The following is a 72089-nucleotide window of genomic DNA, read 5'->3' as shown; positions in this document are numbered from 1 at the left end:
GGAATGACATCCACAGGGACCTGACAAGCTTGAAAGACAAGCTCTTGTGAATCTAAGGTTAAACAAAGCTAAGACCAAAGTAATACACCTGAATTAGAACAATTCCAAACATTAGCACACAACTAAGAGATGAATGGATCGAGATCAGCCTTGGATGTTTCAGCAGATGAAAAAAAAAGGACAAGCTAACAGATGTGCTTGCAGCTCAGAAAGCCAGTCGTACCCTAGAGGTGAAGAATGGCACTTTTTCAAAATCTGGGGTAAAATTACATACAACTGACATTTCTAGCAAAACCAGTCCATAAAAGGTATTTTCCCAGATACAAACAAAAAAATAAAGTGAGTGCAGGCACACATTTTTGAAGGCCCAGGAACTTGTATTTTTATCTTTGAACTGGCAATTGCTCAGGACGCAGCTCTTCAGAAATAGAACACAAACAGATACTAACCCCAATTCATTAATAATTTTACTAGGACAGATCCTCCAGAGTGAAATTCAACACTTAGATGTTGTCTCCGTAGCAGATTTGGATAAAGATTTATGTAAGCATTTTCTAAACGCAGGCAGAAACCTCTTGCCTCTTTGATAAGAGTTTTAGAAGGAAAAGACATGATTCACAATAACAGAAAAAGAAGTAAAAGAACCCGTTTCCAGGACAAAATTATTACTCATCCCTTCCTTCCAGCCTCCAAACAAGAAAAGCTGATGCTGCACAAAATAAATGAGGTTACAAAACGCGTTGTACACACGTGTTCAGGCTGTATGCTTTATGAAAAGTCATTTTCCCTACTTGCTGCATGACACCTCTATCCACCATACCAAAAAAAAAAAAAAAAAGAGGAAAAAACAACAAAAACAAGATAGAGCCAAACTCAAATAATGCCATTGGAAGAATGTGCACAAATAGGGTAGCTTAGCAGAAGACTGAGGAATGGGAATCGCTTCTAACTTTTAAGATCACCTACATCATAAATTGCCTTTGTCAGCACAGAAAGCTGTGTTTTGTCTTCTTTGTACAGCTTCTGGTTAATCCGCAACAATATGGAACTGTCAATCCTTTGTTTAGCCCACTCTTAACTATTACCATTCTGTCTGAGTCGCTGTATCCAAGCCAAGAACTATTCTGCACAGAGCTCAGTATAGCCATAATCTGCTCTGATGGGACTGCAACTGTACTGCCTTTCAGTGAGGAAGGTGAAAGATGATGTTTTACGGAGCCAGTTTCTTCAGTTGTTCAACACCTGCAAAGTATAGAAGATATTACTGCTTATTACTCTAAAATAAAACCAAATCTCAGTGTAAACCCCACAATATTAACATTTCATTCCAGTTTTAAAACATGTTCCACATCAAAATGGGAGCAAAACCTATCAGACTGATAGCAGTAGGACTTCAGGTGTGCTGCAATACAGGGGCAAGCTCAAAGTCCTTGCTGCATTAGTTTGCAATGGCTCCCGCAGGCAAATAGCTAAGGTTGCTCTACTCCTGCCCACATACACCTTCTAATAAGCCAAAACCAGACCTGAGCTGAGGCTGAGAAATGGGAAGCGAACATGAAGCCCTCTGGAGACTAAAAGGAGCCTGCCAGAGAATATATGACAATCTTCATGGTTAACTCCAATCCTCGTTGGTTTTAAAGGATAATGAGCATGATATTCATCACAGTAAACATCAGCATTTTAGGTTAGAAGTGATCATTAAATGACCCATGTTATCTTTCTCTGTTAGAAAATACTTTCCAGGTACCTCTACAGTGAGCACAAATCATGCTACTGCTTTTGACACAAAACCATAGCCAGGTTTTAGGTCTGATCACATAAGAGCTACTGATCAAATCTGATAGGTACTTAACAATCACGGGTGTACTGGTGAACCAGCATCTTTAACATATATGGCTCCTGTTTCTGCTCCTCAGGCACATAAATAAGCAAGTATTTTCTGTTACTTATTTTAGCAGCTCAACATCACATAGGCAGGTCTTGATTTTTAGCCCCCTACCGTATTTAATTCACACTGTGAGCACTCAGTGCTTTTACCATCTCTGCAGGATCATTCTTACAAGTAACAGACCTGGCTGATATAAATGTCTGTCATATCCAACAAAATGGGAGCAGAGTTGGAGACTGATTTTTCTGCATAGTTACGGCTATTTTGTTTTGCTTGCCGTGCTGTTACACTGAAAACGGAAAGGAAGAGGAAATAACATTACTGACCTGAAAAGATTGCAGAATGCATTTTGGGTTGATTAAGCATTTAATTCAACCCCCAAAATGTTTGCTTCAGGTTAGCTTTTAAAAACCATAACAGTTAAAATTGATTCGTTTTAGAAACTGTTTATGAAAAAGTTTCTCCTTAAAACATCAAAACAAAAGGTTTTGTTCTCCTGGAATTTCCTTCTTTAAAACGAAGCAATCTGGCACAGACACGACTTCACAAAATGTTCCTTTCAACTCAAATGTGCGTTTGTTTTTTTTCTTTCAGCTGAAAAATTTCTAGAGACCTTATCTTTCCCAGGCCCTAGCCTAGTGCTGGAAGTACCAGACCTTCCTTTCACTTCCTGGAGCTCGTGTCCCCAGGCACCTTTCAGCTTTTTCGGGGAGGAACGCAGCAGCCCTACAGATGGTCTCCTTTGCTAGATAGCCCGACTCATTCTCTCATCATCTCGTTGCTACACAGGAACCCCCGCGCTGTTAGAGGTGACACAGCTCAGCACAGATTGTCTCCCTCTCCTCTCCCCCTCCTCCACCGACTGAAACTAACTGTGCATGCCCTCATCGCACTGCAAACCAGATTCCAGATCAGCTGCTATTTGCATTCGTTATTATTTTCCCTTTGCTGTAGTGAAATGAAATCTCAACGGCAATTAACAGGCTTGGGAGCTCTCTACCCTTAAACAAGTGGGACGAGAGCTCAGGGCTTGCTGGCTCCCAGAGCTTCTCCACCTGACACCAGGCCAGCACCGCACTGCTGCATGCCAATGTACCAACCTACTCAGAGGAGGGGAACCCACTTAAGGCAGGTGGTCTAAAGAAGCACGCAAATGTGCATGACAGGCATAAAACTACTACCAAGAGCAGATGACAAAACATCCCGTAAATTTTACCTTGGATACTAAAAGGTAGCGATACATTACGGCCCATAATTCTGCCAAATTCTTTTCTTTTTCTCCCGTTTTCCCTCTCTCTCTCTGAAAACAGCAGAACACTTTTCTCAGACCTCAGGGCTAGATCCTTGCCAAATCTTGATTCCTATGTCAAATCCCTGAGGCACAGAGCTGTTCAGGAAAAGATAAAGTGGTTCGTACAGAGTCTGCCTCACTTCTATCTCTTGCTTCCTTCTTCACTTTCTGCTCACTTTGCTTTTGAACCAGTTGAACGTTTCCCCAAAATTCAAGGAATTTTCAAAGAATAACAGCCCTAAAGCAGAAATAAGTCGAAATTCTCACATCAGAGATCTTAGGAAAACAAAAACAAGGACTTGGAATGGACTCACCATGAGATGCTAACATGCACTGCTACATACTCCATGCACAGACTTGAATACACCAGAATACAGATCCTGGATTTAAGTAATTTGTAAAAGATTCCAAAACATTTGAACATAAAAGCATGAATCCAGTGCTTGTAGGAGCCAGTATTCTATGAATAGAAATAAGCATGTACATGGAGTGTCACTTGAAAAAAAAGATCCTACTGTACAAACCTAGTCCAGCACTTGTTGAGATGGACTTTAAGGCTGCCATCAAGGCTGCAACTACTCTTCAGAGCCACACAGGCCCTGTGGGCTTTTGCTCACCTGCACTTCCTTACTACCCCTTCTGCATGCCCCAGCCACACCTGCTCCCATCCCACCCCTTCTGAAAGGCTCCTACAGCACCTCAGCTCCACTTCATGAGAAGATCAAAGACTGCACTACACAGTTAAGTCTTCTGTTTATTTTGTCACATGCTTTGCTTCTCCACTTGCAAGTCAAAAACATGACTTTGTAGCTGACATTTCAGATATGTGTATCTTTTTAACATGGCTTCCAGCATCACATATCAACTTTACTGTAAGGCAAGTTACATAATTCAAGGTGAACAAAAGCTAAAATTCACCTGGTCCCCACTGACAGACTCCTCCATAATGGTGACATGTATACAACTTTCTGTCCATGCCTGCAAGCACAGCTGACCTTCCAGGATTTCTTCAGGATGTTATCCTCCAGCCTGATCCAACACTGATCATGCATCCACACTTTTTATTTTTCACAAGTATGAAACACTTGAGCTTCCCTCTTCTTATGCAGGGCACTCAGACTCTGCCATTAAGTGCAATACCCCCACTGCAGTGCTGAACTACCATCAAGATCAAGACGAGAATGTGAAGCTTGCTTACATTGGTGAGTATCACAGTGCAATGCCAACATACCCTCAGTCTGCTCCTGAAGAACTCTGGGGCACAGCCACAGCAGTTACAGCATCTCAGTGCTGGCTATGGAGTGCAGGCAGTTGCTGCAGAGGTTGTGGAGATGTACTGGGAACTTTAAAGGCATTTTAATTCTTGGAAGTTTTCAAAACTTGGCAAGACCCAGAACAACCCTATCTAACTTCAAAGTTAACCTTGTTTTGAGCAGGAGGTTGGATTAGCCAATGTCCAGAAGGGCCGTCTGTTCTGCTTTATTTCTGGTTTAACCCTGCAGGTGGCTGAGCACCGTGCAGTCGTTCACTCAGTCCCCCACAAAGCGTCCCAGTGGGATAGGGGAGAGAAGAGAGAGAATAGAGAAAAACAAAGTAGAACTTGTGGGCTGAGCTAAAACTATTTACTAAGAGAAAAGGATTCTCCTAAAACCAAAACACAGAATCATACCAGACACTCCGAAGAAAACAATTCCATCAATTCTGTGATTCTACGATCCCAGCTGAAACTAAGACATCCCCCTGTGATTTGGGGATGCATCACCTTACAACAACAAGCGAGGAGGCCAGACTGAGTTGCCTGCATAACCAGTCTCTGCAGGTCTCAACCACCTAATAAAACACCACTGGGTTCCATGCTAACCTTTGCAAAAAGCAAAGCATTTTTATTTGCAACAGTGACCCGACTCCATCCTCCTGCTGAGCACTGTTCTGTACTACTAAGATGCTCCTGCTGATTTCTGTGGGAGATAGCGTCTTATTCTGTGTACTCACAGAGTGGATAAACACTGTTTACTGCCAATGAGGCCAGTGACAAAAGGAGTAAAAGACATGGGAATACAGAGCTTTCCAAGGATAATGAGCTGAATAAAAAGCTGAATCTGGAAGTTCAGTCACCTGGGGAAGTCAGAGAGATAACAGTGTACTCAAGTTACCAGGGAGAAATAAAGGCTTTTAAAGGAGCCAACACCCCTTCCAGGCTCACTCCCCACATTCTGACCACATGCTTGACTTCATGACTTAATTTCCCCTCTCTTAACTGCCCAGATCCCCATTTGTAATCTCCACCTCCAGTCCGGGAGACACTGCCATAGGTAGAACAGGGGCTGCACCTTTTTCTGCTTTCCCAGTGCTGTCAGTGGTGTGAGCTACTCTGGCAGAAGGAGCCCAGCTGTCCTGGCAGGGAAGAGAGAAAGTGGATTAAAGAAACAGGCTACTTTATTTCACCTGTCTGTCACGTACTGGTATAATCATGGAAAATTAGGACAACGAGATTTAAGTGAAAAGTATGCAGTTAAATAAAACACTGTGCTTCAAATGAATAGCTGCAGGGCTTTTACGTTAAGTTTAAACACAAAATCGGATTAGTTTTGTTTTAAAATATACAGGTAATTTAAAGCTGCATAGATATCCTAGGGTCAAAACAGTGTTCTGACTGATTTAAATGAGAATTGACAGTAGGATTTTATTTAAAATACCACGTGTGCTATGAAAACAGACTTAAGAAGCATGAGAAAACCTCAAGAAAATTGCATGCCACAGAAGATAGCATTGGGGGCCACGCAGGAAGAGAACAATCAGTGCTGCATTTAAGCATGCTATTATTTAGAGGAGGAAAATCAAAATCAATTAATTAGAAACACTTTGTTAATTTATGTTAATATTTTACAAATGCACTGAACACATTCCCTCGTAAGTAACACCTGGTTTATCAACATTAAAGCAGTCATCCGCCTTTAAGTGCACTGATCACTGGCTGAAGTACTGTTCTAACTATAAACAGATCCATTTTTATTAATGGAATATAAAAACGAAGAAAAAACAACTTGGTTAATATATATATATTTTCTTTTTAGATGCCACTTGGAAATTCTTGGTGAAAACATGGAATCAGTGGCAATCAATGACTAACTGTATAGAAAGCCATTCACTTTGAAGACAGTTGCACTGAGCGGAGATGCAAATCATTTTCTGAATGACAAGAGAAGTTTCCACCCCCTCAGAGCTGAAAAAGCAGAACATTTTATTTCCTATGTAAGATCTCCAGTTAGGGTTTGAGCACGAGCTCCACTGGGGCTAAAACCTGAACATACATGGATATATCATCACAGAAACAATCAATGTAATCTACTAAGTGTAAGTAAGTATTGTATTTTGACTCCTTTATGGGTTTTTAAAAGCTTCAACAAACACATATTCTTGTATATTCTCCATATTTACAGCAACTAATTAATAATACAGACACATTATGCTGCTTAGGCAAATTTTCAATTAAATTTTAATTTCCGACCAAATGTAGTCTGGCATAAATTGGGAGTGACAGGAGCTAATCGTCGTCTGAAACACAAGATATGTGTAACTCACTATTTTCTAAGAAAATGATGAGATGTAAAAATTAATAATGTGAGTAACTGAATGCTGAGGTAAACACCTGATAAAATAACACTTATATAGAGAATTTATCCCTCTAAGCAAAAGTCTGCAAACAACCATGAAACCAAACAATGAGAAGCATTTGCTATTTATGAAAGATATCAAAAGTCCAAATGCAGTTCAAAACTAGAATAGATCATTTAGACCAATGCTCCATACATTCAGACTTAAACTGTGGTCAAATCTCCCATATTAAATCATTTTGATTTCGACCAGTTATTCCAATTCCCTCATATTTTAAATGTTTTTGAATTAATGCATTTGTTAAGTCACTTCCAGGGCAAGAAGAGGAACAGAAAAACAGGTAAACAGAGGCAAGACAAAGTGTCTAATGTCATTATTAAATCAACCAACTCCAAGGAGTCCAGGATAAGACCAGGGTGTGGTGCTGAGAGAGAATGTTTATGAGAGTGTCCAAGTTTAGCATAAGAGAATAGGCAGGCCTGGAAAACCCACAGGAATCAAACACATCTGTTGTTGTAGGCAGCCCCAGCAAAACGTTACTGGTTTGGTGGCCTGGGGCTAGATTCCCACCCTTCACCCCCAGCATCCCTTTCTTTTTTATTTTTTCTGGACAGCCAAGTACAATATTAGCTTGTCGGTTGCTTTTTGCCATCGTCAGGATGAGGCTGGGTGAGAATATTTTGTGTCTAGACTAATAAATGTTTGTAAGGGTTTTGCAAGACTGGTTTATGGGAACAGAAACCCCTTTTTGTTTTCTGCTGGAAAAAAGCAGCATTAAAAGCAAATGAGCGCCATCATGCATTTGTTTTAAATTGCACATTACAGCACTGCTATTTTATGTGCAATCAATACATAATTTGGAAGAAAAATGCTTTTAAAATTCAGAGCTATCCCTGAGCAGCTAAGGTTCTCTTGGAAACTGAAGGAGGAGTCTGAAATTATTGTTCTTTTGTTTGCATCCCCCAGTGGGAAAGGCAGCACAACTCGAAACCACGGTGCTCTGAGGCAGCATGAATCATTAGGAATATCACCCCTCTCATTTATGCATTAGATATTAAAACTGAATCTAGGACAAAGGTAAACCAAACAGGCTCCTACCTTCCCAAGCAGTTATCGGGTTAAATAAAATATCAAAGGGACTGTATAAATCTTGTGACTTCCTCTACTGAAATCAAAAAACAAAGATACTTAATGTTCTGCAAAACACGGACCATCTAGATCCCAATTACAAGCGTCAACTTAATCAGTGGAAATTACTGGGATACCCACGGGCCAAAACCTACATTTTCTTTTTAATATTTGTTTAGGAGGGCGGGGTATTTCAAAATGAAATGGCTGCCCGTTTCTATTTCACCGCTTTGGGTGGAAATGAGCGAATCTTTCCACGCAGAGCAGCACGGAGTTGCTGCCCTGGTGTCAGCGGGCGCTGGGCCCAGGCTCCCTCAGAAGCCGGCTGCCGGGCCCGAGCACAGCGCGCTGACAAGGGCACAGTCCGGACAGGCTGCACACAGCCACTTCATGGGGATCGGCTCCAGAAATGGGTTGCTTAGTCCTATAAATAAGGGAACAGACTGACATTTTGCCCTCAAAACTAGCTCATGCCCATACGTGCATGGCCTAACACGCACCGGGAGTGCTGGCTGCTCTCGGTCAGTAAGCACGTGTGATCACACAGTACGATCATTTGCTCTGTCATCAGCCCCACAAATATGAATGCACTGGAAAGCTTTAAAGTCAAATTTCAGTGCATGCTGAAAGAGAAAGCATCTCCCTCTCTATATTTCAAGACTAAAATTAGGTATGTATTTCTAAGGATGTACACACACATCTATTTCCTCAGAACGTCTGCAAGGAGTAAATTTGTTTTATTTGTTTTATTCCAATGTTACTCTTTTCTCGCCTCTTCACTCCTTCCCTCGAAAGGAAATAAACAACTAATATTAGCATACCCCTATTTTTCTCCTGGCAGAATTCAAGAATTAGAGTATTAAAAACAAAAAACAAACAAACAAAAAAAAAAACAAAGGATGACCTGACAAGAATCAGATCTAAAACGCTAAAATGCCTGTTTGCAGATTGTAAAATGAAACACCCAAAGTTGAAATCATCCTCTAAAAAAAAAAAAAAAAAAAAAAAAAAAAAAAAAAAGAGAGAGAGAGAGAGAAAAGAAAGAAGGAAAAAAGCCTCCTTCCATCACAAATTATTTCTGTTCATAAAATCAAAAACATTAGTTCTCTGCTCACCCACAGCCTCCTCCAGCACATTTAAATAAACCACGTTAAGAAGTAAAATTTGTAAAACATTCGTCAGATGGAGGAGTAAAGTTGTGTGGGTTTGTATCGTATGCACACAGATGCCTTCAAGACCAGCAGGTATCTGGTATGGGCACCAGTTCCCCCAGTACTGACCTCACAAAGCACCTTCTCCAGTCCCCATCCTTACAAAGAACCTCGTGGGAGAGAGCCCTAAGTTTCCAACACAACCAGGCTGGATGCAGTGCGGTGCTGAATGCTCCAAGAATTCCACCATCCACGCTACAAATGTGTTTCGGCTTGCTGAGAATCCTACTGAGAAACAGAAACCCCCGAATTTTCATGCTTGCTTCATCCAGGCTCACTGTGCAACTGCTGCCAAGAGCTGAACTGCTGATACAACTCTGATCTGCACAGCACCCTCAGCTCCTGCAGATGTTGCTGATGGCAGCTGACCTATTTATAAAAAAGCAGCATTTTCCTATTTTGAAAGAAATCTGAAGATAACTAGGAATGGTGACTTTTCGAAGAAGCACACAGCTGTAATGAAGGTTTAACCGCCACGTACTAATAACTGTTCCTGCCTGATTCTTCCAAGTGCCTCTCCTTTACTCTTCTGATGACCTATGACATTCCTACATCTCATTTTGTCCCACTGAGCTAAACAGAGCCCAACATTCATGCACAGTTCCCTTAGGAGAGTCTTAAATTCAATGGCATGTTGATGAACAAAGCATGTCTTTCTCTATAACGCAGGGAGAAATACAATCACATCAGTATCATAACCTGCTTAGGCTAACGTACCTCAATTTATAGGAAAGCCGAGCATAGACATCTCCAATAAGACAGCCTGGGACTACACACATACACATTTGCCTCTGAAATTCTTAGCATCCTTGTAAGGTAAGTCAAACCTATAAGGAAGAAATCGTGCCCTAAAACCTATACCACGTGTGCCTAACACACAGCACTCATTATGAGCTGGCAGCTCTTTCTGGCCCATTGTACGTGGTTCTTAAGATGCCCTGAAGATTCAGTGTGTGGAACACGTGGAGCTTTTACCATAACCACTGGAAAATTCAAAAGCTCCTTTCTGTCCTTCTGCCAGTGGGGTGGATTTGGCACTCAGGCTGTGCACAGAACAGCTCTGGCTTTGCCAAAAAGCGAGGGCTGGTGTTACACCCGCCTCACTGCACAGCGCCGTCTGCAGCTGCTGAAACAAAGCTGTCAGCCTTCAGGGCTGCTGGGGACCAGCTTCAGTTGCAGGTGCCCACATTAAGGTCCTTCATCCTCTGCTGGGATCAGTGAATAAGAAAGGTGAGCAGCAGATTCCAAAAGCCACAGGGGAGGGCCAAGTTGCACAACGTGAACCTAAAATACCAAACGACTTTACTGAGTGGATCCAGACACAGTTTGAAGCCCATTCTTTAGCGGTAGAACACACTGGGCTCTTTTAGGCGTGTGAGGCACAGCAGAGTTCAAACTTCCGAGGGGTTTTTCATTGTTAAGGTACCCCATGATCTTCAACATCACTTAAGGAGTGCAAAAAGTAGCAACAGCTTTGAAGTTCTTTACAGTTTTTCCCTCCAGTGTTTTCCCATCCAGCCACATCTGCTGCTCCTTCAGTGGTCAGTAGTTCTCCTTTCAGTGCTTGAGTGCGATGATGCACTTTACACAACACAAGGTAACAGTAAAATAAACAATGCACCCTGCATCTGCATTCCTTAAGAACATACTCCTTCTCAGTGAGTTCTACTGAACTTTATAACAGTTACTGCAATCTCAAAGCACTGAAGGATAAGAGAGTGTCACACATCTCCCCACACGTGATGAGAGCAGACGTTTGCTGTGTTCAGACAGACTTCCAAGGCTGGTTAGAAGAGATCCTGTTGTACACAATATGTTCCAGGCTCCTGTACTCTGCAGGACATCAGAAAATTATCAGTGGACATTGTGAAGCACCTCCCAGAAAGACACAGAACTGGAAAAGAACCATCCGTTAAAGTGATGCGTAGGGCAGGACTACAAAATGCCATCTGGCAATAGGGTAAGGAAAGGCATCATCATTGGCGGCTTCCACCTCCACAGAGAAAGAAACAACAGTTTGTGCAGTAAAGTGGTTTGAATACTCAGGAAGGTCCCCAACTAGCAGAAAAAAAACCAACACCAATAACACAAAAACCAAAACAAAAAAAAAAACACAGAAAAAAACCCCCACCCTACATGATGAGTTGGAAAAAAGACAATAAATCAGAATTAATAATAAAAATAAAGATGCTGAAAACATAAGTAAATATCTCCCTGGTGCAGGGAAGAAAGAAGCATCCCGAACACCTGATTTGACAATATGAGAAAGTTAATTAAAAAAACACAACACTGGATTCTTATGAGCATCTGTTCAGCAAAGGTGCTGCCACTGATGTGTTGAGGGATAGATACATCACCTGAACACTGGGACTTACACTGCTGCCTGGTGAGGAGATGCTGAATACAACAGACAGGGAAATGGTACTGTATTGACAAGGGCACCGCTTGTTTACAAGTTGCTGACAACTCCGAGGCAAACCATCCTGGCAGCTGTGGATCAGTGACCTCATATTCAGAGCACAGTGGGACAGGGCACACCGGCCATTAACCTGCAGCAGGGAACAGCACGTCCAGGCCCTCAGCACCCAGCCAAAAATGCCTGGAGTTTCCTCCCCCTTCATGATCCCAGACTGTTAGCATTCGTTACTTACACTCATTAAACAGATGCTGAAACAATCATTCTATCAACTTGGTGACAGCCTGACGATTTCTAAAAACTAAAGAAATCAAATTCATAATATAGAAACACTGCATTTAGCACAGGGAAATCCTATGCGACAGAGAAAGGGAAACTGATCACTGAAATAAAGGTTACGCACGGCCTAGCTGCAAGCGGTTATGCCCTGATTGCATTTACTATGTGCAAACAGGACAAAAACCAGTTTATACTGATTTAGGGCTTCAGAAGTTACAGTTGCATAAGAATGGAAAAATTCTTAAACATGGGGAAAGATTTGACTTAACATGGTCACGTATCTTTGAAGTAAGACTTTTCTAAACCCAAAAGTCACATCCAACCAAAATGCTGTCAGTGTTTGCAACAACTTGATGAAAACTTGAAGCAAATTTCAATCCTCTCCCTCAGGCTATAAGGAAATGAGCGAGGGAAATGTGGGAAAGCTGAAGGATAGCAAGGAGCCCAAAGTGAAACGCTACAGGCTGCTGAGGCAGGGAAACAAGGAAAGTGTTTTGGGTACCTCAGGAACAAAAGGAACCCCAACACAGCCCAAAGCTGTCACTGCTGAAATTCTTCAGTGAGGGGAAACTTGCAGGAGGCAGAACAGCTCAACAAGCAGCTCCAGCACTCTCCAGTGATACGCTGGCATGCAGGAACAGAATAGGCTGTTCTGATAACAGCCACCAGAGCTCGACGACACCAGTTACAGCCAGACACCAAAACATCAGAGAGGTGACAGAGAGGAGAAGACCTGGGAGCACCCTAAGAAGGCTATGAGCAGGGAAGCACCACACACAGAGAAGCTCTATCTCAACAATACGCATCTGGAACAGTCCCTCCATGCACGGATGTTGCCATAAGGCAACAGCAAAGGGCTTCTCAGCCAAGCAAAGTTACACAAACCCCTTGCCTGAAGTCAGCAGTAAATCACCTCGCTTACAGCAAGCGGCACCCGTTGCACTCTGGCCTGGGGAACTCTTTCATAGCAGGGCTGAGGTACAGCCTCGCTGGCAGGAGGTCAAGGCAGGAACAATTGGGTTCTGTGCATGGTGTGTGCTCAGTCACAGCTCTGCACTGAGGGCAGCCCTACAGTCTGCAGCACACAGCCAGCACCCAGCAGCAGAGATGGGCTTCTGTCAGCACCCACAGGTGATGGTGTATGAGAGCCTTCTGTGCACACACACAAAACAGCTGCTGGTAAAAGCCAACCAAGCAGTTCTCAGAATCCCGCTCTCATTTCTACCTTTAATGGGCTCTTTGTGTCCACCTAACAACTTTCACAACAAGCTCCGCTTATTTATGTAACGTTTGCAAGCACTAGGACATCCCCACCGCGCTCTCCATTGTAAAACAGAAGGCATCGATCGCAGCTCGGAGAGCAACACCTCAGCCTGAGTTACTGCCCGCGGCACCGGGACACAAAGCAAACTCCTCCACGGTTGAAGCCCGAGCGGCTCAGAAGTGAAGCACGGGCACCTGCCAGAGCGCTGCCCGCCTCCGTGCGCGGCTATGGGAGCGGGTGCCGAGCTCCAGCCCCGTGCATCCTGCTGAGCGCAGAGCCGGGCATCGGGGCGTGCCGCGGGCATCCTCAGGAGCCAACCAGGCATTGCCCCGAGCTCGGCGGTTCGGACGACAGCGGCCCGAAGCACCTGGAGGAAGCCCACCAGCCCTCGGCAGAAGCCGGCCCGCCGATTCAGGCAGTGAAATGAAAGTTCTCCGCTCTCCTTTCCAGCTGACAACTCCGCTGAATCCTCCTCCATCCCACGGCGAGCGACAGCGCGCGCAGGCTGCCGACTTCGCAGAGGCAGGGGAAAAGCGGCCGGCAGGAGCTGCGCCCCGCAGCCCACCGCGGGCTCCTCGCCGCTCCCCGCACATACAAACGCCCGCTCCACGCCCGCACGCTCCGGGGCGCGCGCTCTGCCGCCAGACAAAGGGGAGGCGGCGGGCGGGGCCGGAACACCGCGCCCACCCCGCGGGAGGCAGCGGCCCCGCCGGGCCCGACTCCCCCTGCCCGCCCGCCCCCGCGGGGCTGGAGCCGCCCTTTCCCCGGGGAGGCGCCCGCCCTGCCCCGCCGGACAGCGCCGTGCCAGTCGCCAGGAGGAGCGGGCACGCCCCCGGGTGACCTCCCGCCGCCCCGAGCCCCGTCCCCGCCGCAGGGACCGCCGGCCGTACCTGCCGCCGCCGTCGCCGCCGCCGCGCCGCCTCAGCCCGCGCCGCCCGCCCGCCTCCTCCGCTCACGGCCGCGCCGCCATCTTGCGTCTCACAAACTACTGCACTTCTTTTGGGGCGGGGGGGCGGCGGCCGAGCCGGGAACTCCCAACGCCGCCCGGGCCCTCGCCTCGCCGCCGCCCGCGGCGCGCACTCGCATCCTCCCGGCGCCTCGCTGCCCCGGGGCGGCCGCGCGGGGAGGACGGGCAGCGGCGGCCGTGCCTCTGCCTCCCTCGCAGGGAGCGGGGGCGGAGCCGCTCGCCGCCCCGCCGCCGCCCCGCCCGTCGGCGGCGGACACCCGGCGGAGGCCGGTCCGGGCCCGCGGCGGTGTCCGCTAAGTTAGCGCCCGCCTGTCAGCTTCTTCCACCCGCGGCTTTCCGCACGTGCCCGGCCCTGAGCGACGGCGGCGCTGCGCGGTCCCGAGCCGCCGTGCCGCGGGCAGGGGAAGAGACGACCCGCACAGCCCCGTGCTCTGGCTAGAGGTGGAACTTGGACATCTTTCTCCAGCCGTCTCTGGACACGTCGCTGTTAGCTGCCACCGAGATACTTTGCAACGCACCGTGATTACATAGTATGTAGGCTGCTCCGAAAGTCATGCCGCCCGCTGCTTTCCTTGGAAACGACAACAAACACAAAGAGCACAGTAACACCGGAGGACAGAGCAAATTCTCAGCTAAGAAATGCTATTTTTCAACAGCCACACCATCAGCTATGTATTTTTGCCAGCAGTGAACGGCTGCACGCTGCGCTCAGAGATGTGCACTACTGGAGCTCACCTGCTGTTTCTCAGCGTTTCACCAGCCACCACCTCCCTGTGCTCACATCCCATTTTGGTGTCCATAGGCATTCAGCAAGCATCCATGAATGTCAGTGCCATTTCTTCCACATGGAGGAATTCAATTCCACACCTTTACTTCATACAGACCTCTGTATCAGACACCATTCTATCGGATTGCCCCTCTGCTGCCATCTGCCACACGACAAAATGTAACACAGCAGTGGTGGGCAGGTTCAACTGCTGTACCACCTCTGACCGTGTTGGCCAATGTTATAACATAGGAGGCATGACTTTCGGAGCAGCCTTTCCATTTCCTCCATCACTATTTGCAGCTTTGGCTCATACCCTACATGTGATTGATTCCCAAAAGAGAAAAAGCAGAAAGTGGCTCGTGGGAACCGCTTACAGTAACAGGGAACAACTCATGGCCCATTGAGGCTTCTAAGTTTCTAAAACTGTAGAAGTGTGCTTTGTTACTGAGATGAACAACAGGAGATGTTTGCGCATAGCCTGAAGATCAAGTTTGTGTGAGAGGAATGCTCCTGGTTCTTCCTTTCCAGTCACTCCTTGTAAGGATGAAATCTTTGAGCTGCCATGCAGAGAGCTGACTGCATATGATTGTATGGTGATAAGGGATGAGGAGAACCTGGGAAGCACAAGAGTGCATTGTATGCAGCTCAGAAACTCTTACAGAAAAGCCTGGGGATTTCTCCACTCCATCTCCATTACAAAGACATTTCCAACAAAGTCACTCAGAGAATGAGCTCAGCAAACCCCATGCACACCCCAAACAAAAATGTGATACTAACCAAGTTACAGAACAAGTAATATACATTAATGTGTGAATTCTGAATGTACGCTTTTCTTCCTCCTGCCTTCGTTATTGCTGCATAAGCAATATACCATAAACAAGGTAAGCTACTCCCATAAAGCACTTCTTTTAAAGTCTTCAGACTCATACTGTTTTTTAAGATTTTTAATGAATCGAAAGAAACAAATGGACATTCATTTCTCATTAATACTCATCCAAACAATACAGAGGAAAAAAAAACCACATAGTTTAGAAATGTTGGCACACACTAGAAAGAAACAAGAAAACACACATAAGAAAGCACACTTGGGGATTGCACAGTTAGGTATTTGGTGACATACCAGCAACAGATACTGCTACATATTTCATCACGATACAATTGTTTTTTGAAAACAAAACCTTCCCCCATCTTACGTTAATTTAAAAAGTTGTCACATTAATTTTCTCCACTGGTTTGAAGAGGAATTGACCTCTAAAACAGAGTCTTGCTCTGATATTTCTTACATATATTTTTGGTAAAATACAGTTGATTTTTAAGAAATAGACAAATAGATTCTCTCTTCGTCACTAAGAAAATTATTTACAAATTTAATTCAACTAATAATTTACATTAAATTAATAAATATTAAAAATACTATTTTCCAGTATAAAGATTGTCACTGTTAGAAGAAGACCAAGCATCATGTTAGGAAGTTTCAATACCAAGCCTGGCTTTGCCTCTCAAGTTGGGATTTTAATTGTTGAAAATATGCCATAGCAAAAAATCTTTGTGGAAACGTTTTCTCCCAGACTGTCTTTCTGTTGTTAATTCCAGGAAAGCCACCTGAGATGCTATCAGGCAATTTAAAAAAACAAAACCAAAAAAGTCTCTGAACTGCACTAAGAGTTTTCTAAAGACATTAGATTTCATGTCAGAATCAGACTTGTTTTAAAACCCTCACATACCGTGCTGTACAATATACATCATCAGGGATTTCTGCAGAAAAAAATATGTATCTGAGAAAGGATGATATAGGCTTATCCATTTATCCATCCTTTTCTTTTAAGAAGAGGCACTGGAAGCATCTGGAAGACATTCACATCTACATTGTGACAAAGGCACTGACTGCAGTACTTCACAAACCACACAACACGAGGTTAAGGTGCTGTGCATTGCAGAGGACAGCTGAACGCACTGATCTCAGAAGACCGTACTCCTCCTGTCTGAGTTCGCTATTCATCACAAAATATCAACAAATACAGGGAAAGAATACAAAATAAAAACACTTAAAAAGAGTTTCTGAACATTAAAAATATACGTTAAGATAAATTTGTTCTATCTACATAAAGTACTGAATTACACGCAACAATAACAGAAGAATATCCAACGAAAACAACTTTGCAGAACAGAAATCAAGTATGTCACAGATCACATTCGTGCTAAGGCTTTAAATTCTTTCTTCATTACCTAATAAGAAAGAAAACAACAAAAATGTCAGTAAGCAGAAATGAAACTGATAAACATTTTCTACTTTTCCACAAAATGAATAAAGAATTCATAATGACACCCCATTGTTAGTCACAGCTAATAAACAGTGTGCTGCCTCTCTCACAATGCCTTGTTATCCCCTTTAGCTTCAGATACATCCTCATGCATCCAAACTGGAGATTACCATGTAGAGACTCTATGGATCTATACAATAGAATCACAGAATGGCCAGGGTTAGAAGGGACCTCAAGGATCATGAATCTCCAACCCCCCTTGCACAGGCAGGGCCACCAACCTCCCCATTCAGTACTAGACCAGGCCGCCCAGGGCCCCAACCAATCTGGCCTTGAACACCTCCAGGGACGGGGCATCCACAACCTCTCTGGGCAACCTGTTCCAGCACCTCACCACTCTTTTGGTAAAGGACTTACCCCTGACATCCAACCTAAATCTTCCCCCCCTCAACTTAAAACCATTTCCCCTTGACCTGCTATTATCTACCCTTTCAAAGAGTTGACCCCTCTCCACCCCCATTTGTAGGCTCCCTTTAGGTACAGAAAGGCTACAGCTACAGCTTTCTCTTCTCCAGGCTGAAATACATCAACAAGTAAAAGGTAGAAAATAAATTAAAAGAAAATGGCTTGCTTGAAGTATTACAAGTTAAGTAACAAAGGCTCTCAAGCCCTGAAATAAAATAAATCCCTTAAATAAGTCCCTTCTCAAGCTAAAACATATTGTTATCCTAGCTGCGAGAAGGGTGCAGCTTTTCCAAGGGTGGCTTCCCTTAATCCAAACACTGTTGACTCTCCCAGTCAGAACAGAGCATCTGTTATAACTCTTTATCAGATGTGGAAGAAGAGATAGAGATGGTTGGTGCCTAAACAAAGAGGCTTCCTCTTTCCAAGGCAGACTGAGAGGCATGAAGAATTTTATCTGTTCTCAGGCACAAGCAACTCAAAGACAAATGGGTTGAAGGATCCTAAGTCTAAAGACTGAATAACCATCACATCCAAATTGATGCAATACTGGGAATGCCTGACTTGGACCACGGTGCCTCAGGAAGATTTCTGTTGAGTTCTGACAACTCCAAAATCCTCTCTTACAGGAAGAGATCAGAGAGCTGGACCCGTTAGCGTACAACTGGCACAGGCAGAAATCTCCCTTTATGTCCAATTACAGATGCTCAAGCACACTGGTTAAAAATTGAGACTTTTCTCTAGTCTCACTAGAATCTCTCCTGTTAATGTTTCATACTTTAATTGCTCTTAAGGGTGGAACGTCTACCAAGTATCACCGTGTCTTCCTGCCTGCAGGGGTGAAAGAGGAAGTAGAACACTTAAGAAAAGCACCCCTTCACAGCCCCCCACCCTTAAGTCAGTTCTCAAGAAAAACTACTGACAGATTAATGCTAACTGCTTGGAAAGGGCCGTGTGGGTGACTCATTGTCTTCAAGTTCAAGCTTTTTCCTGCTGAAACCACCAATTATGCCAAATCTAACAATGGTTTTGCAATATGGATAAGTGCCTCCCAGACTGAAATGACAAAGTCTTACTTTGGTTTTTGTCTTTGCACAGACAACAAAACAGTGAAGAGTAATGCTAAAGCAGCATGATATCCAGAATGCACATACACTGCATACCAGTGATAGAACATGCTATAAGACAAAAATTACCTTCAGTAATTCGGTTTTGTCATAATCGTCTCGATGTTGATAAATACACTGACAAATTTTAGCATATAATTTTTCAAAATAGAATATATCAGCCTCCTTTGTTAGATCAGTGACCATATCCAGCAGTTGCTGAGGAAAAAAAAAAATGGGAAAAATACAAGTTCAGAATAGCAAAAGATCCTTGGCTCTTTTGTTTTTGGAAGTTTAGCAGTAACATTAATAAGTAACAGTACTAGCAGGTTGTCAGTGGGCTGCTTTAAGGTAAAAGGGCTGGTTGAATTTTAACACTGAGGTGGAGAAACTGCCTCCTAAGACAATGCTTACCAGAAGTAAAAACAGCAACCTACAGAAATCTACAGCAGCTGTAGGTGTGGAAACACATCAATCACAGTCCATGGTAGGTTGATTTGTGCTGTATATCCCTGCCGTTAACTGTGTAAATTGGCACTGGTTAACAACTGCCTCAATTGATAACTGTACATAAAGCAAAAATATGTCCTATTTCACAATTTAAACAAAGTCGAACTTAGACATACTTTGAGCTCACAGTAATCCACCATCACTACAATAGCTGACTCTGTCATAATGTCCATCACTTTTTCAGCACTCGTGTGCGTCTGTTCGGTCTGAGAACATCTTGCACGAGTCACGGGAATTACACAAGGATCTGGAATGACACAAATTTCCTCTGTCACGTTTTCTGTTGATCTGGAATACAATGTCCATGAAGCATCCTGTACTGGGATGCAATCTCCCTCTACAAATACAGACACAGCACTGTTACAACTCCTTCACTGAGCAATGCTTGGCTTCTATTTTCTTTCCAGCTAAAGTCAGTCCTCTGCCAAAATGAGAAATTCAGAGCAAAAAGAGCACTAGAGAATACAGAAGGATAAAAGAGGGAAAAGAAACAGTCAGGTTGCCATTACAACACCTCATGCTACTCCAAAAAGAATTCAAGTTAGGAAATATCTTACATTGCAAACATGAGGATGCAAGTCTTCTACCCCACATGCTACTCTGGATCCACACAGCTTCAAGTGCATTTTTTTAATCTTACACTGCTCATTATTGGAAAGTTCCTCGTACAACAAAAGAATGTCAACAAATGCTGTTTTTCAGTTAGGTAACATTAGAAAGACAGATCTGAGGAAAAAAAGAGCAGCTACACAAAAACTTGAGCTTGGCTTACATAATTACATGGGCAACATTGCTATTGAAGAAACTGCTGATTCTCTGGAGATGTAACACAAATAACAGAATGAATTCAAAGGCTAATAATAAATAATACAATCCTCCTTAGATGGAATGTGGAACTAAATGTTCTGTTGGACATTTCACTTACCATTTGCCTCTTGCTTTTCAGAGGAGTCTGGTTTTTGGCAAACACTGCTTTCCCTTCTCAGGTCTGAGTGTCCAGGCAGCCCGACACTCTCCTTTTCACCAGCAGATGTATCCATATCAAAAAGCCCCCCCCCCCTCTCCTTTTCTGATCCAGCTTTATTTTCATTGCTGTTTGTCTGCCGTTCCTGAAGAACAGTTTCACCTTCTTCCCAAGTAGAAGCCTGTGAGCGTTCAAATTCAGTCTGATCCATGTTAGAAATATAGCTTGCCAGAAAATCTTCTCTGTCACTCTCATTTGGGTCATCTTTGGGAATTGTATTCTCTTTATTGAATTGAAAAGATCTTCTTCTCTTTGCAATGGAAAAAGAGGAATCGGTTCTTTTGCGTTTTCTTTTTGACACCTCTACAAAGAAACAGTAGAAAAAGCAAACCAAAAGATTACGAAAATAATTCTTTCAAAATCCATCATCTTCATTTTACTTGACTTACAAGGAAACCAATCAAAGGAATTGAAGCACACACTCCCTACGTTCAGAAAACAGTTCAATCTTTAATAGTGAACCAACCCCGTTAAGTTTAAAAGTCAACTGCTTAATTTCATTCGCAAAATCATCATCTTCAAGATGTTACAGGCAGACAATTCTTCCCTTCAACAGGAATTATTTCTAAAAAGCAAGGTAAGACACTTTATCTTACGACATGAACAACACAGACAAACAGCCACACAGCCTTTAAAGTTGCTATCACACTCCAGTCTTTGAAAGCTAAATACGTATTAAGAGGAGTTTAATTAAAGAGACAACTGTAAGGCAACATTCAAAGGAGAAAAAAACCAGCCTGTAAAGACTTACACGCCATATGCTTTCTGGTTCTGTTAACCTTGTTACAAACAAACTTTGTGGTTTTGCCCAACAGAAAAGCCCACCGTGCTTCGTATTTACCTAAGATTGCACAAAATGTGAGTGAACTCGGTGGCAAGATTCCCACTCGCTCCTGAGACCAGGAATCTTTACAACACGTCACGTGTTCCGATGGAAAGAAGCCAAAGTCTCTTCATGCCCTACTCAAAGGAGCAGGAAGAAATAATGACTGTTCCCTTTCCATCTCTATTTTTATAGCTCCTCACTTTTTCTTCACTTTCACCCTTCAGTTGGAAATAACAGTAAAGGGGTAGCAAGTATTTTAGCATTCTGGGGACAGAAGGGAGGAGAGAAGGAAGATGCTCTTTTGCATCATTGAAAACTAGCTGAGTATTCAGAAACCATGATACCAAGAATTAGCAATTTGGGAGCCACTCAACGTCAGTTAAGTCATCAAGACCAGTGTTTTGTACTGGTAGGCCAACTTTTTATTTGAACTTTAATTCATAACCGTACTGATGGATGACCTCTGGATTTATCTCACTTTTTGAAGTAAATTCAAAAACATGAAGCCACGGGCGTGACAGGTCTCTCTGATGCCTGACTCTTTATGTCACAATAACACAGGAGATAGTATCAGTGACATTGGCAAGTTCACCCAGAAAGTCTGAATAAATTGCAACTTGCCATTGGAGACAGGTGTACTGGCATCTACAGGTGTCACTGTCATCTTTGTTTTGTCACTGCCCTCGGCATCTGTTTTCTTACATCCAGGAGCAGAGTTTTCCTTTGGCATCACTGTGTAGAAATCTGGAGCATATGTTGAAGAGCTGCAACCTTGCGACAAAGAACAGAAAGCAAAGAAGTCTGTCTTGCATTTTCAGTTACAAATACAGAGACGAGACTTAAAATCCTGACCCTTAAAACACATACCTCTTTTCTTACGAGATTCTTTAATTTCTTCACAACGTTGTTCTAAATCTTCATCTATCTCTTCCTTCACAATGGAATATGCAGTGTCTTTCAAACTACAAGCTCGGTGCCTAATGAGACGATCTGAAATTTTACAGGCAGAACTTAGTCAGGCAGTGAAACTCTTGATCACAGAGAAAAAAGTTGCTCTGCATTGGTAGTTTCTGGAAAAGGATATCTCAGGGAATACTTTTATTTACATGAACACTTACATTCCACATCCAAGTAGTTAAGTGCCACAAAATCTACAATCTGACAAGCAATGCTGTCCATGGATGTTAAGAAGGATCTGATGCAGTCTATTGCCTACGCACACCATTGATCCATCTATGCATTTTACAAGGATCACAAGTGCTAACTCACCTGCAGGGTCTTTATCTGGGTTATATTCTAAGGCATTACTACAGATGAGATCAATATCTTCCAGGAAATCTCCTGCAGTTAGGTACTGGTGCGAATCAATCTTAGATAAAACCGTGGAAAGATCCATTGGATGTTTAATAACTGTGTCATAGTCAGGCACCTACAGATGGAGCAGAAACGTTCAGAGGGTTTATTGGACTCGCACATCATCTACCAAAATTCTTCATTTTAAAAACTTCAACTAAATGACTTCTGAAAAGCCCTGAATATTTGTGACATCAGGAGATACTGAAATTAACTAGCAAACTGTTGGGAATTGGAAGGGCTCTTTATAACTTGTTGGAAATGGAATAAAGAAAAAGAAACAGGGAGGTCAGAAGCACACAGATAGTACAAAACAGATTCATTTCACTTTGTCTCAGAAAAATCACAACAAAGAAATCTGGGGAAGTCACCCAACATTCTCTTTGTTGTTGGCAGTGAGAAAAAGGCTGCATGAATTGCACCTGAATGAATGTCAATGCTGGCATCTACTTCAGAATGAGATGACTGGACTCAGAGGTGCAGACTGTTTTACTCAGACTGTAAGAGGAGCCTAATGACTAGTGGAGATAAGGACAATATATTTGTTTAGATTATTCACACCTCAGGAACGGAGGGGAAAAGTCAGCAGATCCCTAAGGGAACAGGACTTTGCTGGTACACAGCTATATGAAAACTACAGGTGACTTGTAATGATACACCCCTGATTTAGACTTATTCAGTCACTAAAGGAGATAAGGGGACCTAAGAAGTACATGGGAGAAAGAAGAAACCACACAACACTTATGGATGATCTCATACTGAGTATTCCCAGATGAAACAGAGAACAGAATCTCAAAACTATTTTACAAACTGCTGCTTCTACTCCTGTTCCCACAGAAACAATGGGCAGTCCTCTATGTTTCCCAGTGCTATGGTGTGTCTTATCAAAAATCTTTTGAAAAGCAAACTGTGTTGGCTTTTGATCTGATGTTTTAGAACAAAAATAAAGCTTCGACTGAATATTCAAACAACAGACAGCTGAGAGCCTAAAGAAATCAGCAAAAGTCAAAGCTCTTCTTGCTTCTTGCATTATCACTAAGAGTACAGTCCTAAAAACAAGGAGAAACCTTCCTATACAGAGCTCATGAACACTGAGACATTATACGCACACACAGATGAAATGGCATTATAGATCAACATCACTTTACCTCCTCTGGGTCAACAGGCTTTGTGAAGGCCTTGAAACGTCTGTCGACAGCAAGTCTGTGAGTAACATCCCTCAAGAAAATTCGAAGTTCACGCAAGGTATTTTTCTCCTGCTCCTCCAGACACTTCATTTCTTCCTCTGTCAGAGGTCGAGGTTCAGGTGGTGGTGCTACAGGCAATACTTCCAATGCCTGCCCAGCTTCAATTAATCAGAAAATTTTAGCCAGTGTCAGGTACTCAAATACAAGCACATGCAATAAGTACTGATAGAAAACTGCCACCCAAGCAAATACTGAACAGCTAGTAACTTGCAGTTAGGAAAGTTTCAGATGTAGAATATCCTCACCTGCTTTCCTTCTCGAAGCGGGAGGTTTAGCAGCTTGATTCAAGATCAAGTCCTCAAAAAAATGTTTTCTTTCATCCTCACTGGGAGATTGGATATTGAAAACTTCTCCAAAATCACTGTTAAACAATGTTTGTACCTAAAGCACGAAGAGAAAACTGTAGGATAAACTGGTAACGTTGTGACATCCACAACATCTAAGACCACTCACTTTGTACCCACTTCCCTTGCTGCCCTTTAATTTTAACCTGCATAGTAGCTAGAGAAGGAAGAGAAAGGATTCAGTTCAGTAGACCAGAGAGAGCTTTCTAATAAGTTTTTATTCCTGTATTTAAATAAAGTCTCAATTTGCACGCTTCTAAGGTGCAGTCTATTTTTCTATCTTTACTATCAAGAGGTAGGGAAAGAATTTCAATATTATCTTAGGAGGAATTTATTTACCAGTATAAAAACTTCTGTGGAAACTTAAGCACTCCCAAAGCATTTCGTAACAAACACATCTAGGCAATACCGTCTTCCCCTTTAAGCACTGAGACAAAGTAATCAGAGTGAAAACAGCACATTTCCATTCTGAACACTTTAATGCAGACTCTTAAAAGTCTGCAAAGGATTTATCAATAAGCACATGTACGCTTATTGAAGTTCAGTTAGAAATACAATAAAAGTTGGATTTCAAAGTTACTTAGAAAGAAGTTGGAACTCAGCTTCCGATTTGAATCTTTAGCCTTTACAAAGAAAGGGATGGATTTTTTTTCCTAGAAGTGTTGCAATCTTAACTTACTCTAAATTACATTTAATTACTAGCATTTTATCCACCCTACTATGCAATGGCAGTACATCACAAGAAATGTTCTCACTAAAAATATATTTTTGCTACCTCCATTGTAAGGACTGCACAATCTGGACAAAGTAGATACCCAACTGCCTTGCAGTCACTCAAATTATTGCCTGAAGTAAATTTACCTTACCTGCTTGTGAGAAGGAGGGGAAATATTGGGTCAAAGTTGGTCATTTGACTCAAAAAACACTTGAGGCAAATGCTTTCAGCATTTTTATTCTAAGCAAATTTGAAGGGATTTGTTAGGGAGCCTAAATCATGACAGTATGCATTTTCAGAAAGCACAGTATTCCAATGCCTCAAGTGTTCCTCAAACAACAAGAAACTGAATGAAGAGTTAAGAGAAGCATTGACAGAAATACCTCATCCGGGAGAGCTGTGTGACAGACATCTGATGTTGCAAGCAGCAAGACTGGAGCAAATGTTGGAATGTTCCGAATTAGTGATAGAAAGGTAGCTTTCAGCGTAGCTCCAACACTGTCCCACCACAAATGGATGTGTGGGATATAAATTATGCTTGGTGCTGTCCTCTGAGCTTCTCGGATCAACTAGCAAAACAAAAGGTTGGATGAGACAACTCGACCATGTAGAATAGGCTGCTAATCAGTAAGTCTACGTATCCATCAAACTATCCTAGGAAACGCATGTACACAAAGCCAAAACATCAAAACAAACTAACTAAAGAACCACTAAGAGGGCAAAATTGCTACTTTTGCTCCAATATAGATCATTATAGATCATTGCTACACAGACAGAATCAGACCTGAATCTGCCTTTATTCAAAACTTCTTAGGTATGAGAGAACTCCAAAAGAGCCTTGCAACTCAAGCAGTGTGGTGGCGTGCCAGAAGAACCAAGCCTAACCCCTCAGCAAGCTGTTTTAGTCTAGCTAAATTCCTACATGATTGTGGCTGCACCACTTTCAATTCAGAATAGACAAGTATCCAAGTCAGTCTGCAGCACAGTCTGAAGAAACAAAGGCTTAGGTGAAAAGATGAGGGCTGCACTGCAAAAGAATCCTAGTTTTAATTCATATTTTCTGGTACATTTTTGTGAGGTCTTCAGCCTGAACAAATAGTTCTGTAACTCAGTTTCTCCTCAGCAAAGGATTCATCAGATCAGACAACAAGCTCAGGAAGTCCAACAAGCCACTGCCCACGTATGGCACATCACACAAGAGGACATGCATCTACCACATGGCAAGCATCCTTACACGACACATTTCTCTGTGCACTCTTTCATGCTATCAGCATTCAGGTTGCACCAGCTGCAAGATGGGAAGCGTATATCCAGGCAGTGACTTGACACCATGGTTCTATGGCCACAGACACAGCCATCACACAACAAAAAAGGAAACGTGTGACAAAGGAGTAACCAGTCACATATCATGCCTGTCCTTACTTGTACTGCTCTCAAATGCTTCTAATAAAGAAGAAAAGTGACTCCCAACAACAGATTTTTTGCCTGAAAGCAAATTGGCTCTAGGATCTGTTTGTTTCTTCTAGTTAAGAAAAACCTCTCCACTGTACAAATATGTTGTGATTTTTAATGCACTTACTGCATGTACTGCAGCAGCACAAAACATATAAGATGGATGTGTAACAAACATAGAGAACTATCAACAAAAATCCCAGACACTTCCCTGAAACATTGGTTGCCTTACAAATATAACAACAACAACAAAGGATACAGAACTGCAGAACATGCAGTCTGATGCAGAGCCGTCTACTGGGAGCACAGTCTTAGAAGGTAATGAAAATTACTTTCTGAATCCTATTGAGATGAGCAGGATTTCCTGCCACAGAGAGAGGATTATTAGCAGCATCTTTCAGATTCCTGAATTGCATTCTTACTGTTAAATTTGCAGTGAAAACTACGGCCATGTACAACATTCCTACTGTGTAGGACTAGATTAAAAGAAAAAAAAGGTGATTGTTCAGACATGAACAGAACAATAATGCTACTGCCACTAGCAATGAATTTTGCTCATCTTGCAACTCAATTGACTGTTTACATTTAATTAATGAGATTGTGAGATTAAAGAGTAAAAAAAAAAAAAAAAAAAAAAAAAAAAGATACCTGTGCACATGCCTCTTCAGGTGATGACGTGTTAACAAATAAAACTGACATGTCCAGAGTATGAACTGGAAACATTTCCAGAGCATGCAAAACAGCAGGTGCCAAGTGGGATGCCTGGCCATATCCTGCCTTTCCTACTAACAGCAGATGTGGCCTGCAGGATGTAGGCTGCCAGTAAGCTTTCCTAGGAAAAGAATAATTAAAGAAAAAAAAAAAAAAAAAAAAAAAAAAAAAAAAAGAAATAGACACAAAGATGTTCAAAGTATTTCTTTTCTACATATGCATATATTTACAATACTCTTTGTATTCCAGCAAGTCAAGTTCTGTGACCAGGAAGTCTATCAAAACCCATGTTCTTACAAACTGCATACTGCCCCCTACAAAATCCTACCAATCCCTGTCATATCTGCCACTCATCTTGCTCTTTTAATTAACGGCTCCTAAATTTGTGCATGGAGGTTGTCCAGCTAAATACACACCTGACAACTGGCTAGTTACCTGAGATGAAGTAGCACAACAACTTCCAGCACACACCAATCTGGATGTCACTGTCAGCCAGACACTAACCTTCAGTAGGGCTCTCATTCAAGTTACTGAGTTTTGACTACATCTGTCAAATGTAGCTGACATGGCCATAATTACTGGAGAAGGTAGGAAGAAAGGAGCAGAGCAACGCTGTTAGAAAAGAATGGGTGTGGGCACTGAAATACATTGGCCATATCTAATGGAGCACAGAGTTGGACTCCTTGAGTTACAGCAGTATATTATATACAAACAAAATATTTCTTTATAGGGCAGAAAATTTTCTGAACAGCGCAGCAATAGGATTGTGAAAAAAAAAAGTCTGATTTGGCTGCAATAACATAATCTAACATCTGAGCTGTGGGCTTGACTTCCACATGAGAACATTAACAGAAGTTAGTGGCTGAATGGTAGCAAAAACAGTTCTGAGTTCCTGCTACGTAATTTGCTACTGGTTTAACAGTCCTGGAAAATAGATGGGCAAGAGGGCTGCACAAATCCACACAGGCTTTTAAAGCTGAGATGATAGATAGAGTTCCATGGTTTTGAGTATTCTAAATCAACATGCTCTAATAGCCTGAGGATCACTTGGCTTAGGTAAAGAAAGCTGACTTTTTCAGTTTTGAATTTGATCAGTTCTAGCAATGCATTTGATTAGAAGTTCAGTACCTTCATGCTTACTTCTTGCAAATAACTATCACCCCCTCAACACACACATTCTATTCTACTTCAACATCTACCACCCCCCATATTTGTAACAGCCAAAACTGCTTAAAAAGTAGAATTTAAATGCAATTGGAACAGACATTTACCTACTAAAGTCAAGGAATTTTTCCTGCGGTCTGCAAATCCTTGTATCTGTTACATTCTCTTCAAAGATTGAGGGGGATTCATAATTTCTGTCAAATGTATCACCTTTTAAGAAAGGATTTAAATTGCCTGAAAGACAAAAGAGGCTTGTTATTTTTTCCTAAACACTCTGTACCTCTTTCTCTTGCTCTTCAGCTTCAAAATCAGTGTCAAAACCCCTTCTTCATTTCAGGTCACGTGCTGACTGTTATTTCCTAGAGATCATCCTGCTACTGATCTATGGAGGCTGCACATCTCTGCAGTGCTGCTCCTTTAAGTTCCACAACATGTAGAAGGTATGTTTCTCAGTTGTTCATTCTTTTCCCCATAGAATAAATATAATTAGGAACAATTTGTGTAGTTCTTAAATAGCTAAAAAATCCAAGAAGGCTATTGCTTCCTGGAGCAGGTTCTCACAGCGGAAACATGGAGATTAAGGATGTGGTGGCCACAGACTCCCTGGTCTAGGACTAATAAATCACGACACTGACAAACCCATCTTCTAATCAAGGATCCTTAAAGATAACTGAAGGAGAAAATAATGGAAGGAAGGCAACAGAACGGCAGGGCAATTACCAATCCCCTACCCTTTCTGCTTCTATTTTACCAAAGCAAATGAAACTACCAGCTCTGCTGAGAGTAACACTAGTAGAATATTCTCCAGAAATCAGCATGTCACTCTAAAGGGATCTCCATTAACCAGGACTGGAACGAGCCTTACGCTTCAATACTTCTCTCTGTCTCTACAAATGCTAAATATGGTAGCAACTGTTGGAAACAGGATGCTTTAGCAGAGAATGTGTACTGCTCTCCTATGTATCGAGCCCTTCAGTACTTCCATCTCACATTTCACTTTAGAATCCAGAATAAATGCTATGCATTACATTCCACCAGTTACTCCCATAATAAAAGCATGCACACACAAATCATAAAATTCTATCACTGTTACATCTGAAGTGTTTGTGTACACTGACTGCACAAATCAGAAGCTTTTGCTTTGGCAAAATCTTAAAGTGGATCCTGTTGTTATACCTTGCTGCTGGTCCTTCCTCAGTGCAAGCTCTGCATGAGGAAATACCCTTTGTAGGGCTTGTAAGATTCTCGAGAGTGTATTTCCTAGAAGGGGTGCCATAATAGGTGACAGTGCTTGGCCCGGTGATGGCACAGCCCTCTGTGATGCTGGAACAGTTTTTTGCATAGCCATCATAAAATCTTCTGCTTTTATTTTAATAGAATTGACATCGAGTTGCAATTTCTCACTACTCGAGTAGATCTGAGGATAGCGTCGGCGGAGGGCACAGAGAGCAGCCTCGGCACACAAAGATTTGATATCAGCTCCGCAGTACCCTAAATAAACAAAGAATTAAGTGTTACATCAGTCTCAGGCAAAAACATGAGCCAAAGTCCAGGTTTCCAAGATGCAACATTTAAAGAATTCGCAGTCTGAAAAACAAGTGGGTTAACAGAGAATTTAAGCTATTACTGCACAGTAGGGAAGTTTTGTTCTGTGACTGACTGCCTGGTATCCAAGGCATATGAAACAGTTTCCTAATCACAACTTTGTTCTGGGGCAAGATGCCTCAAACCCATTCAATGTTCTGAGACAACAGTGACAACAACAACAAAAGGGATGCAGATGAAAGCAGCTAATTTTGACTGCTGCGAAGGCACGCCAGCTGCCCAATGGACTGGTTCTGCAGCACAGCACAGCAGCTTGGGTACCGCTGGGTACAAGATAAGACTCCTTGGAACTCAGTCACAGTCACTAACACGTTTTGTTTTCAGTCTTACCAACACATTCCGTAGCAAGCTCATCTATAAAGGTGTCCAGCAGCTTAGGAGTCCAGTCACGGGTGTGAATCTTGAAAATTTCTTTTCTAGCCTGGAAACAAAAAATTGTTGCATTTCATTTTGTCCTATGTTTTTCTAAAAACAGCAACAACAAAAGAAACAACACTCCCTCAAAAGCTTCATAATACTACAAACAGTTTGCTTATCTGCTAAACGTTTGGTGCAGTTGACATGATAGACGGAAAGGATGCCATCCACAGGGACCTGGACAGGCTTAAAAGGTGGGCCCATGCCAACCTCATGAAGTTCAACAGGGCCAAGCACAGGGCCCTGCACCTGGGTTGGGGCAGTCCCAAGTACAAATACAGGCTGGGTGGAGAATTGCTTGAGAGCAGAGAAGGATTTGGGAGTGTTCGTTGACGAAAGACTCAACGTGAGCTCACAATGCACACTTGCAGCCCAGAAGGCCATTTGTATACTGGCATGCATTGAAAGAAGTGCAACCAGCAGGTTGAGAGGGGTGACTCTGCCCCTCTGCTCTGCTTTTCTAAGACCCCACCTGGTGTCTTGTGTCCAGTTCTGGGGCACCAACGCAAGAAGGACATTGAGCTGCTGGAGCAAGTCCAGAGGGCCACAAAGACAATCAGAGGGCTAAAGCATCTCCTCTATGAGGACAGGCTGGGAGAATGAGGCTTTTCAGCATAGAGAAGTCTCCAGGGAGATCTTATAGTACCTGAAGAAGGTCTACAGAAAAGCTGGGGAGGGACTTTTTATAGGGAGGAGTGACATGACAAGGGGAAATGGGTTTAATCTGGTACAGCATAGATTTAGACTAGATAGTAGGAAGAAATTCTTCACTGTGAGGGTGGTGAGACACTGGAACAGGTTGCCCAGTGAGGTTGTGGATGCTCCCTCCCTGGAGATGTTTAATGCCAGGCTGGATGGGGTTTTGAGCAGCCTGGTTTAGAGGGAGGTGTCCCTGCCTATAGCAAGGGGATTGCAAGTAGAGGATCTTTAGATCACTCCCAACCCAAACCATTCTATAGTTAATTTAATATGTTCATTTTCAAGCTGGAAATCTAATAATTCTAAATTTATCTTTTTTTCTGAGAACCTGCAGTTAAAGAAAGGGCAATTCTAGCTTACATAAAAGTTTCCAAAATACGTGACCTAATGATCTTCAGCAAAAAAGCATAGAAAACTATCATGAAAAGCATTTTTTATTTTCCCCCTCCAAGAAATTTCTCTTAAATTTGGAAAATTTCATGGTGACAGTCCCATTAGTTCACTGCACTTGCTTTTCTGTCTGTTCATTCAAGTAAAGTAATTCCAGTACCACTCTTCAAGCTGCTGCAATTTCTATAAAGAAAATAACTATGACTCAAACTATACACCAGTTTTAACCTTGGTTAATCACTGCCACTGAACTAGAAGCTTCCCAAGCCCTTCCCCTCTGCAGTGCACTTCACATCTTCACCCAAGCCTCTGTCAATATGAAGCAGTAAGAATGTCAGCTATTATAGGTAACTCCCAATTAGAACAATCTAATGAAGTACGCCTCCATCCACTCATAACTGAATTACTGAGACCAAGAGCAGAATTTCAAGGTGAAAATGCCCAAGCAGATTAAGTAATTAAGCAAACAAAACAACTTTGGGAAAGCTCTGAATACATTCCATCACCAGTCACAATACAAGTTTTTATGCAAGCAAAAAGTAATTATTGAGGATGTACACCGCTTCCTTCACCTTCAAGATGAGAACAATAGTTTAAAGCCAATTTGCATTTTCATTCCTTCTTAAAACATGCCAGTGACAAGCAACATCCTGTTTTTCTTGACTAGTCACAGTGAAACCAAAAATAATGTAGAGTGAACTACTTGTTGAAGTTGTCATCATATATATTCAGCAGCAGATTTGCTCTGCACTGTATGGAAGTGTCTCCAGATATCAGCCTTTCATCCAATCTGCACAACTTTTTGCTATGAAATCGGACTTTGTCACATTAGCATTAAGGTTGTATTTACTTTCTGACCTCTTTATTTGGGAGGCCAAAGAAGAATTCGCGGTCAAAGCGTCCAGGTCTTCGTAACGCGGGATCGATGGCATCCAGTCGGTTGGTCGCACCAACGACAACCACCTCCCCTCTGCTGTCTAACCCATCCATGAGTGCCAGAAGCGTTGATACGATGGAGCTGATAGAAAAAATACCATTTTTATTCACCGGTTCAGTAAGTTTTGATACAATCCACATGACTTAGTGTTGTGTTCAGCTTTGGGCACCTCAATACAGAAAGGACACTGAGCTTGCTGAAACAGGTCTAAAGAAAGCCAAGTAGGCTTGTGAAGGACTTGGAGAATATGGCCTATGAGAAGCTAGTTAAAGAAACTGGGGCCATTTAGCCTGGGGAAGAGGAGGTTGAGTGGAGACCTTATGGCTCTTCTCAAATATCCGAAAGGTGATTGCAGTGAGTGGGGTTGGTCTCTTCTCACTGGTGGCAGGTGACAGGATGAGGGGAAATGGCCTCAAGTTGCACCAGGGGAGGTTTAGGTTGGATATCTTTACTGAAAGGGTTGTAAAGCGCTGGAATAGGCTCCCTAGGGAGGTGCTGAGTCTCCATCCCTGAACGTGTTTAAAAACCATTTGAATGTGGTGCTCAGGGACTTGATTTTGCAATGGGTTGTTAGTTAGGGTAGTATAATTAGGCTGTGTTTGGACTTTATGATCTCGAAGGTCTTCTCCCACCTGAGCAATTCTTTGATTCTATTACTTTCTCCAGTGAGTACTCAAAAAAGGACACGATTCTGTTGACGATGCTCATCAGTGACTCATTTTAAGACAGACAAAAATAGGTAAGGTAACACAGACCTTGTGCTAGTATTGAGCAAGTGAATTGTTTTCAACTGTTGTCTCAAATAATCTCAAGTTTAGGAGCACCGAGCTACAAGTTTTCAGGATAAATTAATGAGTAATACAAAGTGGTCATCATCGCCCCTCCCACTCCCAGCAGATTCTACGTAGACGTAGAAAACATAATACCTATGAATCTGGTCTTGCTTACTGGACCGGACAGGAGCAAGACCATCAATCTCATCAAGGAAAATAATTGAAGGCCTCATGCGATATGCCTAGAGTGAAAATCAGTAATACTGTAAGGGTAAAACAGCACTGTTTACAGAGAAAACACATGAAAGACATTATGGTTGGCATGTCACTGAAACTAGATTTTTTAGAGTAACATCAGGGATCTCTACTTATTGACTTGGAGTATCTGACATAAGTAACAGAAAGCATCAGTCTACATCAACCTACCGTGACCAGGTGACAGGAAACAAATCATTCCAGTAGTTGTTACAGCTATTTGGCAGCCATAAAGAACAATCAGAACTTAATTCAATTACAGGTTGTGGAAGCAAGCCTCCTCTATGAATTTAAATAACCCCGCTTTCAGACAGCATCTGTTTCCCTCTGATCTAAAGCCATCATCTCTTGCCTCTTGCAGCCTTCTCTGCGGCTGTTCTGGTGGGAGGAAATTTTTTTGCTTTGAAAGCTTCTCTCATTTTGATCTTTTCCCATTTCAATCTCTGATCCAAATTATGGAGGCACTGAAAAAGCAAACGCTGACATTCCTATTTCAGTGGGGAAAAAAGCCACCAACAACCCTAATGAAGTACCCAAAAGAGGATGCTCTTAATAATGTTAATCACAGAAAATCACAGTTTCAACTGGGAATGGAATATACTGCATATTTCAATCTTACCTGATCAAATAATAAACGGAGTTGCCTTTCGGATTCTCCGATCCATTTACTGAGGCAGTCTGCACCTTTCCTCATAAAAAAAGCCACTCTCCTGTTCCCCTGGCTGCACTCATTAGCAAGGGCACGTGCAACCAGGGTCTTTCCAGTTCCTGGTGGACCATAGAACAGACATCCTCTGCAATAAAAAACGATTCAGATAGGAAAAAAAAAAAAACATTGTGAAGAGAAGCTATTACAACCATCATCCCTAGAACAAACAACTCCTCTTACCTAACCAAAACATTTCATGTACAAGACAACACAAATAGCTAAAGTTGGGTTAAGGTCCTGGCAGGACCTGAAGTTTTGTGCTCCAACAAAATTTCTCGAGGCAACAAAATAAATGAATAATGCAGATACCTCTGATGTACACCTGCAGAAGAGCATGTACTGCCCCAAAAGGACCTTTCCAAAACTGCTAGCAGACAAACAGGTTATTGGAGCAAACTGGGGTCAAACAAGCAACTTCTGCCCAGAAGGAGTTAACAGATGAATCACCAGGTTGCTCTTTAGCAATACGCTCCACGCTCTCACTTTCACACAAGCATGGATTTGATATCAAGACTTGTTAGTAAAGCAGTTAATTCTCTCTTAAAAAACTTTAAGTTACAGGATTTAGCCTCATAGACCATCTTCTGCTGGAGAAAAATGAGAAAGTCTAATGCTGAATAGAAAATTTAAGAAAATAAACAGAAAAGGGTATTCTGCATTTTCAGATATACATAACCGTCAGCTAAGAAAGCACTAAATATGCTGCTGTTTGAATAAGAATTTCAGTGAATAAAGAAGTAAGGCTCTGGAAGGTTTTTTTTCCATTATTCTTCTTCTAAATAATACTTCTAAAGTTTCTGAAAGGAAATAATCTGAACTTATGTTTCCATATACCATGACTGAGTTTTGATTACTAAAAATATAAGGATAATCAATAAATCTAATAACCCAATTTCATAATTGACAAGATTAGCTACGTAAGAAACGGACAGCTTCTGACTTTATCCCAAGCACAACAAACACCACAACATTCTTGTTGTAACAAGCATTACAAGTGATGATACCTGAGGACTTCATAAAAGGTGAGAAAGAGAAGCAGACTTCCAAGAACCAAATCACAAATGACTTCCATTAGACGATCTCCTCCTCCTTACAAACTTATCAAGCCAACTTGTACATAAAACTCAAAACAAAAAACACCCCAACCCAACTTTATAACACTAAGACACTTTGGAAATACATTCTCATTTCACAGAATTTCCAACCTGCAGACAAGAAATTTTTATGCACGACAAGGCACTGCTTATGTTTGGAAGCTATATGTATGCACGCTCTGGACTCCATCCATTTAAAAGAAATTATTTTTTCTACTACTGAAACAACCCCTCACTGTTGCCAAGAAGCAAGGAAACATTGATAACTCGGTTGAATATTCTCCTGAAAACAGTAAACTTACAATGAATAGTTTCTATCAGTTACCTTGGAGGCTGAATTTTGAATCTCTCAAACACCTCCGGATACAGCAGCGGAAACAGGATCATTTCTTTTAAAGCTGAAATGTGGTCAGAAAGACCACCCACGGCATCAAATCGCACCTGAAGATCAATTCAACAGAGCACACGTCGTTAACAAAGTTAGCAATTTGGATGAAGGTGTCACCAAAAGTTATACATCAGCAACAAGGAAATGTTCTGGGCTGTTTCTGAAGTTGCTTGACAGAAAACCATCAAGCATCGCTGCAGATGGCCCATTACTGAAAGCCTTCACAAACACTGACGCAGCAAATTAAACCACTCACCGAACTATCGATGTGCATTGGATCAACATCAGCCAAGCTTTTTCCAATTTTCATTCGATCCTTGCGAACTCCCTTCAGCTCATTCTCCTCAAGGTTTACTGGAAGACACCTGATTTCAATTAAGGACAAAGAAAAAGCTGCCTTATTTAGACGTAGCTAGAATATTTGTTTTTATGACAAGTGAACACAGAAGATTTTATTAATTAACATAAGCTTCTTAAAGAGCTAATATTCATTTGAGGTCACACACTTGTTAACATCCATGAGTAAAGAACAGAAAATGGTCACTCCAGACATTCATCTGAGACAGTGGGTTTTTATGTTTTGTTTTGTTTGTTTTAAGCATGTGTGAGCATCCATGCCAGCCAAGATGGCACAAACCTGACTACAACTTTAGAACCAGTAACTCCACATATAGAAACAATGAACACATCTTCACTTTTGTGACGAAAAAACCCCAAAAATACACTAACTGCTTTCAAAGATTTTTTGATTCTACATTAAAAAAAAAAAATTACACTCCAAAGGGACACATTTCAGTGTAAATTAGCATTATGAAAGGCCTCCCACCAGTGGTCATTCCCAAGTAGTTTGCATATCAGAAAGCATACCAGTCTGAAAGACATCTGGCTGAAGACTTTTTTGTGTGTGTGTGCATTTATTAAGATAGTTGTATAAGAAATGAAACCTTTGTCACTTCCTAGGTTTATCAAATTGTTAGATATGGTGGCTTTCTCTCTGGACAAGCTACTGAGAATTGCAGAAGTAGGATTTTACTTAGAAAAAAAATAAGTAAGTGTTCCTCCCCCCATTCTCTCTTCACAATCAAACTGCTTTTAAGTAATCAATTTCTAAAAACTCTAGTTTCAAATGTTAGGTTACAATCAAGAGGTGTGATTAAATACAATCGCCACTTAGTCACTATCCAAGACTAAGAGGATAACTCTCCACAGTTAGGGAGATGCTATTTGCTCAAATAGATTCATCCCTCCCATGTTCTCCAAATACAGTAACCTTCTTTTGATCCTGTTACGGCTGTGCCTCCGACGCCTCTCAACGCTCTCCTCCTCATCAGATGAGGATGACAAGGAAGGGGATGATAAGGAAGACGATGAGGAATCAGCACTGTGGGCTGCACGTCTCAGTCTGCAAGCATTTAAACAAAAGGTTAAAAAACAAATAGAATTCTCTCAATATTTGACACTACTTGCTGTCTACTCTATCTCAAAACTCATTCTCCAAGATTCATTAACTTTCCAGTTCAGTGTGCTTTTTAACAATCTGATCTCAAAAGCATGTTACATTATTTTCCTCAGAACAGCAAAATTAAGTTTTTTTCCTCTAAAATGTTTTTATTTTACAAAGAAAGTTCATGAACAAACTGCTCATTTTGTCCAATCAACCTGGCACACTTACACATTTAGCTCTGATTATCCTCTCTGTGAAACATTACCCCTTTTCACTGATGTAAGTTAGGCTTCAAAAAACCCTTCCCTGACCATCTATTTTCAGGAATGCTGAACGAAACATTCCTAATGTGCCTACCAACAGCATCCTCTGTGCTTTAACTGCTTATAGAACCTAAGAAGCCTTCATCATTACTATGGCAATTTATCACTTCATGAGGAATTTTTCTTGTTGAAGGTAAGCTTCGTACAGAAACATTAAGTGATTTCAATAAGAAACCAGTAGTTGAGTGGTTAAAAACTCTACAAACTCTTTCATAAAGCCTTCCCTTCTAAGTCTAATGAACTTATCCTTCAACTTAATAATTTCACCTTAATAATCCTCAACAAAAAAATTTCAAGACGAAAGATTTTAGAGGGAGATTCTGGCTTCAGTTTCAGAACAAAAGAATTTCAATGACACAGCCTCAGGCATGGCCTCCATAACCATCCAGTCAGTGATCCACAAATACTGTATTTTTAAAAATCCAGGAAATACCCACCTCCTCCTATCCAAAGATTGGTTTCCTTTATAGGCTTAGATTACCACAGCGATAATCATAAGGTTACCCTGTAACCACCAACTAACTGAAAACCCTTTAAAGCTGATGAAGTAACAGGACTGAAAACACTACAAATAAATGTCAATTATCACTAGCTGTGCACCAACCTGTTAGGCCGTTTCCGTGGGCTGGGAAAAAGTATCTTGCGTTGTCTCGGTCCTGTTGAAGACAAAGTTTAAAAAAAAAAAAAAAAAAAAAAAAGTAACATATCTGAGGGAGTAAAATAGGAAAAGATTCAGAAAGTGTCATGTTTCATCCATTTCTAATTCCAGAGGAAATTTCAAGTGTTTTTGTCTTGTTTTTCATCAGTGCACAGTAGAAATGCGAACACATACCTGCCTTTAAGGAGACTTGAAAGCCATAGAAGCAAGACTATCAAGCCTGTTTCATTACAGTGAGGGCGGTGAGGCAACGAAATAAGGTTGCCCAGAGCACACCAGTGGTTGGTGCCACATCCCTGGAGCCTTTCAAGGCGAGGCTGGATTAGGACTTAGGCAACTTGATCTAGCTGTGCATCTCCCTGTTCATTGCAGGGGAGCTGGACAAGATGACCTTTAAAGGTCCCATCCAACTCTAAGGACGATTACTATTATTTCAAGGGCAGATGGGTCACCCTTGATTTTTAATTCTCTTCTTTATTCCCCTAACTTAAAAATCAGAAAGTTCTCAGATAGAAAGAACAGTACATTGAAGGAAAACTGGTAATATAAACTCTAAATTACATATCAAAAGAAGCACCAGGAGTACAAAGCAGAAGAAATTCTGGAGCCTCACTGTAGCAGTCAGCAATAGTGCTGCAAATGCAATATAGCAAAGCAAATGAAAAAAGATCAGCAAGTGAGCCTTAGCATAGAAATATAATGTGCACAGGACACATGCATCTGACAAGCCCAGAATTTACTTGCAGAATGAAGGCACAGTATTAAACGGAATGACGGGTAACTAGATATCGATTTCACTTCTGTGCAAGAAATAAACTCTTCAAAGAAACCATGCACATAACCTACTTTCCAAAGGAGCTTGGTAGGGCACAACAGTTTTCCTCTGTCGGAGCTCATAACGCTTTTGATTATCTTCAGCACCACCATCTTCTTTACCCTCAATTTCTTCTGATGACGCTACTGCACCACAATGTGATATTAAATTGTTAGGTATAGTTGCAAACAGTCCTAAAACCAGCATGCGCTACACAGGTGCCTGTAGCTTTTACTGTTACCATCACCTACATGATACAGCAGACCTGGAAAATCTTAAGACAAATTCATGCAGCACATATTTCAGAAATTCCTAATCCAAAACAAGCATACAATATAGAAATTGTTCAGTCCTCTCAGAAACTGTTAGGTGACTTGTCATCAGACTGTTTAATAACAAAAGTCTGTCACCTTGCTTAGCTAAAATGCTGCTCCTATGAAAACAGCTAGTTCAGAGAGTTGTTACTTGTTATTTCCATCAAGTGTTTCCTGACAAAAAGTTTTAATAATCTACAGTGGTAAGAATAAACAATCTAGCTCCCAAGTACCAGCTGTGCCCAGGCCCAGTCATCATTCATCTCAAATCCTTCCCTTGGTTTCCTCCCTGCCACTGCACATCCCTGATCTTCTCTGAGCTTCTGATAGTTAGTGGCAAAGCTTTGCTCGGGTTCTGTCTCCACTCTCTTTCATTTAGAAAGTTCCCACAAGGATCATCTAACTTACTGCCTTCGTCACCATTTTCCTCTTAAAAACTTCAAGTTTTCCCAGCACTTCCAAGTTAACATGGTCTTTAGTGACTTAACCTCATTCATCTCATTTCACACTGAGTAAGCTCCTTATTACAGGCCCCAAAGCAGCTTCCATAGACTACCTGCTAAAGTACAAAAACAGATAACACCAAGTTCTGCCCAGCTGATCTTCGCACTTGGGAGGAGATTCTCATACGCCTCTGGCAGCCTAGTTTACTTCCCAAAATTTCTTTCCATGCTGCTCAAAACCATGAAAATGAGGCTTTTGGCTAGGACATAGTAAAGAAAAATTGAAAACAGAACTAACCTTCAAGCTCTTGTTGATTGTCAGGTACATCACCTCCTCCAATTTCCTTCTTTTCACAGGAATACATATCAAGGTTTTCCTAATGAAAAGCAACAAGAAACATCAGTCACAAAAGTGCAGAAAAACGCATGTCTGCTGCCTACACAATAACATTATCAGAGGACAATATACACACAAAAATACATTAACACACAGGGAGAGTGAACAGGATCATGATTATGACATCTACAATTTGTAACAAAAATTTCTGTACTATGCCAGGGCGCACTTGAGGAGGTTAAACACTTACCTGGATACACAACTGCGTGTATTAGCCAATAACCCAACAGCGTGGCAGAATCAAGGAAAAAGAAACACCTTTCTAGCAATACTAAGAAATAAAACCAAAAACACCACAACCAACACCAAAATAGCTCAGAGGCAGGTGAGAGATGTTACACCAGGTACTGCGGACACCTGCGTTGACGTTCCGCGCTCCTAGGCAACCTGCGCCTTGAGGAGGGGGATTGGAACTCTGACCTCCGGGGGTCCTTTCTAACCTCTACCACTCTGTCACTTGAGGGAAATAAAAAGGAATTCAGATCTAAACAAAAATCCAAAGGCAAATTTTAAACATCTTAATAGTCTATGTGCCTATAGTTCAAACGCACAGCAGACATTTCTAATCTAATAGAGAAAAACTAAGAGTAAATGCGGCATACAACTTTGACAGTGTTGAATTTAAAGGGCATCAAGATCCTGAGAAGAAACACAGAAACCATCCACTGCCTTTCGTTAAATGTGCCAACTATAAGTGTTCTTGAACACGATGAGAAAGAAGATTAAGGAACGAAGAAAAAACAGCTAAATTACACAAATGGGATGGAAAGCATCAGGTAATCTTTGTGAATTCAGTTCTCAACCAGAACTTTTAATAAGACTTGGAGTAAGAACTCAAGCCCTGAAACAAGTACTTGTTTGACTGGATCTTGTTTCAAATGGATTTTTAACTCCATTCCAAAACCGTAAGCCAGTTCAGAAACTGTATTATAAGACGTGAGGTAACACTAAGCTGTTAAAGTACATCTTCTGCAGAAGGTATTTCTTCCACTCTTAAAGGATGTCTGTAGTACCATATCAAAAGTTCTGATTAGAGAGCTAAAATGCACAATATTGCATTGCAGAAAATGTATCATCCTTAACCAGTAATGAATTCTTTGGAATAAACTTATTTCAGCTAAATTAAAATTACTACTAAATTACTTGCCTATGCAAAATATTCAACTTATGCAAAAATGATAAAATAAGTGAGTATTTACTTCAGCATTGCTGAACACCCCAAAGTCTTCCAAGCCCTTTTTATGGCGTCTACGCATCTTCTCCATGTCATCCATCTTTTGCAACACTGCTTCTGCAGTACTAAGACGAAAAGTTGACGTGTAAGAATGGAGATAGGCAAGTACCCAAAAAAATTGAAATGGAACACAGCTTCAGTACAACATTTTAATATGGCATGCACAAGTCAGAAGTCACGGACACCAAGCTGAGTTCTTAAATATTAAGAAAAAAAAATAGTATCAAATGTTTATTTTTATTTATTTATTTTACACAGATTGAAGTACAGGTATTTGAGGATGTGCCAACATGCACTGTTTGCAGATTTTCCCTCTTGCTGAGCACAATTTAAAACATGTATATGAATGCAGGAGGAAAGTAAGAATTCTGAAGATCATAGCAGGACCATTATAAAGAAATTCTGATAGCATTACAACCACACAGAGCAGCTTGAGTACTGTTAAAAACTACCAGTCATATCTGCTTAACTGACACGAGCTGCTTATTCCTCCTGTAACTATAATCTCTGTTTCTTGTTTTTCCATAATTATATGTGCAGGAAAAATAATCCCTGCTGCTGTCACATTTTGCGAATCTTTTAGATAACAGTACCAACTTGAGCTCCAGAAGGAGAGAAAAGCCACAGCTAAAAATGCAGAGTTGCTACATTATTTCACTTTGGCTGTATCAAACTTCTCTTAGTACCTTACCTGAGAGTTAAGTATAAAAGTTTGCTAGAAATGAAGACAACTGATACTAAGAAAACTATTGAAAACAGTATGTTAAATCTAAGGAAAATTGCAATGTAAAGCTACCATTTTTGGTCAGAAGACAACACAGAAAAGCACAGAACCCACATGCAAAAGGCACTAAGAGCATGAAGATTCCTCATCCCATACCTCTCTCTGTTGTCAAGAGAAAGACAGAGTCCATAGGCAGTACTGTGTCATGGCATGAAAGCCTGCTAATAAGGCTCATTTAGTAGGTCAGCAAGGAAAGAACACTTACTTTGTTATAAGTGCATCAAAGAGAATAGACTGATTTGTAGTAGCGTAACGGCTTCGTCGGACCTCCAAATCCCCCTTTTCTTCATGGATTTGTTTGGCAGCTTTTGCATCAGCTCTCATTTTCAGTGTCCTTGTGACTGAAATACAGTAAATATGTGAAATATTTTGAGACAGTAAAGATGCGATTCCCCTTCTTTCATAATTGTTCTTCTAAAATGTAAAAGCAAGCAAACAGAAAACCTGAAGTGGATTTTTTTCTTTAAATACAGAAGTTTTTGTCATGAGCACAGCACTCTGCTTAGTGCTTGTTTGGAACACGAAGTCTACTTAAAAGGATGACCTGTACAAAAACTTTATTACTGAAACTTCCAGTAGAGAAAACTACAAATATTTCTCCAAAGTGTTTTGCTCCATCCATCTAAAATGTACCTAAGTATCTAACAGCATTAAAAAAAATGTTAAAAAAAAAAAAAAAAAAGGCAAGCCTTTTCTTAGGATGCAAGTGTTTCATGACCCTGTGTAAGCATGGATCATTTTTGCTTTCTACATCATGACACAACAGCTTAAGAACTCTTATGTAATAATATAAATAAGAACTACTTCAAGATATACATCCAAATGCTGGAAAACTCCAGCTCCTGCTTTCTTTGAAAGCCTGCCTAGCATTTAACATAGTACATCCTTTTTCACAAGTTTGTTACTTGCACTGTCCTTGAAATATTGACCAGAGGACACTGGGAAGGTAATAGCTACACCACAGTCTTAGTATGATGACAGCTACGCCTTGATCTTAGTTTCATAGTTAGCATTGACAAGTGTGGACCTGCTAAATAACATGCTTTTACAATCAGAACATGAACAACAGCATGTGAAATGCTCTACTTCAGGCACTTGCTTTGCTTTAGCCAATAGCTGGTAGGACACTGCACAGATCTAGAGGATTTTTCCAGGTGTCAGAAAGTGATCTCTCTGCACCAAGTGCTGCTTTCTTCAGCTCTGCAGTTTGGTTCTAAGTTAAACCCATGAACGTCAGTGAAACCTTCCAACCGTCAGTGGATTTGTGCATCTCCTGACCAAACTGCTCTTTAAATTAGATATATTGTAATACTGCAGTAGTCCCACCTATTTGCCAGAACAATTGTCCATTATTTTGTGTCCTGCAGACTACAGAAACCCCATGCAAAAGAGAAACCTGAGGTAAGGATCACCTTCCTCAATGCTTAAGAACTAGCTGGAATTCGTGCTGCATTCTATTAATTCCTTGAAAGCCCAGGAAGAATATCTTCCTATTTACATAAGGCCCATAGGAAATTCATTGTCTTTGAAACATATTAATTTTGGCTGATGAGTTTCAAAAGTTCTGGGGCCAAGTGAAACAGACAAAGTGAACAATTCAAATAAGAATCCTAGTGAATTACAACTGCTTACCTTCCTTATATTCTTCTTTTTTCAGGTTAGATTTTGTCTTTGTCAATTGCCTACATTAAGAGAGAATAAAGTAGGGAGAAAAAAGTTACTGTATCAGCCCCATTAAGAATTGGGAACTTCACCACCTTTATAATCAGTACACAAAGAAAAGCCTTTAATCTACATGCAGGATTCAGATCCCAAATCTGTCATGTAACATAGGCTCATAGTTCTATACAAACATACACTTCCTAACGTGCTGTAATGCTATAATGGGATAGAAAGTACAGCAATAATATCAGGATGGCAAATTCTTTGGCTACAGCAAATGAGAACAAGCCCCAACGCAGCAACTGTGGACACAAACATGAAGGAAATAAAGCTGCCTACCTCTGGAAAGCCTCAGGTACAAAGGGATCTCCAGTGAGATATCCTTGCCTCCACTGCCAACCCTTCAATGAGGTCTGGGAAGGGCTGGATCCTGGTTCCACCCCTTCTGGTCACTCAGCTACACTGCACACAGCTGAGTCCCCCTGGGTTGGCCCTGCCTTCCCATCAGGAGCTCAGTCACTGGTTCAGGCTGTGACTTAGCATTTCCACTACACGTGCTCATCTTGAAATCTCAAAACATGAACTATATCTCATGAACCAAAGTGGAAAGAGAGACCTCCAAAAAGCTGGGAAAGGATGCATGGTTTTTGGACAAGCAGAAGACTTTCCTTCTGCCTCAAAGTACTGATAGTGATATTAACATACCCAGAGAGCTCTACAGATTCTTACCTGTAGACTTATCATTACAAGACTCACTAGGTGTGCTTGCGTCTTGTTTTTCACTATACGCTGAACACAGATTAAGTGTATATAAATACAGTACCTTCCAAAGTGTGTCCTATTCACATTTTCACTCAATATTTCCATACTTGTCTCAAAGCTGGAATCTGAATGCACAGTGATGTTTTTTCTTATTGGTCTTAAACAGTGTCCATGGAAACATTCCATTTTGCCAGAGGAAAATCTCTATGAAAAGAAGGAAATAAGAATACGTTCATTGGAATCATATTTATTCATCTGAGAAAGAAACTCTACCTCACGTACACAAGTTAATTCTTTAACCCTCTGTCTTGATAGTGGGGTGACCAATGGCAGGTAGACACTGAGCCCAATAAAAAAATTCAGAAAATAAGTAGCTTTCACAGTTAAAGCTCTCCTCTGTCCATCAACTTCTTGTGGATAACGTAAGGTTAATATCTGCAGTAGAAAAAACAACATTCCAGCAAAGCCTTTTACAAAAACATACTATTCGACAAAAAAAAAAAAACAAAAAACCAACCAACAACCCACATTTTCAATTTCAAAATTGGTTCTGAGAAACAGTCTAGCTTATAAAACACTGTATATCCTAGAATTAAAACCTATTTAGAATTTTTTCTCCTATCTCTGCTCCATTTATGACTGCACTGCAACTCGGATTTCCCAAAGGGCTTCCCTCATCCACAGAAAAGCAAAGGGAGCCAAAAAAACCAAGTTGACACAGTAACCTCTTCCACGTTTATGTGACTGAAAAGTCTCATACACCTTGCCAAGTACTTCCATTATGAGCTCTGTCCACCCACCGAAAAATAAGAACAACGCTCTCAAAGCTTAGAAGCCTTTCTATTGCCATGGACCTTCACACTGCTACCCCAGCAAGGATGATTGCCACGTTGATGCTGTGATGACCCTGAAAAGGGGCTCATCCTGTTTACAACATAGAGGTTCACTAAGAGTACGCCAAACTACGTTTCACACAAAGAAAGGAAGAAAACAGATAAGATTCTTCTGCTTCTCCACACCAACTTCACTATGAGCTATTTCAGTTAGCATTTGATCAAGACAATGACAGGACAGCGGTCGCTGGCTGAGAGCAGCATGGGGCTCACGGGATGCCAATAACCACAGCCTGCCCTACCTTCTCATTTAGCTCTAGTCCCTAGAGTGAAGAGTCCAAGAGGGATCCGGCCCAACCCCTGCTCAAGCAGGGATATCCAGAGCAGGGTGCCAACAACCAGGGTGGCTGATCTCCAAGGAGAGACCACAACCTCTCGGCCAGTGCTCAGGTACCCACACAGCACATAAGTACTGACTGGTGGTCAAGGGGAGCCTCCTACGTTTCACGTGCCTCTTGTCCCGGCATTGGACACCAATGGAAGATCCTTGCTTTGTTTTTACTGCACTGTCCATCCAGATATTTATATATGTTGATAAGATACCCCTGAGTCTCCTCCTGGCTGAGCAGGCCCAGCTCTCAATCTCTCCTCACAGCAGAGGTGCTCCAGTCCCATCACCTTGGTGGTCCTCCAGTGAACTGCCTCCTGCTATTTCTTGTACTTGAGGACCCAAAAAAGGACTCCAGGTGTTCAGTGCATACTCTTCATGCATACGTATACAAGTGCTAACAGTGACAGAAGGGGACATCTATCGTTAAGGCCCATGCAGCTTCAATGGCAGCAAGTGGAGCCTGCAGCACACCCACACTGCACATGGGTGCGTACCTCAGCACACGCCAGCACCAACTACCATTCGGCATAGTTGGCAAGCAGGATAAGAGTTTTGAAACAAGGTACTGCAGCAGCCACAACTGTGGACCAGATAATAGACACCAGGGTGTTTACACCAACTGCTGTGCTGGGGGACAGCTGCTGGAGACCATAGATCTGGGCCTGCTACCAGAACCCTGGGTGTGTGTCAACTGGGAGAGCAGGTCAATTCAGGGTCAGTCACTGGCTTGTCTGGGGCCAGTGGCATGGTGCACCCACATCTGTGCAGAGGGGTCTGAGTACCAGCAGCTGGGCCAAGGCTGGGCACCTTTGGGGTTCACATCCAGCTGCTTGGGAGACCTGGGAGAAGCTACAGATGTATGTAGTGTACAAGAACAAATGCTGCAAGGATCTGTGTCACACGTGGGCTCACCCCTTTTCTCAAAAATGGGTGTAAGATATTACTCTGTTAACGTCTGTGTCTCAAAGCTTGCTGGGGACACAGATGGACTTGTTCAAGTCCCGAGCAAGGATTGTGAAATCCTTTGTCTGAAGGACACAGATGAACAAGTGCAGGCAAGTCCTGGGCAAAGGTTGTGAGATCCTTTGCCTGGGGGATGCAGATGGACAAGGCCAGGGGCGAGGAGATGAACTGCAGCTAAATAGCTGTGAAGTGCTCCTTTGTGTGGACCTATCTCAGGATGATGGGCCATCTTAGAGGGTACTCAATGACTCTTGCTCGAGGCCCATCCTTGTCAGGTAGGCAGGAGAACAAGGAGGATAAAAGAGGAACTGAAAACCATGAGGATGGGTTTTCCGACAATACCGACTCCTCATGAAGAATGGAGGTTTCTGACAACAGATTCATCAAGAAGAACAGGGGTTGTCTGACAACAGACTCCTCATGAAGAAGAACAGAGGTTTCTGACAACAGATTCCTCGTGAAGAACGGAGGATTTCTGGCAGCAGATTACTCCTGAAGAAGAAGAGGGATTCCGGAAGATTGAGGTGATTCCTGCATACTGTCGAGCTCTCCTGAACCTGCTGCCTGATCGCTGTTGCTGCTTCAAGAATTGGCTCCTCGACTTCCTCGTCTACCTGCCTACTGCCCAAGGCCGACCACGCTGCTGCTCCCCGTCTTCTGCTGCGTCTGCCCGGGACCTTCACACACTGTGCAACGGGACCGCTGCTGGATCCTGCTGGTGACTCTCCCCGCTTTACGCAACTCCTGCTTCTTTCCCATCTTTTCTATCACCCTCCTTCCCTTCCCCGTCTCCCTGATTAGGTTTGGTAATAAACTGGATGGAACAACATATGAACCGCTGTTTCTTAATCTCACACCGGGTATACTGATATTAAAAGAACCTCATCTCCCTCCTATAAATTGGAGCGAGACAATGGGTTTTCACCCTGATCAGCCAGAGGGAAAAGAAGCATGCTGCATGGACCGTTTACAATCCTCCGAGTGCTGCGGTCTCTCTCTCTGCTGTTGCATGGCCAGTTACATGTGTTCATACAGTGTGTATTTATACCTAACAGGAATATGTGTTTGGCTTCAATTCTGGGCAAACAGTGCTGCAGCACCCTTGTCTTTGCAGGGCAACTGCGTTCCACCACCCCAAACATACAGCACTTTCACAGCAGAATCAAAGTTTTAAGTACAAGGAGTTATTGCTAAATAACATCGCTTGTGAAATCTCACTTCCAAAGACACAAAGTGTACTTAAGCTTAAGTATGCCAGTTGTAACTGCTGCATCGAGTATTTCTACATCGACCTAAAAGTAAACCTTACTCAGGAGGAAACTTAAAGGTTTCCAGCACCAGTTAAAAGATGACTGCAGCAATATGCCACACAAATCTCTGGGCTGAATTCCAAATTCAAATAAGAACAAACGCTTAAAGAATGCCAATATTGATCATTAGGAAAAAGACAATGTAATGAGTTGGGAAATCTTTCTGCACATACTTTTGCAGAAAAGTATTTAAAAAAAAAAAAAAAAAAAAAGACTTGTCTGTAACAACCTCAGTGGTAAACAGTTGTCCTATCCTTGATAAACTGTGCGGCCCTTCTGTCTTCATTTTTTCCTCAATTCAGAAGGATGCTGACAAAACAGTAACAATGTACACTGCTAACTCTGACCATCCCCCCCCCTCCCAGGACAGCACTGCAGTTCAATGCGGGACAGAAGCATGAGGTTAACTCCAGCAAGCTGCCAAAAGAGCAGAATTAGCTCATATCAGTTGCAAAAAGCTGAAAAAACACATCTGAGGAGTAAAGTAAGTAGAAAGAAGCAGATAAACCAGAACAAGGAGGAAACTGGATGAAGGAATTTTGAAAGTTACTTTCCTCGTTCCATAGGAAGTGATCAACAACTGTTTCTCAAAAGTTACCTGTATGACTCAAAGGAACCGACTGTACGCTGCAGTGCCATCAGAGCACACAGGTGTGTTTATGCTGCTCACAAGGCTGTGAGCTCTGGTGCTGAGCACCCATGCAGATGACTCATAAAGAGTCTACAAAAGGGCAAGTTTTCACCTTGTCTAGACAAAAAGCAAACTGTGGAGCACACAGATCTCAAGTACTGCTCACAGTACAGTGATCTTGCTCAGCCAGGGGAGTTTCACTAAAATTGTAAACCTGTGGATATATAGCTTCCAGAGGAACACTAAACACTCATGGCCTCCCATGGGACTCCTTGGGCCTGAGAACTTCGGAGAAGATAAACCCAGCAGATTCCAGTTTACCTTAGACTTTCTGCTATACGCTCCTTAACCTGTATAAAGAAAGTAAACTGAATAACTTGGAGATAAATGGCTTGGTGATAGAACTGCAACAGCTGCTACCAAGACTTTGCACATTGAGCAGTTAGGGAAATGACATCAGGACTTCATCTTGGTTCCAACTGCATGTTCAACCCTACCCTTTAGGGCACTCCTACAGGTCTCTGCAATCCAAGTGCTCCAGCCAACCCTCAGGGGTCCTTCGAAGAAAGAATGACACTAAGCCTTGAGGCAAGTTTCTGCTGAGAAGAAGGAGGAAAAAAAAAAAAAAAAAAAAAAAAAAAAAAAAAAAAAGAAAGAAAAAACCCACCACAAAACAAAGAAAAACATTACAACTGGTTCCATAATAATGATCTAACATTCACTGCAGTGATTCCGTTCACACTGAACTTCCCCATTGCCATTCCCACACTGACAACGTGCTAGATGTTTTCTTCTGCCTCACTTTACATGTGAGGGAGGGCAATACAACGGGCAGCCCAAGACCATGGAGGCTTCCACAGCCATGTCTTGTACACCGCAAAAGTGTGGATTTTTAAGCAGACTCCATGTCTGCTTGTAAAGAAAAGACACCCCAAGAACTTCTTGGAATGGCCTGAAGTTGCACCAATGGAGGTTCAGGTAGGATATTAGGAGAAATTTCTTCTCAGAGTGGTGATGCCGTGGCACAGCTGCCCAGAGAGTTGGGATGGGATCACCATCCCTGGAGGTGCTCAAGAACCATGTGGATGTGGCACTGTGGACATGGTTGGCAGGCATGGTGGGATGGGTTGGTGTTTGATCCTTTCCCAGTTTTAGTGATTCTATGAGTCTTCACAGAATCACAGAATGGCCAGGGTTGGGAGGGACCTCAAGGATCATGAATCTCCAACCCCCTTGCACATGCAGGGCCACCAACCTCCCCATTTAATACTAGACCAGGCTGCCCAGGAACCCATGCAGTCTGGCCTTGAACACCTCCGGGGACGGGGCATCCACAACCTCCCTGGGCAGCCTGTTCCAGCACCTCACCACTCTCTCTGTAAAGAACTTCCCCCTGACATCCAACCTAAATCTTCCCTCCCTCTTCCTAGCTCTACAGTCTTGAGAAGACAAATGGGTCCCGACGCCTAAAGGAGTTCTGAGACCACACAGCACCTTCACGGCAGCTCCACATCACCTCAGTGTTCACCAAACTCTGCTTTTCACGCTCTTGCCATCAGAACAGCGAGCGCTCTCGCTACAACCCTGACCACAACTACTCCAAAGAAAAGCTATCTCTAAAATCTTCCTCGGAGCACTTTTTAAGTTAAAAAAAAACAACAAAAAAAACAAAAAGGCTCGCACGGGACAGGTAGGAAGCAGAGCGGGCAAGGCGGAGGCAGAGCTCGAAGCGCGCCTTCGCGGCCCGCTCCCCCGCACCTCCGCTCGCAAAAGGAACACGAGCTCCAGCGCCGACACCGCCGCGCCGTGCTCCGCACCGCACCGCACCGCGCAGCTCCCGCCCCTCCTCCCAACCCCGGCGCTGCGCACCACTCACAGCCGATCTCCCCCTCCTCTCCATCCCTTTGGAGCCGGCGGCGGACGAGGAGCTCTGCGAGCGCGTCCAGGTGCGGCGGGAGCCGAGCGCGGTGGGCTGCAGGGAGATGAACTCGGAGCTGGAGTCCATAATGGCGAAGGGCGGCCCGCGGCGAGCGCCGCTGCTCCGCAAGACCACCATGGCGGCGGGATCCCTCCGCGGCGACAGCTTCCTGACACCTTACCCACCCCCTCGCCGCCCGAGAACGGCCTCGCCGCCGGCACGCCGCCGCTCCGCTCCCCGCGTTTTCGGAGGCTCGCTGGGTTCGCTCTGCCCGCGGCCTCTTTTTTCCTCCGGCCGCGAGTCCCAGCCCGCCTAGCGGAAGGACACGTGCGTCGCGCTGCGTCCATTTGAGTTTCGGCGCGGAAACGCCGCCGCGCGCCACTCGGGCGCCACGGCATTGGCTAAACGACGCGCTCCGCCAGCAGGGGGGCGTGGCTGCCAGCAGGGGGCGTGGCTGCCAGCGGGGGGCGGGCGCTGTGCCGCCGGGTGGGCCCGGCCATGGAGCGGCCGTCTCCGTCTTCGTACTCGGCGGCAGTGCCTCCCCGAGCTGCCTGTGTCTACACAAGCTGCTACTGGTAAGGGGAGAGCCGGGAAAGGCCCCGAGGACGGGAGGCGGTCGCAGTATGGCGGCGGGCGTAGCACGGTGTGGGCCCTGAGGCAACGCTGGTGTGCGGCGGTGGGGCCGCGTAAGGTGGGGAGCCGCCCCCAGAGGAATTGAGTCTGTTGGGAATGTGGGAAGGAGGAGTAAAAATCCCGCCCTTGGTGTTTTACAGCGAAGAGAACGTGTGGAAGCTCTGCGAGTACATCAGGAGCCAGGATCGCTACCCTCTGGAAGAGTTCTATGCTGTTTTCATATCCAACGATAGGAGGATGGTGAGCGGTCGCGGTCTGAATGCGGCGGAGGCTGTGAAGCCCCGCCTGGGGGCTCCCCCGCACCCTTACGCCGCAGCCTTTAAGCCACTGCCCAGCGCAGTGGAGATGTGACCCCTGGCATTCCAACCCCTGGCTGCCCTGGGGGGACGTGGCCCTACGGCCCTTCAGAATCCAGGATCAGGTGTGTTCAGACCTCCCACTGTGAGATGTGGTTGTCTGATGTGCTTGGGCTAAAGGGGAGAAGCGTGGTGTCCCTGTAGGTGGTGGGGAAACCCTGCCTTGTCACCTGGAAGTGGAGAGGAGTGATGAGATAGTATGGTTCAGAATAGTATCCGATGCTCCTAAGAGATAGGAGCTAGCAAAACTGTTCTGCCTGCAGCAGTGAGAGAAGGCAATGCAGTGGATCGTTGAGATTCATCTGTACGGAGCTGCAGTGTTTCATTTCAAATCACTTAACTTTCAGATTCCACTCTGGAAACAGAAATCAGGGCATGGAGATGAACCTGTTGTCTGGGTAAGGCCTTTTGTTTTCTTTATTTTTTTTGGTATTTGATAGCATGTTTGATAATTGACGTTTGCACAACCATATGTGGGCAGTGTTATCCACATTTCCTGTAACATCTGTGTATCAGTGAAATACTTTTTCAGTGTGCAGACAGATGACTACTGGCACAGCTTGCCCAGAGGCTGTGGAGTCTCCTCCTTAGAGATCTCCAAAAGTCTCTTGGATGTGGACCTGTGCATCCTGCTCTGGGTGTCCCTGCTGGAGCAGGGGTTGTGCCACATGGACACTGAGGTCCCTGCAGCTTCAGACATTCCATAGTTCTGCATCAGCGTTTATTATTTTTCTGCAGCAGATTCATTAAGAGCCAAAGTCCAGTGTTCCTTTTTATTGCTCATAGGAAAATAACAGTGAGACACAAATCTTCAAATGACTGACCTTAACTTTGGTAAGAGTGTATAACAAATCTGTGAAAATTACCATCTGGATTTGTTGGGGCCACCAGCTCTGTAGAATCTGTAGTAGAAGTCTGTATTTGTAAGTAAAAGATGGACGTAAATACCTACATAGGGTTGATCTAGGATTGAAAAATGTAAGCATTACATGTCTTCAAGATTCGGCATTTAAACTGCCCTTAAGTGGTGTCTTTGGAGTGTAGTTTGATTGTGAATGCAGTTTAGCCTCTATGGAATCTCTTTTACCTATGCAACATTACAGAGTTATTCCACTAAAGAATCCTCTCCGTTTTGTGTGGCTGTGTGTTTCTGAAGTTTAGCAAAAGATATCTGCAAGCTTCCTAACTGCAATTGCAGAATCATTAATTCTCTCCGAAAGTATTTCTGATATTTCCGTGGACTGTGGCATTTCACAGAATGGCCTGGGTGGGAAGGGACCTCAAGGATCATCAAGTTCCAACCCCCCTGCCGCAGGCAGGGCCACCAGCACCCATGGTTAATACTAGACCAGGCTGCCTCATCCTACCTGGCCTTGAACACCTCCAGGGACGGGGCATCCACAACCTCTCTGGGCAGCCTGTTCCAGCACCTCACCACTCTCATAGCGAAGAACTTCCCCCTGACATCCAACCTAAATCTTCCCTCCTTCGACTTCAAACCATTTCTCCTTGTCCTGCAGTTTATCTACCCTTTCAAAGAGTTGATTCCCCTCCTGTTTATAGGCTCCCTTTAGGTACTAGAAGGCTCCTTGATTTGCTGTCTTCCTCAAGGAGGACTCAGAGCCTGTGCAGTTTTGGCCGTATCCTTTTGGTCACTGATGGCAATAATGATGAAACCAGAAAAACAGAGAATTTGGTCTTCAGAGCAGATGTATTTTCATTCCATCCTTTAGCAGTTCAAATTTGATTGTTGATACTGCACAGCTATAAAATAATAATGACCAAAAAATATCTGCAGAAAGTCTGCAAATACCTTCCATAGTCTTGCAGTAGCAATATTTCCATAAGTACACATAATCACAACCGTAGCTTTGAGCAAATTTGCTTGTGTTGAATATGAGCCCTAGGTAGCTGAGAGTTGATGGGTTTAGTCTCAGACTTGTGTAACTCCTCCATATTGCTGAGTGGATGTCTCTCTCGACACAGGTTGAGATGAACCCTAGAAGAAGAAATTCCCCAGTACTTACTAAAAAGTGATTCGCATGGGACTTTAAACGTAGAAAGAGTGAAGCTTTCTGGCTACAGAAATCTTAGATCTTACACAGCCCATGTTATGCAGGGAAGAAATGGTTGGCACTAGCATTTGCTTATAAAAGCTTGTCTTTTAAAAAGGAGGGTTGATCGCTGAACCGGGCAGCAGCCCAAATCAGCCTGAGCTCAGATGGAGTTTTTGTAAAGCTTGTAGTTAATTTTTTCATGTACTTTGTAACAGACTTTTCTAAATGTTGTTTTTGCATACAGTTGCATAGGTAAATTGGTCTGTGAAAATAGCTTGCCCGAGATCTTATTCATTCATTTCTCAGTCTTCTTTGCTTAGGGTTGTGCTCGAGTGTCAAAAGACAGAGCTTCAAACTTTTTGTGAGTGGATTTAGTGTTCTCTGTAGTAAACTGCCAACTACCTTCAGTTTAGCTTTGGAAAGCTGCAGTGTAATGAACAAGGTAAATAACTCCAGTTTCTCTAAGCCTCCGCCGTGCCTGTGTTACTTATGTGTTAAGGAATAAAATAGCTGGTATAAGGAATAGTTTAGCTTTAGTTTGGCTGTCCAGGCTTAAATCAAAGGAGACCGTAAAGAAATGGGAAGAATACCAAGGTTTACTGAAGAGTAACAAGGGTGAGGTGCCATTAGGAATCCTCTCTTCTGGTGGCAGAGATGTCTGGGCCTAAATTTCAAGGACAGAAATGATGGAAAGGAAAGGAGCTGTAGCTTCTGCTTTTAGGACAATTTTTTTTTTCCCCTCTCTCTTTCAGTTTCTGATAAACAGCTGTTTAAACAATGAAATTCTTCTTCTCAGGACTACCATGTTATCCTACTTCACGTTCCGGGTGGAGAGCAGAACTTCGTTTATGACCTTGACACTGTGTTGCCATTTCCGTGCCCTTTTGAGATGTACAGCGCGGAGGCCTTTAGGCCGGATGACAGCCTTCATCCAGAATTTCACAGGTGCTGACAACAAAAATAAAGACCACGGATGGTATTTCCTGGAGACTTAAGTTGAAGTTCTGTCTGTGGATAGACAGTGACAGAAGTTTCTGCTATATTTCAGGAAGCTAAATGCACTGCATTATGTCTCTAAAGCTCTTTACCTAGGGGTTGCCATCTTTTAGTTATCGAAAGCCCTTCTCTTCCCTGCTCTAGTTTCTTGGGAGCTAGTTTGCTGCTTGGCACAATGTTTGTGAGTTAAGTGTTTAACTAAATTAATGCTGTTCAAGAGGAAGAAGAGCTCTTGTTCAGAATGCCTAATTAATAACTATGACGAACAAATATGTGACAGTGGCATTACATGCACACATCATTTGATACAATTTTTCACCATTTCAATATTTATTATTTATTTATTTGATGCATTTATTTGATGTTTTTCATTATTTAATTATTGTTTAGGAAGATCAGAATGATTCGAGCAGATTTGTACTTGAAGACATTTGCTTCAGACAGATCTCATATGAAGGATGCAAATGGGAAATGGCAGAAACCTCCTCCTTCATACCCTTGCATTGAAACTGCTGGTAAGATGACAGAGTTGTGAAGCATTTGTCTTTTCTGAACACACGAAGTCTAGCGTGCCTCCTGGCAGTTACCATTGTCAAATGTTAATTACTCAGTTCTCATAAACTGAGCAGAGAAGAGTGGTTTTGTGCTATCATTACAATGGGGAGATGAAAGAAAGGCCCACCTAAGATGTTTGAAGTTTCTCTACCAGATGAATAGACCTAAGGATGCTTCTGGGGCAAATGGGCAAGTCAGCCAATTTTTCCCCAGGCACTGAGTGTTAGTTTAGATAATAGCCTGTGGTCCAAGCACAGAAATAAAGAGTTGCCATCTCTTCTATTCTATATGGATTCTTAAGCCATACTTTCCACACAGCATGTCAGCTTACACTAAACACGTTTGCCAGGCTGGCTTTATATTTTCGTTCATTTTGTTCCCAGATGGAGAAAAGCATAAAGTTTAGTTTTAAAAGAGTTTGCCATTGTTGTGTGTGTTTGGTTTTGCTCTTTCTGCTTTTTAAATAATACAATGCTATATATTAGAGAAGGTAGGGTCAAAGAAATACATTTTGTATTTAAGGGTAAGTTTATTATGGTTTTAAGTTGCAGGGAACTTAATTCACAGTCTTTGCAATTGGCTTCTAAAAAAATTTTGTGTTTCAAACTAAATATAAATGAGTTATGAATGGGCATGAGAGCACAGATACCATTTCATGGAGCTTTAGGTGTTTTTGGACATTCCAAGTTATAAAGTATCTCAAACCCTGTCCTAGTCCTTCTTTTCAGTAAAATGATATGTAGAGATGAGAGAGGAAGCAGAGAATGCCTAACCTAGCCTGCAGTGCATGCTTCACTGCTAGCTGAAGCCTCTTAAGTGCTGAGGGTATTTTGCGTGTGGAAACCTTATTGTGATAGTTGAGCATTAATGAAGGTGTGATGAGTGTTGACCAGGCCAGACTGGGAAGAGATGAAAACTCCTACTCAGGTTAAACATTACTGCACTAAGTACAGTTGTAAAATGATCCAAGCAGTTGTAGGTATACCTCCAGCTGCAATGAATGATTCCGTAGATACAAACCCTGTAACTCTCCTCTTGACTGCATGGCTGAGCTTTGCTTTTCTGATGAACAACAGCCAGGTGGTATCAGCCAACCTCCAGATTGTCTCTGTGATGTTGGTAGAAACTTAAAGGTATATGGATCTTCATTCCTTCCATTCTTCATTCCTTAGTCTGTACCTTACTGCACCAGAAGGAACATTCACAAGTCATCCAGTCAGGCTCCTGCTCTAAGCAGGTGTAATGAGATCAGAATTCTTTAGGGCTCTCTAGTCTAGTCTTGAGCAATGCCAGGGACAGAGGCAGCATCTCTAGGCACAATGTTCTAGTATTTGACCAGTCATGGAAAAATAATACATATTTTGTATTATATGTATATAATAGCATATAATTGGAATTTCCCATATTCCCTGGTGAGTTGTGTTGCCAGACTCCTCCAAGAAGGCTCTGGGTCCGTCCTCTAATCCATTACCCGTACAGCAGTATGCTCCCTCCTTCGTCTTTTCTGTTGAAAGCTGATCAGGTCTTGTTCTCTCAGCCTTTCCTCAAATGTCGTGTTCTCCAGGTCTCAACAAACTTGACCAGAAGTCAGTGAGGAGTTTAGGTCTAACAACTGTAGAGCAAGCATGTGCCTAACCTGTAGTGAAATCCTAGCCTTGTGCTTCAGTGATGCAGTTCTGTAGAACAACATGGAGGTTTAGAAAACATTACTGCCAACATGGGGAACTGGTAATTTCTTCCTCTAGAGACTGGTAAAGAAATAATTTCTCAGCATAGTTTTATCAGGCATAAAGTACCTTTTTTTAATCTTGTTTGAAAACTGTGTGGCTGACCTTTTGTTACCAGAAAAGAGCCTGAAGTATGAATGTCGACATCCATGCCAAATTCCATTGCGGATAATTGTTTTCTCCCCACCATTTCACTTAGAGTACTCTGCTTTCCACGTTAATTTGTGACTGTGTAGATTAAATTGCTCACATTTCATGTTAGGAATGACTTCAATTTAATGGCTGACAGAATTGGCTGCATATATTGTTTTAGTGTCAGTTTATTTGTGAAGCATATCTAGATCAGAGCATTATATTTTTATTTGTTATTGTGTGGCTGTCATTTAGAGAAGCTGCACTCGTAAGCTCTTGAGAAGATGATTACGAAGGCATGCAGGGTTTCTGTACTGCTTCTGTTTGATACGTGTCTTTGATGCTGAACAAGGGCTTTTTTAAAAGAAATTAAGGATTATTTTAAAAACAAAAAACAACCAAGCCCACAAAAACACACACAAAAAAATAAAAAAGCAACCCAGACTCTCATCACGTCTCATCACATGCTAATACAATTTGCTTTTGCAGCTGGCTCTGCCCTACTTGTTTGCAGAGCTAGGCCTGTGTGTGTCCTTTTGACAGTGCTCTGGCCTCTGCTGTGAGTGCCAGGTGAAACTGGCAAACCCAACTGGTGAGCTGCACACACAGTGCTTTCTCACCCAGCTTTATGCTCCAAGCAGTTCTGCTGGAATCCTCATGCTTGAGCTGTAGCAGACTGCTCTGCCCTGTCCCACCTGAATGCCAGTGGCTTCCTGCTGGAAGAAGACAAAAGAGCCTGGTATTTCTTTTTCTTTTTTTGAACAAGATATAATAACTTAAGGCACAGATCAATCATTCTTGGGCTCTCTAACCCAGCCTGGTGTTCTCTCTTGCATCTTCCCTCTGCAAATTAATGAGGTTTGGTTCTTGCTTACCTGATGAGATCAGCGCTCCTTACTGCAAGCCCGTGTAAAACACAGCTTGCAGTGTGTTTCACAATTACTCAGAACAGATGGTTTTGCAGCTTGTGTACAACTGTTAACATCACTCTTAACACTGAAAAGCCTTGTTTGAATTTCAGTTCTCCCCAAGTGTGTGGTAGCACATGTGAGGATTGATTTCTAAAGGCTTTTTTTCCTTTTTAGTTTTGAAGGTAATTTAAGTAGGACGGTTGAGAAATTCTGGAATTGCTTTGTTACTTATCTGTGCAACAGACAGACGCCAGGCAAAAGTCTGCCATTTCTGCCTTATTTGCACTACCAGGTAGTGGTAGAATTCTTACTACAAGCCAGAAGGGCCGGGGGAGAAAAAAGAAGACAAGAAAAAAAGACCAGTATGAATGTAAGAAGCTCATATGCACAATAACCTTTAGTTCCTCTCATTTGGGATTAGAAAGAAAGACATCGAGGCCTTGGAGCGTGTCCACAGAAGGGCAAGGAAGCTGGTGAGGGGTCTGGAGCACAAATCTTACAAGCAATGGCTGAGGGAGCTGGAATTGTTCAGTCATAGAAGAGAAGGCTCAGAGGACACCTTATTGCTCTCTACAACTGCTTAAAAGGAGGTTGTGGTGAGGTGGGGGGTCGGCCTCTTCTCTTAGGTAACAGCGACAGGATGAGAGGTAATGGCCTCAAGTTGTGCTGGGGAGGTTCAGGTTGGATATTAGGAAAAAATTCTCCTTAAGAGTGGTCAGGGGCTGGCACAGGCTGCCCAGGGGATTGGTGGAACCACTGTCTCTGGAGGTGTTCAAGAAATGTTCAGATGTTGTACTGAGGGATGTGGTTTAAAGGGGAACTATTGGTGGTAGGTGATCGGTTGGACTGGATGATCCTAGAGATCTTTTCCAGCCTTGGTGACTCTAATTCTATTCTGTGAAAACTTGGATCTGTCAAGCTCCTACTTCATGAGCTTTTTGCACAAGTAAAGAATCGGGTAGGATAGTCAGTAAATGTACAACTAAGAACAGAAATTTTGTAGTAGTGGGGATGGCTTACTGAAGTTACATAGCTTCCTGTGAACCGGGGAGGCTGTGGTTCAGTCTTGCTCGCCCGCCAAGCGGTGCTGGAGCAGCTGTCATGCAGAGCAAGTCCCACCTCTACGAGCCAAGCCAAGGCTGCAGCACCACTTTCTGCCTCCTGTCGGCAGAAGCCACAAGTGTATCCTGGCTAACTGATAGTAAACAGGCCATGTCTTTTTTTTTTTTTTTTGTCCCTGCTTGGGGAAACACTGTCAAGTTTCATTAATAAAAAAAAAACAACAACAACAAAAACCTATGCAAGAATCCCAGGATGCATCAGTTAGATCTTATTGACTGTGAACAAAGTTGTTTTGGTCAAAAAGGAACTGCTAACTTTGTTCATGCACAAATGCAAACTAGCATGATGCATAGGCATCTGAGGAGGACTGAGCGTAATATAAATCTCAAAAATACATACTTTAGAAAGCTGTGCTGCTCTTGACTTCGTGTAAATCTTACATAAAACATGCAGCTCCTTGCTTCTGTGGAGGAATCCTTTTGGTTTGTCAGCTCTTGCACCCAGATGTCCCATTTGTAAATTCTGCTGTGTATCGTCCTCTTATCTACCTCAGGAAAAGGGCTTTCTGTTGTTCTCATGTGTTTTTTTGCTGGGCTGCTTCCGAAAGCTGTAAGGTCTAACATAACATACATGGCATTCGGAGATGACATATGAGTAGTAAGAACAGGGGGACTTTTATCTCCTGAGCCGAATAAAACATGAGAGGAGCCTGTTTTCTAATGGATAGTTGTCATATTGCTTCAGTGCCACCTGCTGGTTGGTTCTTAGACCATCCGTTGCTGACAGGAGGGTTTTTGTTTGCTGGTTAAAGCAGCTCTTCCTTTTATTAAACTTCTGTAACAGACTGTTTTGCTCTGCCACAGTCCTCCTGAATGCAAGAGAATATTTCACTTCCTACAGATGTTGTGACAGCCACTTTCAAGCTACTAACAGCAGCAGCTGTGTTTGTAACTAGTGGAACAATCCCCTTTGGGCTTCTTTACTATTCTCAGAACGTTATCACAAAATTATTATTCTACCAAGTACACATAAAACAGGGAATTACTTATCCTTCAAATCTTAAACCATATGTGTAATCAAATTCATTTTAAAATAAAAGCATCTGGAAAGAAAAGACAAGCTGGGAATTGGAAAATAAGCTTAGCAGTTTACCCGCAAGCAAGAGCTGTTATCCTCTGCTAATTGTTCTTGAGCTACAAAAGCAAATTGCTGGGCTTGTGCTAGTTTAAATCATCACATAATTAGGCAGGAAGTTGCCATCTTCTATTCTTTAGAAGCAGGACCGTGCTTGGCTGGATGTGAGGATTTTTAATGTGCAAAGCCCAAAAAGACTTTTTAAACAAGAAAAAGGTGGATTTAGGAGCCAGACCTTACAATTGGTGAGAGCTTGGATTCAGTGAGTTGCAAAACCATTGTGGTGTAGATGTGGTACAAAGAAGAGAGCTGGGTGATGGCTGGCACTGCTGAGCTTGGGCTTCCCAAACATCTTCTCTTCCTTACTTGTGCCTTATAATGGTAAGCCTAGTTACATGAGGTTTTTGCAGCTGAAGCAGGTTACATCCTAGGATTTTCTATGCATTCGTTAGAGCCTTCTCTGGTTTGGTTCTTAATCCTGAAGTGTGTGCATGAATCATCCTTGTTAAAATAAATACTTAAATGTGATAGAAAAGCTGTAACAATAACTCCATGTGCACCCCACTCTGTTCTTTAAACTCAGTCTCTTTTAATATGTATTTTAAAAGGTTATTTTCACAGCCTGTCAATGAGAACATACAGTAACAAGCCCACAGATAGGAAATCTCTGATCAGTATGGTTCTGAGTCAGCACAGGATGCTTGTTGTATCAGACCAGCTCTGGAAAAAGGATATATGAGGCATCTAAACCCAAACTGCAGATCAGCACATTTCACTGAGCACTCTGGGATCTGCAACTGGGACAGAATGGTTTCTACCTTTCCTACTGAGGTCAGGTGAGATAAAATTCCAAGCAAAAGGCAGTCATGGTTACTCTTCTCTCAGAAACATGGCAGAAACCCTTTTGACCTCCTTCAGTGGTTCAGGAGTTAAAAATAAGTAAAATACAAAGTGTTTGCCCCCAGCCAGCCTGAACATCCCTCTTGGCTACAGGTGGGTCTCTGTCAGATATTTCATCCTGTCTGCATGGCACGGCCTTGCAGCAAGCAGGAAGCTCAGGGCTGGAAGGAACACAAACAAATGAAAGAGCCTGAGAAATAACAGATTCTGGGTTTGCCAACGGTCTAATCACTTCTGAAACACATAAAGCAGCTCTGGATCCTGACTGCTGCTGTGACCCAATTCCTTCGTTGCAAAGGGTCCCTGATTCAGATGAGTTTGGATCAGGACACTGTGGGGAAATACCTCCTCTGCCTTTGAGTAGTTGGGATTTTATGAATGCAGAGATCAGTAGGTGCCTGTTGCATTGCAGTTGCCTGCTTTAGTTGTTATTTGTGCAGCGGTACTCTGACACCCTTTCTAGGCTGCTGTTACAGGGAAAAATCTTTGCCATGCATACTGTTCTATGACTAATGATACTGATCAGGTGATGCCATTATTGATTATTGCTACAGACAGAGGGAGGGGTCAGGGACAAATCAGAGAGTCACTGAATTGTAGGGGTTGGAAGTCCTGTTGAGGCCATGTTACAGATGCTGGGTACAGATGTTCTTGTAGTACTGCACAACTTGCAGAATGTTGCTGGACTGCTGCTCAGCAGATGTGCTCTGAACTCTGCCCTTTTAAACTCAGCTTTCAATGTTTTGTTTCGTGAGATTTTCATTACAGCTGCTACTGAAGCTGAATCAGGAACTTCATGCTTTTACTCTTCTGCTTCTCTTTTAGATTCCAAGATGAACTTAGATGATTTCATCAACATGAATCCCAAAGTGGGATGGGGCTCAGTGTTCCCCTTAGTGGACTTTGTGTATCGATTTGGCAGACAGACTGATTGCAGCCCTTCCTTGAAAGGACAATGAAGTAAACAAAGAAGGTGTCTCTGCTTTAATTTTGAGTCGGTTTGTTTTGTTTTGCTGGCCTCACAGTATATTTATGAACTGTTTATATTTCTTTATATGGAATAAGTATTTGGGGAAATCAAATAAAGCCTTTTGTTTTGTAGGAATGAACTTGTTTGTTTTTTAATACATCAAATCAGAGGTAGACGTCACATTATAAACATTGCTTTTTCACCTACTTTGCCCGAATTGAAAAGAGTATTTAAACACTGTGGAAAAAAAACAACCAACAAAACTTTTGGAAAAGTATGCATGAACTACTGAACAGTGTAGCTCAGCATGCTGAATGTTGCCACGCTTCAGAAGTGAGGATCAGTATATTCATTATTTCTGTCACTTACGTAAATTGACCTAGTGCATCTCAATTTAGTCACTACATCCATAAAGGGAACTTCCAAGCACTGTGTAAATCCAGATAAGTTGATGCTTCTGTGCTGTACGAGAGGAGAATTAAGTGCCTGACATTTCAGTTAAATTCACCTAATGCTAAGGGGTGCTGGAAGAGGCACTTGCTTTTCCTTCTTCCATTGGCCACACGTTCTTGCCTATCTCCACATGCTTGCACTTGGCATTTGTCTGGCCCCAAGGTAATCCGGGCTAGGAAGCTAAACTAACAGAAGGAAGAAAAGGTTTTTTTCTTCCATTTAGCTCCTTGAACCGGCTTGCTCTGAGGTCAGACAGCTGCTGCTGCTGGTATAAGTAAATCAGCAGGAGCATATGGCTGGGGGGGAAGGGAATGAACAGACTGCCCTACAGAAGGATGGAGACTGCAGTAAACAGTTGTGAAACACTTCAGTCACAGTGAGGAAAAGCACAGTGACAGTTCTAAGTGTTAAGGGGATCATCCTATTTCTATCTACAGAAACATGTAATATGCACATGCATGTATTATTACCACACGTCCCGGTGGTTTCAGAGAGTTTACTCAGCATGTTAACAGAAGAGATGGACTGTTAAACAGCTGTGGGATTGATTTGATTTCATCCAGGCATCTTTTTCTGTACCATAAGGGCTGGCTGAATGCAGAAGCTTACATTTTCTGTTGCCAAATGCATGCAGTACAGCTGGGTGCTGAGCAGATAGGTTGCTAACATGGGTTCCTTGGGAGCCAGCACAGACTGAGCAGGAGTTCAGTTGTTGCAGCACTCCTCTGCAGGGTGGGAGAGCTGATTTGTAGCCTCTGGATAGAGAAAAGCAGGATGGAGAATGTGAAGAGCCACGCCTTGTTTGAATGGCTTACATGAAGCACGTCCTATGTGACTGTATGCTCTGACTTCTGAGCATTCCTCAACTGAACTTCTGATTTGTTGCAGAACATGAGGTTCTCATCCCTACCTACTTGAGTTTGTCATTTGATTTAAATACTGAGCTACCATCCTGAGCTGGTGTTTGGGGGCTGAAATGTATGATGCTCCCTTTAGTGAGGCCTAGGTAAAAGGAGATGCATGGTTTAACTAATCTCAGGATCAAGGTTTTTTAAGAAAGAGAACAAATACAACCATTATTCAGAATGTACAAGTTAAAAAAAAAATCAGTGTGAAGAAACGCTCCCTTTTCTCTCTAATCATTCTGAACAGATGCCTAATCTTACATGCAGCAGGTTCAGTGTGTGTGATGGAAGCTTTATTACGATAATTTGTTTGTAGCTCTTGTAAAAAATATGCCATTCCAGGTAACAAAAGGCAGAAGCCAGAGAGCAATCACAGCATTTCCTCTGTGGCCCTTCAAGCCTAGTGGCACTTACTAACATTGGAGAGGGTGTGCTATCAGAAAGTCAGATTCAGGAGTACACCAGGTGCTCATTTAGGGTCCTAAATACGAGGTGTAGCAGAGGAGTGGCTGCTCCCTGATTGCTAACAATAATTAGTGGAGACAGGCCTTTTTTTTAGTGCTGATTAGTCCTAATGGGTCCCCCAAGGGACCAAGTGAATTTGTTCTGTGCTTGCTCCTTTCTCTCACCAGTTAACTCATATCCTGCTTTGCTTTGGAGACCTTATTGTGTTTAATCTTCATGCTGACACTTGAGGCAGACACATCAGTGTTGACTCATTGAACTTCCAGCTGTGGACAGACAAGCAGTTTCTTCAGAGCTGCTTTGTCAAGTACCTGCAGAAGCAGAGGATATGAGAGTGCAAGCAAAGAACTGCTGCTGCTGTTTGTAAAGCAAAGAAGGCAGTGTCACTGACAGACACACTTGTGATCACCAATGTATTAAACACCTCTGATTGAAAAGACTTTTTGTGGGGGTAGATAAATGCAGTGCACCGTACAGCAAAGCATGGCTTGGCAGGTACAGCTCCACTCTGGCTGGTACAGCCATGCAGCCCAAAGATAGCACGCATGGAACATGTCCTGCTGTGAGACATGAAATAAAATGAAAGCTTTGCCATCACCTCTGGGCTGGTTGGTGCTACTGACAGCCCCTGAGACTTTTAATCTGCCATGTCTAGATTATGTCCTGAGGCATGCAGCACAAAGGCATGCTGCTGATTTGCCTTTAGTATGATGATTTCTTAATGCAGTTTAGCTTTCTGCTCTCTTTCATCCTTCTTTAGCTTGTCCTTTCCCACTTCAGTTGAAGGGCCACAGAGGAAATGCTGTGATTGCTCTCTGGCTTCTGCCTTTTGTTACCTGGAATGGCATATTTTTTACAAGAGCTACAAACAAATTATCGTAATAAAGCTTCCATCACGCACACTGAACCTGCTGCATGTAAGATTAGGCATCTGTTCAGAATGATTAGAGAGAAAAAAGTAAAATTTGCCTGTCTTTCCGTTGTTCTTTATTATTATGGCATTTATGTGCTGAGGGCACCTGGACAGCGGCTTTTCAGTCTTGGCCACCCTTGAGTTAGGCACTGAACAAGCAGAGAAGGAAGTTCTTCACAATCCCATTCTCTCTTAGCTTCTGCATGCCGTTGGTGACTGGAAATTGTGCAACACTTTCACTGCTGGGAATGTTACGGCAGGACCCTGCTAGCCCTACCTTCATGCTGGGCGCCCCGTCTCACAGGTTGGCCCTCTCACTTCCTTGGAACTATGGGTGCAGTTCTGTGGGAGGTAGGAGACCCACATCTATCCTGCTGCTTTCTCTTCTTTGCAGCTTCTCTGTAGTTAAGAATATCATTTGCTTTATAGCTAACCTCTTGCTTACCTGTTTGGGATGTTAAGAAAGGAAAAAAAAAAGATGTTTTTTTAACACATTTTCTTGGCTCTTAAATTTCTGTGAACATAAACAGTCAGGCTCAACTCAAAGCTGGTGAAAATGCCATTTTTGAGCCAGCCAGCAGAGAGAGCAGTCAGCACGCAGCAGGCAGGCAGTGTGGCATCTGCTTCAGTTCTAAACAACCCCAACAGCAGCACAGGGCTGATCTGTGTCTTAGGGGGCTGCCTGAGGTCTGTTAGCTCCTCCTGAGTCTCCCTGCTGCCTGCCAAGCCTTGAGTTCTACTCAGCGTTCACAATTCTACTGAATTGAGCGTGTAGCACCTTAGAATATCAAACTAATCAATGTACAGGTTTCAGAAGCTAAATTTAGGCACTCAGGACACTGCAATATGATCTGCGCTATTAAATGTACGGCTGGGAGGCACCAGGCTGCGTTGATATGAATCAGATTCCAGGATCAGAGCCCACGTCGGAACGTTGTGGCCTGCAGGTCCATTCCCTCCTTGCCTGCTCATCAGACAGCCAGGGCCTCGTGCATGCTGTAATGCACGACCCTGCTCCAGCCAGATACTGTACAAGCGTCCATCTTTAGGGTCTGCTTTTCTCTTGCTATCACAGAATCACAGAATATCCTGTGTTGGAAGAGACCCACAAGGATCATCGAGTCAACTCCTGCTCCATGCAGGACCACCCAAAAAGCAGAGCATATATCTGAGAGCTTTGTACAGACATTTCTTGAACTCTGCCAAGCTCAGCACCGTGCCCACTGTGCTGGGGAGCATGCCCCAGGGCCCGAGCACCCCACGGTGTCCCTGCTGCTGCCACCATCACCTCCCACTGAGGAACAGATGGCCGAGGTTTGATGGGGGTGCCCTTCTAAGACCCTTTGGATTTGCAGGCTTGGAGATCTCATCTCTTCTCACAGTGAAAGCTACCTTGACATTTGTGTCTTCTAAGGTAATTGCCTACTCAGAAACCGGGGCGAGCAAACACTGGTGAGTTCCATCTGCCCTCTGGCCATCGTCTTGTGCAAGATGAAGGGTCCGTGGGTATCTGTGCAGGTTTGTGCAGCAGCTGTGCAGAGCTCTCGGCCAGGATCTGCTTTCCTCCTGCAGCCATGGAGTCCGCAGGGCAGCACTCGCTGTGTCGGGCTGAGTGCAGCTGCAGTAGTGGTTCTGGAAAATCTCTCCAGTTTGGCCTAAGATAAACAAATACGGTTGCTTAAGTATCTTCAATGTTTCCTTATACTTACAGTAGGAAATACCTTGGTTACTGAGGGCAGCTAAAACAAATCTTGCTTAGTTATCTAATGCCTCTGGCAAGCCCCTGGGTTTCTGGGTGAGCTCAGCCACTTCCTATGCAGGAGGCAAAGAGCTTTGTTTTGTGTTGACAAAAATAAGTGTGCGAAGGACCTGAATTGCAGACGGTCCCTCACGGCCTCTGGGAATGGACTGGTTCACCTGGAGCTCCAGACAAGCAGGGTGTTTCCAACCAGCTGGATTCCTGACATTACATTACTTCAAAGCAGGAAATGCTCATTTGGCATTGGGTTCAGCGTCATACAGCCTTCCCATGCAGGCCTATATCTGGAACCCAAACACTGCAATAAAGCAGGAATCATTATATGTTATGATTTTTTACGTGGCCTACACAGCGAGAATATGGTAGTTATCTCAGCCTTCCCTTCTTCTGCGTGTGTAATTGCGGTGTCACGCATCCCACCACCTTGGCATGGCTGGGAGGGTGGCAGTGCCCCAGCTCCGATCCGAGCCTCCAGAGAAAACATTCTGCTTTAACTGTTCAGCTGCAGAGCCTCCTCTGTGCCTTCCAGTTGGAAGCTGCCATGGCTTCTGACTTGTGGGGTGAAGCAAGGGTTTCCAGCCCTTGTTTATGGTTTGTGTAAGCAGTTCAGCTATTTATACTGTGCTCATCACGGAGCACTTCGCTGTATGAAATGGATGTAGTTATATTTATACCAGTACAAAACAAAGTCATGACAAACTGAGGCAACAGCATTTGGAGTGTTTTTGCCCTGCTCTGTGCTGCTGTTCCTTCAGCAATGGGAGCTGCAAGTTGGTGAAGCTGTGCTCATGGCGCAAGCCTGGCCTGCTGTAAGGCAGGAATCCCATCTGCCTTTTTATAAGCTTGTTTTTTGTCTTTTGTGGGATAAACACGACTACTTAGCAAGGGAGCTCCGACCAGCTGCCACCTCGCTGCGAACACAAGGTGATGCCAGCAGAGTTATATTAGTACAACTGAAAGCAGAGTTTGATCCGTTCTGCCAGAAGTACTAAAAATACCTTCTAATATGCTAAGATATGTGTCTAGCCAGAAGTTGTTCTCAAACACGTTGTTCCATGGAGCTGCTGCACAGTGTACAGAGCCCAACCACTCATGTGGTGCAGAGGGAGTGGGGCTGGGGAGGACTGAGCGGCCCGGCCTGACTCTGGCCATGGGGCATTGCATGGCACTCTCCAGCATGGTCCCAGCAGCAGGCCAGGAGGAAGGGGCCTGGGGGTGACACTGCCCTGCCTGCTGTATCTACCAGAGATGGATACTGGGAAGGATTATTTTCTTAATCCTCATTTAGGATGCAAGGGAAGGGCTTAAAGCTGCATGAGGTGAGGGTCAGGTGGGGGTTACAGAAAGGTTCTGCACCAGAGGGCGGTGGGCATGGAATGGGCTGCCAGAGTTCAAGGAGCATTTAGACATTGCTCTCAGACATAGGGTTTGAATTTTGAGTGGTGCTATGTGGAGCCAGGAGTTGTACTCAGTGATCTTCATGGATCCCTTCCAACACAGGATGTTCTATAATTCTCATTTAACTTATTCCCTAATTACTCACAACACCCCGGGCTGTGTATTTCTGACATCTGAGGGGCCATGAGCTGGTCTTGGTTCCCAAAAGAGAGGAGATGAGTACAACCGTGGTCTCCTGTGCTTCCCACAGCCTGCAAGGCCATCTCAGCTCCCACTTGCATAGACCTGAAGACCACCTGCAATGAGCAAACCCAGGCATAATGTTTGTCCAAAGCTGGCAACCTTTTTGCCCCAAATAATACTGTTATAATAATACTGAGTAAATACTGCTATAACTACTTATTGTAGCTCCTTAATGCCATTTGGAGAATGAGCCACAGAGCTCAAGTGGTACGGCCACTTGTACTGCTGAGTTACTGAGTGGAAGCTCTGTTTGGAGCTCCGTAACAAAATACAGCTTTGCTGTGGCACTCAGGCTAGGGTTTCACTGTCAGCTTCAGAAAACAAGGATAAAAGGTGATTAAATTTTAACCAGGATGCAAAGTCCTCATTGGTCTGTTGAAGGGCTGGGGTTGGTTGCCAGATCCACTACAGCCACGCTGGAGCCAGCTGGGGCGACTGTGGGACTTCATCTCTTGTTCCTCCCTTCATAGAATCATTAAGGTTGAAAAGACCAGTAAGATCATCCAGTCCAACCATCATCCCATCCCTGTGGCAGCTCTAGACCACGTCGCTCAGTGTGGCATCTACCCTTTTCCTGAACACCTGCAGGGATGGTGATTCCACCACCTCCCTGGGCAGCCCATGACTTTCCCTATGGGCTCTGCTCAGCCTGACATGACAGCTGGGAGAAATGGGCTGCAGCTATTCCTCCACCAGTTTCTAGCTCCAAGAGACTTCAAGGCTTGGGCATGTGCTTGTGGAGAGAGACTGAAATGAAGGCACTGAGAACACCTGTTTTTTTTTCTATTCAGATTTCCACCTCCTCTGTAAATCAGGCAGGCAGGCTGTACTTACCTCAGGCAGAATATATTCATGAGAAATTAATGTATGATTAATGCAGAAAAATTCCTTCCCCACCACAGGATGAGCCACGTCCTAAAACATCTCCTTCAAGCAAAGCTGCTGCTGACAAGAAAATTACTGACCTCCATTACTCATTCTGCAGAGCCCAGCTTCTCAAAGACATCTTTTATTAATTAGATGCACATAACATGCACTCGGGTGTCGGTGTGCCTCTATGTGTGCACAGAGAGAAGACATCTTTCCAGGTAGCAGTTTTGCAGTGATACTGTCTTGACTGCTCTCCTTGACATCTGCTGCAGCTCATGGAGAAAGGAAGGAAAGGATGGAGGCAGTGGGGTGCCGCCATGCCCCCTCAGCCCCTTGCACAGCTCCACAGAGAAGCTCACACAGAGATGATGCTCTGAGGGCAGGTGATTCCCTTACCTCTCCCATTAGCCACTGGCTTCTCCTGAGGCACGTTCACACCTTGAGTGTCACTACATGGAATGCTTTTGTAGGCCAAAATTTGCAGCACTGTTGCTCACTTAAACTCCCATGGTCCTCCATTCCATAAAACTTTGGAAACAAAGATTATTATTATTTATGTTTCTGATAAGAGCTGTGCCAATACTTGATTTCTTCAGCAAGACAAACTGGCAGTGGAAACACTGACAAACCCATGAGCAAATGTTGTATTACTTAAAAGCCTTTCTTTAGGCTGCTCCACTGGGGGGAGTTGCTTGTGCGTTGGTTGGTTTGGGGTGGTTTATTTGTTTGTGATGGTGCTAAAGATGCTATAAGATCAACTATGGTGCTGTCCTGGTGATTTGCACTCTGCAGCTTCAACAGGCCTTTGAAACGAAAAACAATCATGGTAAAATGAAGCAATGAAGTGCTGGGCAGGGCAGAGCCGTGCTGCTCTGCCACGGGGATGCGTGTTGCTAGTGGGCTGACAGCTCATGTGGGACAGTGGACTCCAGCAAAATGCTTCAGATGAGGGGGATGATGAGCTGTGCGTGAAATAAATGGAGTCCTGTCCCAGGTTTGGATACAGAGAGAGTTGCCCTGTTGGGGCCATGATGGCTACAGGTTCCTGTTTTTCTAAAAGTTCAAGACAGGGAATTTCACGTTTTCAGTTTCTGTTTCAAAGAAAGAAATAAATTTGCAAATACTTAAACCCCTCGAGGCTCTGGGGTGAGGAGGAGGAGGAGGTTAAGGTGCTCAGGCACAGTACAAACCCTGAGTGCACAGAGGACGGGTCCTGCTGGCTGCCCTGGGCAGCTGAGCTATCCTGTGTGTGAAACTGGTTGGATGGCCTTTGTTTTCTTTTGAATATTTGCAAGAAGCATGCAGTAATAAAATGCAATTTTTCCCTAGAGCCCGAAGGAAAAGAATTACTGCTTGGGTGTAACAAGGGGCAGAGCCCAGCTCTTTATTTTCTGCAAAATAATTCCCATGGGAGCAGAGGGTTTTTTTTTCCTCTTTATTTTCTACTTCCTTAAGCCTTTACAGATATTCTGCTGTAAAAATATTTTACCCACTCCCATGTTAGCTAGGAGAGAAGAGGTTAAGTTCTCCTTTCTTACTCTAATATAATTCATTTCCTGTTTTTCACAACTGTCTAGACACAGATCTAACGAACATTAACCCTGAATCCCACCATTGGGTTAAAAATAGAGGGTTTAAATATAAAAGGGTGTAATAAGAAAAAGATTGTAGGTTTCTACCTACTGCCATGAGCTAGCTATTTTAAATGAGAACCATCTCATTGGTTATATGCAAGGAAAAGAACCAAATAAAATGACTTTGACTTCAGATTTAAAAAGGATTTTGTTTGCTTTACGTACAGACAACACAAGCGCTGATGAGCTGAGGCATAGTCAGCTTGATGCCTGTTCAGGAGTTATATCTGTCTGGATTTACACCTCCAGCCACATCCAAAAAAGAAAGACTAAACTCCACTTCAGTGAAAGAGCTATAAAAAGAATTAAGATAAAGGTCGAGAGAGAATCTGTGTTGAAAACTGTTCAGGTTCTTGTGGGAAATCAAATAATACCTGGTCATCCATGGGCAAGTTCTCTGGGTGCCAATTGCTGCAACCAAAGTAACCAAAGCCTTTTGTCTTAGCACAGCTAAGGTGCCAATGCACTACTGTACTTAAACATCATGAGCAGACTCCATGGGAGTCTCATCAACTTGAGCTATATTATAGAAAGCTGAACGCTGGCCATGGCATAAGCTTGGAAATCTCCCCTTGGATGGGAGGCATCTCATGCAGGCTGGGCTGCCAAAAAGAGCTGTCTGGTCCAGAATGCAATCCAAACTCCTTTCAAAAGTACAAGTATTGTCTATGGAGAAAAGGCAGAGAGAACAAAACCCAGAAGTTATCTATCTATCCCCAGTGCTTGGGGCAGCCAGCAGCATGCCACATACACCACTTGACAAAAGATCACCTGTCTGGTCATCGTTTTTGAGGTACTTTATGAATTAAATTACTCTCACAGATGTATTTTTAACTCAGTGGTCAAAGCTCTTTTAAAGTCAGTCAAAATTCATGGGTTGCCTCAAAGAGGAGGAAATCTCATTTCCTGTGCTGATTGCATTTCTCCATCTATAAACGCAAAATGCAGAGGGCTCTTTGTTTATTCTGTAGAGTTGGGAGTGGGCGTCTTTCCTGTTTAGCCACTCATTTTTAGCAGATGCATTTTGTAATTTCTGCAACAAACAACAGAGACCGCTGTGACAAAACGCAGCCAAGCCGGAAATCGGAAGGCATAAAATCAGCCAGCATCTCCAAACGCGAGGGGCTGGACGTGCCACCTCAGCCACAAAACTGTGTTTGGTTCTTCCGCTTCTCTGCCGTGTGTTCAAAGCTTGTTCAGACCAGGACCAAAATGATCCAAGAAAAACAAATTAAAAGGATATTAGCTTATTTTCTACTAAAAAGCACAATATAACACGCATCAAGAATTGAGAGGGGTGAGCTGGCATCCTTCCAGCTTAGGAAAAGCCTTTGAACCTACACAAGCTATTAATAGAGCCTTTTAGAAAACAGCTCTCTCCTAGTTCTGCAGTTTAACAAAAGGAACAGCTCAGGTTTTGTCCAAAATAAAGCATCTCCCACAACAGCTGAGTTAGCTGATGTTCGAGGAAAGCTGGGGCAAAGGTGAGCCATTATCATTCTATTTGTTGTGCAGGTAGCTCTCAAAATGCTTTTGTCTCGTTTACTACTGGGCTGTAAGACAGATGGTGAGGATACTTCAAGGAGCTCCCATTGCATTTTTTTTTTTTGCTAGCGATCCATGTTATCATTGACCAGTGAAAGGCCTCCTTCGTGCTTCAGGCAGCCAGTTAAGTCCTAGAATCACAGAATCACCCTCGTTGGAAAAGGTCTTTAAGGTCATCAAGACCAATCATCAACCTGAATCCCCAGTCCTGCCACAGAACTATGCCCCTCAGTGCCACATCCACCCATTTCAAATACCTCTGAGGGATGGAGACTCCACCACCACTCTGGACAGCCCATTGCAACACAACCCCAGACCCT

The 72089-nt window shown here is 43.1% G+C and overlaps 2 protein-coding genes across 2 annotated transcripts; one reads left to right on the top strand and one right to left on the bottom strand.

The window, feature by feature from the left end:
- Positions 1–17015: 17015 nt before the first annotated feature.
- ATAD2 (ATPase family AAA domain containing 2) lies at positions 17016–50289 on the bottom strand (the record flags this gene model as incomplete). Its single annotated transcript, XM_079533386.1, has 28 exons — positions 17016–17054; positions 18748–18876; positions 19284–19414; positions 20093–20494; positions 21639–21788; positions 21885–22007; positions 22287–22446; positions 23519–23715; positions 23863–23998; positions 25060–25245; positions 26777–26960; positions 28111–28237; positions 29180–29494; positions 29939–30029; positions 31973–32132; positions 32978–33066; positions 33699–33873; positions 35208–35323; positions 35527–35635; positions 36541–36672; positions 37642–37693; positions 38542–38652; positions 39565–39643; positions 40863–40962; positions 41887–42022; positions 43314–43363; positions 44167–44309; positions 50110–50289. The coding sequence occupies 28 exons, from the start codon at positions 50287–50289 to the stop codon at positions 17016–17018; spliced, it is 4002 nt and encodes a 1333-aa protein (XP_079389512.1).
- A 360-nt stretch (positions 50290–50649) lies between these two features.
- NTAQ1 (N-terminal glutamine amidase 1) lies at positions 50650–60453 on the top strand (the record flags this gene model as incomplete). Its single annotated transcript, XM_079533326.1, has 6 exons — positions 50650–50726; positions 50925–51024; positions 51488–51538; positions 53994–54142; positions 54584–54708; positions 60323–60453. The coding sequence occupies 6 exons, from the start codon at positions 50650–50652 to the stop codon at positions 60451–60453; spliced, it is 633 nt and encodes a 210-aa protein (XP_079389452.1).
- Between the last annotated feature and the right edge of the window lie 11636 nt (positions 60454–72089).

Source organism: Tetrao urogallus (genome assembly GCF_951394365.1).
Source record: "Tetrao urogallus genome assembly, chromosome: 3".
NCBI lineage: Eukaryota > Metazoa > Chordata > Aves > Galliformes > Phasianidae > Tetrao > Tetrao urogallus.
Note: the sequence above shows the minus strand (reverse complement) of the source record. Positions and strands in the feature narration are given on the sequence as shown.